Source organism: Balaenoptera acutorostrata, chromosome 2 (assembly GCF_949987535.1).
Source record: "Balaenoptera acutorostrata chromosome 2, mBalAcu1.1, whole genome shotgun sequence".
In the NCBI taxonomy this organism is placed as follows: Eukaryota; Metazoa; Chordata; class Mammalia; order Artiodactyla; family Balaenopteridae; genus Balaenoptera; species Balaenoptera acutorostrata.
In genome coordinates this window covers 45442578-45514666 of record NC_080065.1, presented here as the reverse complement: position 1 = coordinate 45514666, position 72089 = coordinate 45442578, and the positions used below count along the sequence as shown (strand labels likewise).

The following is a 72089-nucleotide window of genomic DNA, read 5'->3' as shown; positions in this document are numbered from 1 at the left end:
CTTTGCTTTACAATAGCTTTATTTTACTTCACTATATTATAGCCTCTTTCTTTCTTTCTTTCTATTTTTTCTCCCGTTTATTCTGAGCCGTGTGGATGAAAGGCTCTTGGTGCTCCAGCCAGGCATCAGGGCCGTGCCTCTGAGGTGGGAGAGCCAACTTCAGAACACTGGTCCACAAGAGACCTCCCAGCTCCACGTAATACCAAACGGCAAAAATCTCCCAGAGATTTCCATCTCAACATCAAGACCCAGCTTCACTCAACGACCAGCAAGCTACAGTGCTGGACACCCTATGCCAAACAACTAGCTAGACAGGAACACAACCCCATCCATTAGCAGAGAGGCTGCCTAAAATCATAATAAGGCCACAGACACCCCAAAATACACCACCAGACGTGGATGTGCCCACCAGAAAGACAAGATCTAGCCTCATCCACCAGAACTCAGGCACTAGTTCCCTCCACCAGGAAGCCTACACAACCCACTGAACCAACCTTAGCCACTGGGGATAGATACCAAAAACAACGGGAACTACGAACCTGCAGCCTGTGAAAAGGAGACCCCAAACACAGTAAGATAGGCAAAATGAGACGACAGAAAAACACACAGCAGATGAAGGAGCAGGCTCAAAACACACTGGACTTAACAAATGAAGAGGAAATAGGTAGTCTACCTGAAAAAGAATTCAGAATAATGATAGTAAGGATGATCCAAAATCTTGGAAATAGAATAGACAAAATGCAAGAAACATTTAACAAGGATGTAGAAGAACTAAAGAGGAACCAAGCAATGATGAAAAACACAATAAATGAAATTAAAAATACTCTAGATGGGATCAATAGTAGAATAACTGAGGCAGAAGAAAGGATAAGTGACCTGGAAGATAAAATGGTGGAAATAACTACTACAGAGCAGGATAAAGAAAAAAGAATGAAAAGAACTGAGGACAGTCTCAGGGACCTCTGGGACAACATTAAACGTGCCAACATTCGAATTATAGGGGTACCAGAAGAAGAAGAGAAAAAGAAAGGGACTGAGAAAATTTTTGAAGAGATTATAGTTGAAAACTTCCCTAATAGGGGAAAGGAAATAGTTAATCAAGTCCTGGAAGCACAGAGAGTCCCATACAGGATAAACCCAAGGAGGAACACGCCGAGACACATATTAATCAAACTGTCAAAAATTAAATATAAGGAAAACATATTAAAGGCAGCAAGGGAAAAAAAACAAATAACACACAAGGGAATCCCCATAAGGTTAACATCTGATCTCTCAGCAGAAACTCTGCAAGCCAGAAGGGAGTGGCAGGATATGCTTAAAGTGATGAAGGAGAAAAACCTACAACCAAGATTACTCTACCCAGCAAGGATCTCATTCAGATTCGATGGAGAAATTAAAACCTTTACAGACAAGCAAAAGCTGAGAGAGTTCAGCACCACCAAACCAGCTTTACAACAAATGCTAAAGGAAATTCTCTAGGCAAGAAACACAAGAGAAGGAAAACACCTACAATAACAAACCCAATACATTTAAGAAAATGGGAATAGGAACATACATATCGATAATTACCTTGAATGTAAATGGATTAAATGCTCCCACCAAAAGACACAGGCTGGCTGAATGGATACAAAAACAAGACCCATATATATGCTGTCTACAAGAGACCCACTTCAGACCTAGGGACACATACAGACTGAAAGTGAGGGGATGGAAAAAGATATTCCATGCAAATGGAAATCAAAAGAAAGCTGGAGTAGCAATTCTCATATCAGACAAAATAGACTTTAAAATAAAGACTATTACAAGAGACAAAGAAGGACACTATATAATGATCAAGGGATCGATCCAAGAGGAAGGTATAACAATTGTAAATATTTATGCACCCAACATAGGAGCACCTCAATACATAAGGCAAATACTAACAGCCATAAAAGGGGAAATTGACAGCAACACAATCATAGTAGGGGACTTTAACACCCCACTTTCACCAATGGACAGATCATCCAAAATGAAAATAAATAAGGAAACACAAGCTTTAAATGATACATTAAACAATATGGACTTAATTGATATTTATAGGACATTCCACCCAAAAACAACAGAATACACATTTTTCTCAAGTGCTCATGGAACATTCTCCAGGATAGATCATATCTTGGGTCACAAATCAAGCCTTGGTAAATTTAAGAAAATTGAAATCGTATCAAGTATCTTTTCCGACCACAACGCTATGAGACTAGATATCAATTACAGGAAAAGATCTGTAAAAAATACAAACACATGGAGGCTACACAATACATTACTTAATAACGAAGTGATTACTGAAGAAATCAAAGGGGAAATCAAAAAATACCTAGAAACAAATGACAATGGAGACACGACGACCCAAAACCTATGGGACATAGCAAAAGCAGTGCTAAGAGGGAAGTTTATAGCAATACAAGCCTACCTCAAGAAACAGGAAACATCTCGAATAAACAACCTAACCTTGCACCTAAAGCAATTAGAGAAAGAAGAACAAAAAAACCCCAAAGCCAGCAGAAGGAAAGAAATTATAAAGATCAGGTCAGAAATAAATGAAAAAGAAATGAAGGAAACAATAGCAAAAATCAATGAAACTAAAAGCTGGTTCTTTGAGAAGATAAACAAAATTGATAAACCATTAGCCAGACTCATCAAGAGAAAAAGGGAGAAGACTCAGATCAATAGAATTAGAAATGAAAAAGGAGAAGTAACCACTGACACTGCAGAAATACAAAAGATCATGAGAGATTACTACAAGCAACTCTATGCCAATAAAATGGACAACCTGGAAGAAATGGACAGATTCTTAGAAATGCACAAACTGCCGAGACTGAACCAGGAAGAAATAGAAAATATGAACAGACCAATCACAAGCACTGAAATTGAAACTGTGATTAAAAACCTTCCAACAAACAAAAGCCCAGGACCAGATGGCTTCACAGGCGAATTCTATCAAACATTTAGAGAAGAGCTAACACCTATCCTTCTCAAACTCTTCCAAAATATTGCAGAGGGAGGAACACTCCCAAACTCATTCTACGAGGCCACCATCACCCTGATACCAAAACCAGACAAAGATGTCACAAAGAAAGAAAACTACAGGCCAATATCACTGATGAACATAGATGCAAAAATCCTCAACAAAATACTAGCAAACAGAATCCAACAGCACATTAAAAGGATCATACACCATGATCAAGTGGGGTTTATCCCAGGAATGCAAGGATTCTTCAATATACGCAAATCAATCAATGTGATACACCATATTAACAAATTGAAGGAGAAAAACCATATGATCATCTCAATAGATGCAGAGAAAGCTTTTGACAAAATTCAACACCCATTTATGATAAAAGCCCTGCAGAAAGTAGGCATAGAGGGAACTTTCCTCAACATAATAAAGGCCATATATGACAAACCCACAGCCAACATTGTCCTCAATGGTGAAAAACTGAAACCATTTCCACTAAGATCAGGAACAAGACAAGGTTGCCCACTCTCACCACTATTATTCAACATATTTTTGGAAGTGTTAGCCACAGCAATCAGAGAAGACAAAGAAATAAAAGGAATCCAAATCGGAAAAGAAGAAGTAAAGCTGTCACGGTTTGCAGATGACATGATACTATACATAGAGAATCCTAAAGATGCTACCAGAAAACTCCTAGAGCTAATCAATGAATTTGGTAAAGTAGCAGGATACAAAATTAATGCACAGAAATCTCTTGCATTTCTATACACTAATGACGAAAAATCTGAAAGTGAAATTAAGAAAACACTCCCATTTACCATTGCAACAAAAAGAATAAAATATCTAGGAATAAACCTACCTAAGGAGACAAAAGACCTGTATGCAGAAAATTATAAGACACTGATGAAAGAAATTAAAGATGATACAAATAGATGGAGAGATATACCATGTTCCTGGATTGGAAGAATCAACATTGTGAAAATGTCTCTACTACCCAAAGCAATCTACAGAGTCAATGCAATCCCTATCAAACTACCACTGGCATTTTTCACAGAACTAGAACAAAAAATTTCACAATTTGTATGGAAACACAAAAGACCCCGAATAGCCAAAGCAATCTTGAGAACGAAAAATGGAGCTGGGGGAATCAGGCTCCCTGACTTCAGACTATATTACAAAGCTTCAGTAATCAAGACAGTTTGGTATTGGCACAAAAACAGAAATATAGATCAATGGAACAGGATAGAAAGCCCAGAGATAAACCCACACACATATGGTCAACTTATCTTTGATAAAGGAGGCAAGCATATACAGTGGAGAAAAGACAGCCTCTTCAATAAGTGGTGCTGGGAAAATTGGACAGGAACATGTAAAAGTATGAAATTAGAACACTCCCTGACACCATGCACAAAAATAAACTCAAAATGGATTAAAGACCTAAGTGTAAGGGCAGACACTATCAAACTCTTAGAGGAAAACATAGGCAGAACACTCTATGACATACATCACAGCAAGATTCTTTTTGACCCAGCTCCCAGAGAAATGGAAATAAGAACACAAATAAACAAATGGGACCTAATGAAACTGAAAAGCTTTTGCACAGCAAAGGAAACCATAAACAAGACCAAAAGACAACCCTCAGAATGGGAGAAAATATTTGCAAATGAAGCAACTGACAAAAGATTAATCTCCAAGATTTACAAGCAGCTCATGCAGCTCAATAACAAAAAAACGAACAACCCAATCCAAAAATGGGCAGAAGATCTAAATAGACATTTCTCCAAAGAAGATATACAGATGGCCTACAGACACATGAAAGAATGCTCAACATCATTAATCATTAGAGAAATGCAAATCAAAACTACAATGAGATATCATCTCACACTGGTCAGAATGGCCATCATCAAAAAATCTAGAAACAATAAATGCTGGAGAGGGTGTGGAGGAAAGGGAACACTCTTGCACTGTTGGTGGGAATGTAAATTGATACAGCCACTATGGAGAACAGTATGGAGGTTCCTTAAAAAACTACAAATAGAACTACCATACGACCCAGCAATCCCACTACTGGGCATATACCCTGAGAAAACCATAGGTCAAAAAGAGTTATGTACCAAAATGTTCATTGCAGCTCTATTTAGAATAGCCAGGACATGGAAGCAACCTAAATGTCCATCGACAGATGAATGGATAAAGAAGATGTGGCACATATATACAATGGAATATTACTCAGCCATAAAAAGAAATGAAATGGAGGTATTTGTAATGAGGTGGATGGAGTTAGAGTCTGTCATACAGAGTGAAGTAAGTCAGAAAGAGAAAAACAAATACAGTATGCTAACACATATATATGGAATCTAAGGGAAAAAAAAAAAAAAGGCCATGAAGAACCTAGTGGGAAGATGGGAATAAAGACACAGACCTACTAGAGAATGGACTTGAGGATATGGGGAGGGGGTGGGGTGAGATGTGACAGGGTAAGAGAGTGTCATGGACATATATACACTACCAAATGTAAAATGGATGGCTGGTGGGGGGCAGCCGCATGGCACGGGGAGATCAGCTTGGTGCTTTGTGGCCGCCTAGGGGGGTGGGATGGGGAGGGTGGAAGGGGGGGAGATGCAAGAGGGAAGAGAGATGGGAACGTATTGTATATGTGTAGCTGATTCACTTTGTTGTAGAGTGGAAGCTAACACACTATTGTGGGGCAATTATACTTCAATAAAGATGTTTGAAAAAAAAAAAAAAAAAACTAAAAATAGAGATACCGTATGATCCAGCAATCCTACTCCTGGGCATATATCTGGAGAAAACTCTAACTCATAAAGATACAGGCACCCTAATATTCATAGCATCACTATTCACAATAGCCAAGACATGGAAACAACCTAAGTGTCCATTGACAGATGAATGTATAAAGAAGATGTGGTATATGTATGCAATGGAATACTACTCAGCCATAAAAAAGAATGAAATAATGCCATTTGCAGCAACTTGGGTGGATCTAGAGATTATCATACTAAATGAAGTAAATCAGACAGAGAAAGACAAATATCATATGATTTCACTTATATGTGGACTCTAAAAAAAAATGATACCAATGAACTTATCTACAAAACAGAAACAGACTCACAGACATAGAAAATAAACTTACGGCTACCAAAGGGGAAAGAGGGGGAGGGATAAATTAAGAGTTTGGGAGTAGCAGATACACACTGCTATATATAAAATAGATAAACAACAAGGTCCTATTGTATAGCACAGGGAACTGTATTCATTATTTTTTAATAACCTATAATGGAAAAGAATCTGAAAAAAATATATATATCTCAATCACTTTGCTGAACTCCAGAAACTAACAAAACATTGTAAATTCCCTTTTGAAATTCCCCTTTGAAGTCACCTTTGAATATTCCACCCTGAGTTTAAATACCATTGAATAAATGAATAAATGAGCTATAGAGAAAATGGGAACAAATATTTGTGAAGCACCTACGCTATGCAAGATGCCATGAAGCTATCTAAAATATTAGACATAATTGCATCATTAAAAAAGTTGCAGGCAAGGCACTCAAATCATCAGGACACAGCCAGGCTAATGAGAGTAGAGTGTAAGGTGTATGCGAGTGGAGAGGAGGGAGAATGAGCCCCACACAGCAGTTTGGTGGGGAGGGCACTTGGTGATTGGGTGCGGGAAGAGGATCGTGAGCCTTTATTTGGGGCCCAAGTATTATTGTGTTACCAGGAAGCAGCGGCCCCTCAATCCCAGAGTCCTAGACTCACGCACTGCAAGTTTCATGTGTGCCATCTTCACAGGAACATCTAGAGACTCTGAAACCTCAAACTTACATGAAGACCAAATAGTTTTTTCTGAACCTTCCAGTCATGTTTCCTGCATTTAGGTTCTCGATGAGAAATGCTCCATGGAGAGTAAATGGTCTAAATCACAAGTTTTGCTGAGCCAGAGAAATAGGAGCCTTCATGAAAGTGCACAGCTGTTGCCCAATTTTCTCAGTTCCTTCCAATGCAAGTAGAGAAGTACGAAGTACGCTGAAGATCTCTCTCTCTCTCTCTCTCTCTGTGTGTGTGTGTGTGTGTGAGAGAGAGAGAGAGAAAGAGAAAGAGAGGTATTGATTGCCAGTTGCTTTATATTGGAAGGAAGATGAGGGCTTCCTTGAGTAAGAGCATAAGTGTTTACTCCTATTTTAGAGTTAATGTAATATTGTCTTTGGATTAATTTACTTTAAAATAATTTGTATAAACGGTGTGATCTTTGTGTACAAATTAACTCCAATCTTCATCCCAGAGGTGATTAACAGTCTTTGAAACTCACAGGGTTATTAATTAGTCATGGAGAATCCTAAACAGCAATCTAAACCTCAAGTTGATTTCTTGGCTCTTAAAGTGTTCTTATTGAAATAAGACCTAAGAGGGCATGTTAATTAGCATAAGGAATGTCAGATAATTTTAAGTGATGACATTCATGGTGTGAGATAGAGTTTGATTGGAAGTATAGTACAGGACTCGCTGTCCTTGAATGAACGATGTTTAAGAATCTGTCAAGCCCAGGACTTTAATATCTGCTTTCCAGATCTACAATCCCTTTGTCCCTGCTTCTGCTGGCTACAAGGAGGACGTTGTCACTGGACTTGTTCGCACACCTTGGAATGGGCCTTTCGTGTGAGGGCGATCATGTGGGCAGGGCAGAGAGCCACACACAGACTGGGGACTGCATTAGGACTCTGGGTGGAATTTGTCTCTTTTGTTGTTCTATCACGTGGTAGTGAGGTTACAGTGAAGGGAAAGTCTAACCCCACACACTTAGAACCACCAGTGAGTTAGCTTCCGGAATCCACCCAAAAAGAACCAGACGTTTGCTGAATGACCAAATGGACTTGGGCCAGTTTGCAGCAGGGCAAGTAGCCCTCCAGGGGCAGCTCTGGGCACATGGAGCTGGTCAAGACGTTTTTTCAGAAGTCTCATTTGGGAATACAGGCTTCCTGAGGAGGGGAACACTGGGCTCCCCCATGGATGTGAAGTGAGTGATGGAGTGAGTCACCATCAACCGGATCTCTTGACGCCTAGGAAAGCTTCAGTGAGGAGCCACAGAGTGGCAGTCTCCCTGAACAGATGCTGTGCTTATGTCACAGCTACTTCTTGGCTACTGCTTCCTCAGGTGACAACCTCCAAGCAGCTGAAGATGGCGCATGCCTTGCAGACGCTCTAACAAAGTACCTGGCACTGTGCTGCAGGTACAGAGGCACTAGGGCACAGGGCCTGAGGGCTTTGGCTTCAGAGAGACTTGGCTTTAAGGCCAGACACTCTTACAAGTAGAAGGGGAAGAGAAACAGGAAGGAGATTCACTCCTCAGCCCGTATCTTCTCGCGTCTGTTTCCCTCTAGATTCGTGTCCTTCTTCCTCATGATGTAAAAACAGAAGCTGTCACCCAGTTGCTGACTAGGAAGAGAGACAATGGGGTTACAGGGTTAGAGGAATGAGAGAAAAGCAGGTGTTTTTCATGGTGTCACGCAGAATGCTAACTTCCACACAGTTTTAGCAACTCTTCCTGTAACTCTGTGGCCTACAGGGGACTTCTGTGTGACTTGTGCTGATGGACTAATCTTGAATCCAATCTTGGCCAAAGGAAGTGCCTCACATGGCCCTGAGTCTCCAGAGCTGTCTCTTAGAGGAAATAGAAGAAAATCCCCACTGGCTCATGTCTGCTTTAATGCTTTATTTCTTCAGTTTAAGGCCCTGCTCCCAAATGCTCTGGGAGACCAGTCCTTGAAGTGGCTATTACTGATTTGCAATTTTGTATGGGGAATTTCATCTACTTTATTCAGAGCAGGCTTTCATTATGAGAAATCATGAAGACAGCAGAGGAGTAGAAGGGTCCCACAGGAGCAAGGGCAGGACTGGCATTCGGGGGTATTAGGGTGTACACTTCACTGACTTCTAAATTTTTCCTGGGTGTCTCTGAGTTCTGCTGTGAAACGATTCCTGGATCGCAAGTATTCTCCAATAAACTGATAACTCTAAATTGAAAAAAAGTTCAAATTCACTTTTTCATCAAATATTTATTGAGTACCTGCTATGTGTCAGTCACTGGTGCAGATCCTGGGGGTACAGCACAGAGATGATGGTGAGGTGGATTAGGGTAGCATAGAGATGGAGAGAAGCAGGTTAATTCAGGTCATGTTTAGAGGCAGAACTGCAGAACTTTGGATGTGAGGAAAAGAGATGAATGAAGATTGATGCTTGAGGTTTGGACTTCAACCACGAAGTAGATGGTAGTGTTATTTACAGAGATGAGGGATATGAGAGGAGGATACAGGCTTGGGTGGGAGGGCAAAATAAAGGGTTCTAGTTTTGTCATGTTAATTTTGAGATATCTATCAGACAGCCAGAAGAAGATGGTAAGTAGGCTTGTCTTAGCTCGGGCTGCTGTAAAAAAATACCATAAACTGGATGACTGAAATAAGAAACATTTATTTCTCACAGTTCCAGAAGCTGGGGCGTCCAAGATCAAGGTGCTGGCAGATCCAGTGTCTGGTGAGAGCTAACTTTCTGGTTTGCAAATAGCTGTCTTTGTACCCTCACATGGCAGAGAGCAGAGAGAGAAGAAGCTCTCATGTCTCTTCTTATAAGGGCACTAATCCCATTCATGAGGGCTCCAGCCTCATGACCTAATCACCTCCTAGGGGCCCTACCTCCAAATACCCTCACATTGGGGGTTAGAATTTCAACATATGAATTTGGAGTGCAGGGACAGACACATTTCACCCAAAACAAAGCTTTTGGAAACAAAAGTAAGGCTGAAATCCAGGGGGAAGTTCATAACTAGGGATGTGAATTTGTGAGTCATTTCCATGTAGTACTTAAGACCATGGGGGTGGGAAACAGTTTGGAGGTAGAGAAGAAAAGAGGAGTCAGGGTTGAACTCTAAGGCACTGCAGCCTGTAGAAATTGCTTGGAGCCAGCAAAGGAGACTGTGTAGGTGAGGTTACTGAAGTAGGAGGCTAACCAGGAGCCTGTTCTTTATGGAAGCCAAGAAAGGGCAGGGTTTCAAGGAGGGAGTAGTCATCTTGAATGCTACTGAAGGCCGGGTAAGGTAAGAACAGAGATGCACCACTGGATGTGGTGACTGGTGAGCAGGATAAGACCAGATGCAGGGGAGCAGGGATGAGGAGTCCAGGCTGGAGTTCCTGAAAGGAATCTGGGAGATGGGGAAATGGAGACAGTGAAAGGAGACAACTCCCCCCAAAAAACTTCCTTTCTGTGTTACCGGAAGGGAGGCGCGTTGGGCTATAAGGACAGGATGGAATTTGGAGTCTTGGAAGACTTGAATCCTAGGACTGAGACTCATCAGCTGGATGATCTTGAACAAATACTGTTCCACATCTCAGTGTCAGTTTCCTCATCTGCAACGTGGGTTTGACAATATTGCCTGCTCCACGGGGTTTTGTTTTGTTTTTGGTCTTTAAATGTTAATATTTGTTTTTTGCCCTTAATCTCAAGAAACTGAGCATAGCTCAACAGCCCAAGAGATTTTCCTGAGGGGAGATAGAGGCAACTCACCTACTTATATTGTAAGAATCAAGATTTAGTCACTCTCATAGAGTATCTCCCCAACTTGATCATGAGGATGTATCAAAATTGCGTTAAAACAGACACTGCAGTAATACTCTAAGTAGCCACTCATTCACTTATTTTTTCATTCATTCAACACATAATAATTGAAAATCTATTATGGCCCAAGCACTGGGGTTACTGCAGGGACCAAACCAAGTCCCTGTCACACAGAGTTCACATTATAGTGTAGGAAGGCAGGCAATAAATGTGTACACATACATATTAGGCAGTGACAAATGCCATGGAGAAAAATAGAGCAGGGGAAGTGGGATGGAGGAGTTATTTTCCATAGGTGACTATGGAAGGCCTCCGTAGTTTGAGGACATTTAAGCAGAGATCTGTAAGCAGAGAGGGATGGACCAGGAGAACACAGGAACATCACAGGCAGAGGAACAGCGAGTGTCAAGGCCCAGAACAGGGAATGTACTTAGGGTGGTTGTCTGCTATGGCATTGACTTTTCCTTAGGAATCCACTCCAGACATACTTGGCGTCTTCTTGTTCCTCAGAGTTTCAAGTTTCACAAATAGCTAGTTAGAGAAAGAAAGCAAAGTCTGGTAAAGTGAAGGTTGCTGACAGTTGACTAGGAAGCACTGCCATCTCCTTAAAAAGTATGCAATTGCCACTCCTTCCATATGGCCCTTTGAAGTTTGCTAATTCAGAACGACAATATTTTCCCTCCTCTGGTATACCTGAGATTTCCCCTCCCCTGCCTATCAGAAGTCCCTCCACCCCCATTTGTATATCACGAAATCCCCACACCCCTCCTGATGCATAAGGCAATTCTCAGGTGGTGGCAGGTGTGTCTTTTCCGTATGTAAAAGAAAGTCTGTAATGTTGATGTATTAAGGATCTGGGCTGGGGTGTTCACTCACTTTCCAGGCACTTCCCTCCCTCCTTCCCGCAGTGCAGTCCTCACTGTAAATTCTGAGGCTGTGGTCTTCTTTTCCACAGAGGAGTAAATGAGAGGGAAGTGGTAGAGGGTTGGAGGTGAGCATAGGTCACGTGGGCCTTGTAGGGAATTGGGAGGACGTTGGCTTTTCCTCTGAGAGATGCCTAAAATCACAAACTTTTCCTGTCTTCTTACCTGTGTGTCACAGAAGCAGCATTGATGGATGTCATTATCTCCATGCTACCCAATTACCAGAACTTTCACATCTCTTGAATTCCTACTCTTCCACTTCACCAACCTAGAGAAATCCCAACCCTGCCACCTCTGTGTCTGGATGCAGGGCTCTGCACCACAAGAGAAAATGACTCAATGGTGCAGATTGAAAAAACACAAATTATCCATCTATCTATCTGTCATCTATCTATCTGTCTGTCTGTCTATCTATCTACCTACCTACCTACCTATCTATAACTTACTGTTCCAACTGCAACACTGTTGAGAGTGAATGGATACGGTGAATAATTACACCAGGACAATACTGTAGGCATAAACCAGGACTCTCTTGAACACACAAGGAGTAATGGTCGACCTACTTATAAACAATTTTACATAACCAAAGAAAAGGGAAGGAGGATCAGATCAAGGATAATTCCAAATAGCACGTGATATCACTTACATGTGGAATCTAAAAAAATGATTCCAGTGAACTTATTTACAAAACAGAAATAGACTCACAGACATAGAAAACTAACTTATGGTTACCAAAGGGGATAGTGGGGCGGGGGGAGGGGAGATACATTTTTTAAAAAAGGAAAATTCCAAATCTTCCAGGCCTGTGTTGAACTCACCTATAGTTGGTAGACACCTTTCGTCCCATTTCATAGAGAAAATTGAGGCTACCAAGCTCAGTTCCCTGTGCTCTGACCTATAGACTTGCCATATGCCTAAGTTCATCCTCCCCTCCTCTCCTCTTGTTCAGGACAAACCTCCACTTGCATCTGAACCCCATTCCTTCCTGCCTCTTCCAGGACCCATCTCCAGCTTCCCCTCTCTGTCCTGTAATCTTCCATCTCTCCTTCTCTATTTTTCCCCACCTAAACACAAACTCTAATCCTAAAAATCCCTTTCCTGATATTTGATCCCCTCACCCAATAATCTAACTTCATTCCTACTCTTCTAACCAAACCCTTTTGAAGCTCTATCTGCAAGTGATGTCTCCTCTTCTTTGTGTCCCAACCATTCAGGGCTGAATAATTTCTGTCTCCCGCTGAGTTTTAAAGCTCCTCTCGTCAAGGTTAGCTTTATCCCGGTGGTCAAAACCACTGGACGAACTTTATCTTTCTTGACTTCTCTTGATGCCTTTAGCATTGTTGAACCTTCCTGATGAATACTCTTGACTCCCTCATCCTCCATGAAACAACACCTCCCTGGATCTCTTGGTGCCTCTCTTAGGCTGCTCACTTGCTGTCTCCCCCATGGTCAGTTGATACCAGTATATTATGTGGACTAAATACCATATGAAGATATAAAACATTTGGCCATTTCTACTTCCTGCAGATGGCGCCGTACACAGGGTCATGAGCAGGTGGGCAGAGCCGGGGCTCCAGAAAAGCTACTGATGCTCTTTATTTCTGACTTGAAAATCCTCTGGATCTGGATCTGGAGGAGCCAAGTGACTGAGGGGTCTTTTAGCATCCTTTTTTTTTCAAGTCCCACCGAATTGTGAAGGCAGGAGTGAGTCACATCTGTAACTTGCATAACAGGGAGGCCAAATGCAGCACTAAATAGTTTTTTGGAAAGCAGAGTTCAACAATTTAAAATCAATTTTGTAGTCCTAAGATAGCCAAAAATAGTTTCCTGTGGCTTATTCTATTTCTTTAGCTAGGGTTACCAGAACACAGTTTTGTGTTGGAAATGCAAGTTCAGCAGAAACACGTCTTCCCCTAATGAGGCCTGGTGCCTGTCGGTATTGTGTGTGAGCCCCTGGGGCTGTTCAGTGGGTGATTTTCCAGTTGCTGAGAAGTACATAGGCATCCTGTAAACATATTAAATGGCCATAAACTACCCCGGGACTCAGTGCAGAGCTTCCACGCGGGGCCTTGTAGTCAGCTTACGGGGAGCAGCTTACCACTCCGAGCTGGCTGTGTGGACCCCTTGGGGGGTGGTTTTCATTGAAGCCCGTGGCCTGATGGAGCCTTGGTTCTGAGTGAAGCTAAGCAGGAGACGAGGCTGTCGGAAGCAGAGGATTCACCAGTTGTGGGAAGGTTGCAAGAATTCCCATTGTGGCTACGGACAAGAGTCATCTTTGTGTGTTCTGTGTTACTGAAAGGCCTCTGTAAAAGTTCATTTGTTCAAGCCATCATGGAATGTGAGAGCTGACAGGGGCCTCAGAGACCCACTAGCCCAGGCTTCTCATTCTTTTTAAGTTTCGAAATACAGACAGTGGTTTGACCCCTGTAATTGCATCAAGTCGTGATTCCAAAATGTTTCGACGTTAAGATCTTCCTTGCTGACAGCAAAACAAGAAATGAGAACCAAGTGAAACATGAAGGTTTTGTAAAGGTATATTCTTTATACCACCAGCATCCCCTGTTTTTTATTAACCGGTTGCCAACTGCCTTCTGTCCTCACTCTCTACAGAAGCAGACCTCAAGGCCTTCATGTCCTCCTTCTTCCCGGGCTCTTAGGTAATCTCCATTGACCCATGCTTCAAAGTCTAGCTCAAATACCAAAAAGGGCTCTTGTTCTCCTCATGTTCGTCGTACACGGACTTTTGTTCTACTTAAGGTCCTTTTAGTGGGATTCTGTTCCTTGCAAACAAACTAGTGTGGCAGAGTAGTTTTTTTTTTTTTTTTTTTTTTTTTAAATTTTTATTTATTGGCAGAGTAGTTTTTAAAATTTTTTATTATTTATTTTGAGGAGGTCGTTCTTTCCTTTTTTTAATTGAAGTATAGTTGATGTACAATATCATGTAAGTTACCGGTATATAATACAGTGAGTCACAATTTGTAAAGTTTATACTTCATTTACAGGTATTATAAAATATTGGCTATATTCCCTGGGCTGTACCATATATCCTTGTAGTTTATTTATTTTATACATTATAGTTTGTACCTCTTAATCCACCTACCCCTCTCTTGTCCCTCCCCCCTTCCCTCTCCCCAGTGGTAACCATTAGTTTGTTCTCTGTATCTGTGAATCTGTTTCTGTTTTGTTATACTCATTCGTTTTTTTTAGATTCCACATATACGTGATAGCATACGATATCTGTCTTTCTCTGACTTATTTTACTGAGCATAATACCCTCCAGGTCCATCCATGTTGTTGCAAATGGCAGAATTTCATGGGTGCCCACAGGAAGGCATCCAGGAGCAGAGAACTGCCACACCCCTTCTCCCAGTCATCCCTGTCTTGGCACTACACAAGTCCCACGGCACTTCAACACAACACAACACAGGGAAATGCAGGAGAGAAACTTCAATTGACTGAGATACAGTTTTCCATCCACAGCAAATTGAGAGGTCAAAACAGAAATCAAGTTGAGTTTTGGGAAAATGTAGAAAATTATCATTCATGCACACCTGAATTTGCGAAGCTAGAGTTGTATACTAGCTCAGGAAAATGTGGATTTATCAAAAGAACCCAGGAGAATCTCATGGAAACAAAATTCAGGAAGTACAGCTGGGCTTCATGGGATTACGAAAGCCAACAGGCAGCTACTGTCTGTTGCTCTGACTGTCCCTCATAATCACCTTTTCTCTGGGACATAGTGCCAATCCTCTCTCTGCAAAGACCAAGACAGAGGCAGATAGCTTCCTCTCCTGACTCATGGTCCCTTCACGACCTTTGTGGACATGGGTCTTTGGCTGGTGCTCATTAAGGAGCCATCTCCACATGACTTACTGGTCTGTGATCACCACCAAATCATTGCATTCTTAATGCCTCTTGGTTGAAAGTTTTGAGAAGGAATCAGCTTTGACACTCTTTTCTCCAGGGTCATGCTCCTTAGACCAGAAACCCACCCTGCCCCAGTCATGTGGGGTCAGAGGGTGAGTGGTCATGTAAATGAGACATGGCTGCTCAAGCCAGTCATATCATCACAGATGTATGGTTTGGACAGTTCCAGAGAAGAGTCTTGAGCCCAGTTTCTAATGTACCTTTATTAAAATTACTGCTATACCTGTCTTATACTCCTATGTTTTTATTTTTTACCTTATTTTTTGGCCGTGCCGTGTGGGATCTTAGTTTCCCGACCAGGGATCGAACCTGTGCCCACTGCAATGGAAGTGCAGAGTCTTAACCACTGGACCACCAGGGAAGCCTCAACTCCTCTCTATATTGTAACTTCCTTGAAAGCCGGACCTCTAATTCATCTCTGTTCTGCACCATGACATCTTTAGTGCATCTTTTGCATTTGGAAGAGTTCAATGAATATTTGTTGAATGAATGTCCATCTCTATATTCATTCTCTGTTCTTTACACCTTCATTTCTGAGTGAACAGTGTGCAGGTTAACATTTGAGTAGAATAATTCCTGTTGCTAGGGCGTAGCAGGTGAGTGTCAGTCAAAATGACTAGATGATTAGATTTGAGCAACTGTTACATAGGTGGGTTTCCTGGTCAGACACTATCAACATCCTTAGAGTCACCGTATTTATCATCGGGCTTTTCCTAACAACTGAGCATGCTAATTTCTCATTATTCTAGAGCCACCTTAAGAGCTATGGAAACTGGCTGGAGACTTCATTCATTTTTTGAAGCATTTATGTGATAGATTAGAACTAATTTAAAGAAGAGGAGCAAGTGGTGCTCTACAGGGAGATAATTCCTAGTCTCTTTTTAACCCTTTGAATGATTTCTCTACATTAAAAGCTCCAAGTTTATCGGCAATCACTAATTTAAGTACAGAAACTCAAACATTTCATGTTTCTCTGTGCACTAATTAAAAGGGCTCTATTTAAATGGCAGAGCTGTCCTGATGCCAATGATGACAAACGAGAATCATAAAATTTTGAACCTGGAGGGAATTTACAGATCATTTAATCCAACCCTTGCGTTTTATAGGAGAGGAAATGGAAGCTGTCACACATCTAGAGGCACAACTATCACTCCCACCCACCTGGTCCAGGGTTCTTCAGCCTCAAGAAAATCAGCACGACTATGGGCAGTGGGGGGATGCTGAAGATTACAAATCTGGATAACGTATGTGGTCTTCAGCGGTACATACGGCTAAGGCCATGGAAGGAAAATGAGACAGCCCTCCATCCTGAAGGAAAGATAAAAGATGGCTCATTCTCAGGAGTGTGTCTAGCCAGAGTTGTTCAGAGACTGGCCAGAGAAGCCCTGTGGGCCGAGCTGGGCTCCCAGGTATAACAAGACTGCCCAGTGAGTTCTTACCATGAGCCAGACACCATGCTTAACACTCAATCCTCATGGGCTGGATAAACCTCACAACCCACCTATGAGATCAGCATCATCATCTTCATGTTACAGATGAGGAGACTGAAGGTGGGACAGTTAAGAGGTTTGCCCAGGGTCACATACCAAGGTCACTGATTAATATCTGAGCTGGGATTTGCCTTCACGTCTCTCAAGGTACCAAGCTTATGTTCTTAACCAGGGATGACATTTGAGTAGAGGCTCCCTGGGGACACTGGGGACAGTCTGCGGCCTCTCTGGGCAATCTTGCTCTGCACTGCTTGTGCTTTTACATTTATGTGGATACCTGAGCCTGCCAGGAGAAATTCCGCATGCCTGGATCAGCCCAGCCTTCCGACACCAGGCACAAGCTACACAGAGCCAGTCCTGGGTGGGGTCATTCTCTGTGCTAATACATTCCTTGTGGAAAGACTTTCCATTTGTTTAGAATTTGAACGTGAGAATGGTAAAGCTGGAAGGACCTTAGAGATTTGGTGCAATCTCCATGTTTTAAGAAGGAAAAAACAGAGGTCCAGTTTGTGTTTAATTCTTATTCATCCAACACGACTGCCGGTGCCTATGCACCAGGTATGCATTGGGGATTCAGCAATAAACAGGGGCTCACTCTGGTGCCTTAAAGCCGTCTTAAGTAGGGTCCTACCTCCGCCAGGAATGCTTCTCCCTCCAGCCTCCATTCCTCAACAGCGCGCGCTCTACACTCAACTCCACGGCAGAACTCGCCGGGCAAGGCGGGGGACACGTACTCTCTGCTTACCGACCCTGCCTGGGCGCTGGGGCCCCGGAGCGGGCCCTCCTCGGCCGCGCTGCGCACCCCGGAGCCGGGCCGAGCGTGATGGGGCGCAACAGCTGCGGGTTGCAAGCGGCTCTCCCCGCCCCGGCCCAGCCCCCGCGTTGGTTGGGGGCGGCGCCCCCTGGGCCGGCTCCGGGTCCCGGTCGCGGACGGGGAGGGGCCGGCGCAGGTAGGTCGGCTGCCGCCCGGGAGCGAGCGCGGGGCCGCCGCGGCGGGCTAGGGTGGCTCGCCGCCTGCCTGGGGCTCTGCGGGGCGCGCGGGGCGCTCGGAGGTACGCGCCCCACAACCTCCCCTCCCCGGCCCTTCCCCGGCCGGCCGCGCGCGGAGCCCGCTAGAAGAGGGGGAGGCGAGGGCGGGCGGCTCGGGGGGCGCGGGCGTGGAGCCCCCTGTACTCCGGGGGCCCCGGCAGACGCCGCGGCCGGGTGAGCCCCGCGGCGACCGCGACTTGGACTCTCAGGCCCAGCCTTCGGGCAGCCGCGGGAGGGGACCGCTCGGCCCTGAGCAGTGTCTGCGGCTCCTCCGCGGAAAACTTGCGACTCCCGCTCCGCGAGGCCCGGCCCCTCGGGTCCTGACCAGTTCGCGAGCCTCGGGGGCGGGCCCTGCGCCGACCTCGGCCCGGCTTTCGCCGCGGATTGGGGGTTTCAGGGCCGGACTCCTGGTATCCCTCGCACGGGCAGAAGGAAGGCTTCCTGCTGTCCTCCCTTCTCATCCTTTTCAGCCCTGCTCTTACCCGGGCCCTTTCTCGGCTGCACGTGACCGTCACGGGGGCCTTAAACTCCTCGCCGAAATTCTTGGGTGGCTGGCCTGTTGTTCCCTAAGTCCCTCCACGCGTCCGCTTATATTTTCTGGACCTGCTTCGCTGGAAGTGCTTTACATTTCCATGGCGCTTTTCAGAAGTCAGAGATGACTAATAAAAGCATAGTTATTGAGACTTTTCACATAACTGAGTCGACACTTGGACGTACCCCCCTCCCCCCGCTCTTTGAGATTTACTTCAGTTTAACAAAAGACTTTTCGAGACCAGAGAACACACTCTCAGTCAAAGGCCTTGTAAATCTTTGTGGCATTCGGATTCAATTCTGAACGCGTATTTACTTCACTTTAGGCGATTTCACGAGGAGCTTTGGAGTAACATTCCGGTGGTGGGGGGAGGACGCCTCGCTCTCACCCTTGCGCGGCCCTCCTTGCAGCTCCTCCAGCTCTGCGCCAATCCTGATGTTTGGGGGCCCTTCCGAGCTCCCCCCTCTTTATCTTCCTCCTTTCTTCCTGGTTCTTCCTCTGCCCCCTCCCCGGCCCCTTCCTGGCCTGGCGTGCAGGGTGGATGGGCCAGGTACTAGGGCCCAGGAGTGGGGACGCTGTGACGGTGGCTTTGAGAGGGAAGCTGCTGGTCGCAGGCTGGGGAGATCTGAGAGGGCAGTGAGTGACACTGGGGGACAGATTGGATGGCGATGGGGCCTGAGCCGGGGGTCCGAGTGGTCAGTGTAGAGTGATGGGAAGCCCGTGGCTTTGGAGTTAGGTGGACTTGGGCTTTAATCTGGGTGCCACCATGCATTCTCAGTGACTTTGGGGAAATTACTTCTGTTGGTCTTGATGTTGCATTTGTAAAACTGGGATGATAATCACTTCTTCAGAGAGACTTGAATAAGATATGTGTAAGACCTGCTTGGGAACTACTTGATAAATGCTCATTTCCCTCCTTTCCTCTTCATCTGTGCAGTTAACTTGGGCGTGAGGCAAAGAGCAGCAAGTTAGGTATCCATTGAGGGTTACAGAATGTGGTTAGAGGAGAGTTATTGAATAAAGAATCACATAGCATATATAATTTAACATATATACTGTTCTTCACCCTTGGCGCTAATAGCATGACAAATATCAGATACCGAGGTCTTACCAAAAGCTGCTTTGGGGCACTTTTCTTGAATAGCCAGATGTGTAATCTAAATTTAGGTTTCTTCCTTACCTCCTTGGGTGATTCAGGCTGTTGCTTTGAAGAATCTAACTGTCAAAGACTTAGGTGAATGCTGCTTTCAGTCCTTACAGGACACAGGGTGACGTGTCCTCAGGGAGTCTCACCACAGCAGGAAGTCACCTTTGTCTGGTAAGCAGATTGTCTCAGTAAGAATATCTGCAGCACACACCCCCAGTATATCTCTATTTGTAAATCAAGTCTCAGTACTACTGTCACTAACAATTTTCTCAAGATATAATATACTCTTAGCTCTAGACCCATGTTGTCAATAGTTCAATGATTTCTCATTTTTTGACTACCTTCTTATCAGATCTCATTAGCATATTATTGCTTTGACCTTGTAACAGAGCTAATGAGGAGCTTGTACAGAAAGAGGAGAAGGGCCAGAACCACCAGTTTCTTTGCATTTACTGGTCCTTGCGTTATTTGTATATATCTTTAATGTATGGCTTGTTTGTAGGAATTGTTTTAATCAGTTGATCCTTTTTGTGAGGGTTTGTTTAATTACAGTGAGATAATATAATTGTAAACCCAGTTAAGCAGGCAAACCCGCGTGTGGTGTGTCACTGAATGGAGAAAGAGAGAGGGAGTGAGGGCACCACTGTCCATCCTTCCACCTTGTAGAACTCGCGCTACTTCCCTAGGGAGACTTGTGTACCCAGCACACAAGACACACTGCCAGTCTCTCATGCCACCTGTGGCACGATGCCAATCAATCTGTAAAGTAGAGATGAATAAAGCCTCAGTTCTTATTTTTTAGACTAAAATAACCCATGAAGTTGTAATTACGTTTCTTTCTGGCTCTGCAGTGACCACCTTGGCACGCCACTTTGTCATTTCTGCCTGAAGCTGTGGCGCCCAAACCCAAAGGCTTCCAGTGGCCCGAGAGTCATGGTGAGCCAAGCAACGATGGTGTGGCAGGAGGTGACGTGGAGTGAGGGAGCTGGGAGCTGGAGCCTCCACACCCTTCACGGTGGTTGTGCTGTGGGAATAAATAGGTCCCAGGATGGCCCAAGTGGCTGAGTTTTCCAGGGAAGTCAAAAAGTCCAGGTTTTTATTTAAAATGTCTTTTATTACAATTTAAAAAGTTTAATTTAAAAATAGAACTATAGAGGCCATACAAAGCACAAACAAAACTCATGCCTTCTGCTTCCGGGGTCCTTTCTAATGCTACTGCTTTATTTACCTCTGTATTCTGTATACTTAGTCCAGTACCTAAAAATGATAGGTGCTCAATAAATATGAGTGACTGAGGAATAGAGCACCCCTGGGAATTGTGGTAGGCAGAATAATGTCCACCCAAAGAAGTTCACATCCTAGTTCTTAGAACATGGAACATGTTGCTTTATATGGTGAAAGGGACTTTGCAGATGTGATCAAATTAAGGATTTTGAGGTGGGGAGATTATCCTGGGTTATCTGAGTGGGCCCTAAATGCAATCATAGGGGTGTTATAAGAGGGAGGCAGGAGGGTCAAAAGAGATGATGTGATGGAAGCAGAGATCGGAGTGATGTGATTGCTGGCTGGGGCCCTAAGCCAAGCAATGTGGCCGTCTCTAGAAGCTGGAAAAGACAAGGAAACAGATTCTCCCCTAGAGCTTCCAGAAGGAATGCAGCCCTGCAGACACCTTGATTTTAGCTCAGTGAGCTCCAGAAATGTAAGACAATAAATGTGTGTCATTTTGAGCCATTAAATTAGTGGCAGTTTGTTATAGCAGCTATGGGAATCTTATAGAGGGAGTGTCTGTCCTAGTAAAAGAGATCATATAAAGGGCCATTTAATTCTGATGGTCAGAAGATGGCAGTGCCATCAGAGAGGAATGAGGAGCTGGGAGCTTTAGGGAAGGTTTTGTTCCTGTGCCCAGTGAGCCTGGCTCCAGCACTCACTCCGAAGCCTGTGGCCGGGCCTGGAAAACTCCCAGACAGCGGGGGAGCAAACACAGAAATGTATAAATGTCACATGTGGAACATTTACGATAGGACACAGGCTCTGCGGTCACTAAGGAGGGAGTCGTCAGCTCAGCCAGGGGTGGCTGGGGACCAGGAGGACAGCCTCACTGCTTCATTCCAGGAGGTGCTACAGCAATCTACAACATCTACAGGAGTAGCTCCCCCTGGAGTTGTGCGGGACGCAGTCTGCATGACCATTTGCAGCAGGCCTAGAGACTGCCCCATTGAGACGGGGTACGGGCAGGGCAAGTGCTGGTTTTCTCTTTGCAACCTGAGCAGTTGGCATGGAGACTGATGTTTGGGGGATGAATGAAAAATGAGAGGCCGGTGGATCCTGTTCTGCATTAGCAAGGATTCCAGGGCTGTGGATTGCTCAGGCTTTACCTGGAAACCTAAGATTTCCATCCTCACGGTGGCCCTGGGCCTGCTACCGGCTTCTCCCACACCCTCCCAACTGTGTCAGCAACATATTTAGCATAGAGATGTGATGCCAGGGACCCCTCCCACCCTTCCAGTCAACTGCCCATCCTGCAGCCATGGAGTAAATATCTATTCGCTCATTGATTCTCTTTCCCAGCTTAAATTTTAGTGGACCTAACTCTCGTGGGAGAGACTCTTAGAACTTTCCCTGTTGGGATTTGCTTTCAGTGAATAGAGGAGGTCGGGTCTCCAGGGCATGTTAGATGTTTGTGCTAATTTGTTTCATATTTGTAAGTTTTCTTCTTAGAGTGCTCTGGATAAAGTTAGTTATCTCTTGAATAAATATTCAACTTCAGTTTGACAAAGCACATGCCATCAATACCATAGTAAAACACTGTCGAAACTCTTAAGAATAGATTTGTGGGGCGAAATGTGGCTTTTCTTTCCAAGTGAAGTTATTCCACTCAAATGATACAGCATGAGTAAGATCTGTTTTATAATGTTAGCCCTCCTCTTAGGATGTCATCTTAGGAGTTTGTATAACGCACATACTCTAGCAGAGAAGTTTTGTTTTTGTTGCTTTTTATTTTAATTAAAAAAAATAAGCTTCTACACTTACGGTGTATCATCTGTAGAACGTATTTGGAAGAAAATCAGTACATAAAAAGGCACAATATAAAATTACCAAAAATACTGTATTATGAAAAAGCAATTCTAATTTTCAGTGAAAGCAAACAGTTCTGAAATCTTTCTTTGAAATACTCTCCTAATTAGTTTCCATCCTACTCATGTTTTGCCCTCACACAGTCACCAGACTGATCTTTCTAAAACACAGAACCGATATGTCTTTTCCCAACTGACACCATAATGCTTCCTTACTGTCTGCAGAATAAAGTTCAGCCTTCTTAGTATGGTTTGTAAGCTGCCCCCCACCCCAGTAAGTGGGCCCCTGCCCATGGGGATCCAGGCGGTCAGTCAGCCATTTGCTCCCCAAACATTCATTGAGAATTTCTTGTTATATATACACAGCAAAACAACACAAAATGAAAGCTCCCCTCCCAGAGTCCGCCTCTTAATAAGTGGCTACCCAGCCAGAAATTTGGAAATTAATCTGGATTGCCCCCTCGGCCTCTTCTTCCCTCTTGTGACAATCCCACTTTTTAAATATCTCCTGAACCCCCCCACCTCCCCCCCTGTTTGCTTCCCACACCCACCATCCCCTTGAGTCCATTCTCTGCCTTTCAGCCAGAGTCAGCTTCTAAATTGCAAGCTGACCATCTCATTTCCCTGTTTGATCCCTTTACGGCCCTCTTTCGAAAGAGTCTGAACTCTTCAGCTTGGCTTCCAAAGCCATCATTTACGGAGTGCCTAATGTGCCGAGCACTGCCGTGTGCACGGCCAACTGAGCGGTGGTCGAGACCAACAAAGGCTCCGGACCTCGGAGTCTTATATTCTGTTCAGAGTGGTGTGGTGTCGGGGCTGAATAATAACCCAGAAAACAAATTAAAAAGGTAATCAGATTATAATAGGAGCCTTGAAAGGAGTAACCAGGCACTGGGTGTGTGCGTTTGCAGGCGGGCATGCATGTGTGTGTGTGTGTGTGTGTGTGTGTGTGTGACTGTACACACGCACTTGGAACTGAAAGTTCAGGGCAGGCCTCAGATGCACGCAGTGGTGTTTGCCCCTGACCCCTCTTGGATAGATTGCAAGCCCCTTTGTCTTATTAATTCTCCAATCCAACCCTGGCACATAGTAGGTGCCAAAAAAACTTAAACACAAAACCAAAATCAAACAAAAAACCAGAAACATATAGTTTGGAGGAAGGAATGGGAACCAATTCTAAGATAGAATGAACCATATAATTACCAACCTGGAAGAAATTACAGAGAAATAGTTGTTAACTTTCATGCAAAGTATCTTACCAACCTCACTGCCAAACTTTGGTTTCTATTCAAACATTTCACCTTTTATCTAAGCACACAAAACCAGGAAGTTGCTCTGATTTTTGTTCAGCTTGATTTGCTACATTCCTATAAAATGCCCAAACACACCTTTTCCTTCACTGCAGGTCGAGATCACCTTTCTTTTTCTAGGAACCAGTTTTACTTGTGCTTCTATCGATTTTTATTGTGATTTTGAGGCATTTACTAGGGGCCACAAAAATTAGGCTCAGTTTGGAGGTATGTGAGGACACGAACTGGCTTCAGGCTGTCAAACCAGAAGTTTTAAGCCTGCTTCCCAGTTTTTCCCCTGAGGCAATGGAAATTTCTAGCCACCAGCTGAGACTGGAATTGATTTAGTGCCAGAGGTGAAACGTGGGAAAATATAGGGATGTTGTTTATTAAGGTTACTTAGTCATTCTCAGCAGTAGATTTTATGATTTAGAAAACATTTCCTGGTTTTGAAAACTTAACAATACACCCTCTAAGTCTGTCAGAAATTGGAGTGGGGGGATTCAGTAATGGGAAGGCCAGGAGGATAAACTAGGATAGCTAGTGGGTTTGTAGCTGCTTCTTTAAACTGTATGACCGTGTCCCTACATTCTAGTTTTATTGAATTTAATTATTAATGGCTGTTTTTAACGAGAGAATGGGGGCTTATACATATCTGAGAAAGTCTGTAAGAGATCATGTTCATCTCTGTATCAACCTCGTATCTTGGTCAAAACACTGGCTTGGTGATTGGGAATGCTTAGTTTTTGTCTTAGCTCTGTTTCTAATTAACTGCTGACTTTACATAAGTCCATAAGCTTCTTTAGGCCTGAGTTTACTCAACTATAAAATGAGGGTTTACTAGGTTAGTTCAGTTTGGTTCAGTAAATGCTTGCTCGCTACCTACCTAGCTTACACTGGATTCCCTAGAGAGAGAGGCTTAGGGAGGGATTCTTGTGTGAGTGAATAACTGAGTGAGTGCTACCAGGAGAGAACTGTAAGGAAGTGAGGGAAGGAGGATAGGGCAGGAAAAGAAACCAAGCAAGGATGTGGTCTCATCTCAACCTGATCCCAGAGAAAGCTCTGGAATATGAACAGCAACACAGTTTTCTACACCTCTTTCAGTCATTGGCTAGAGGTTGTACCCCGGGACAGAGGGTATAATTTCACTGAAATTTCTGGATAACACAGTTAATCAGCTGGAGGATGCGTGCACCAACCTGTTAAAAGGGATCTAAATGGGGCACCAACAGAATCCATTATACCACCTGTGTGCCAGGCACTATTCTAGGTATTGGAGAGAGGAAGGTAAAAAAGATATGGTCCCTGATCATAGGAGACTTATGGACTAGTGCAGGAGCTAGATGAATAAACAAGTAATTTTAATACACCATGGCGAACGCTAGGACAAAGGAGTGCACAGTGTTTTAGGAACAAAAATGAGAAGCAGACATTGCACGTTGGGATCCTCAGGAAGCAGAATCAAACATGGAGATGAACATGCAGGAACTTTATTAGGGAATGTTCTTGGGAGCAAGATTTGAGGAAAGGAAGAGACTAGAAGAGAAGTGAACTGGATTAGGAAGAGGAGTCAACCTGCAATGTAGTCTCAATGCAAGCAGCTGAATTTGTGGGGAGCTCTGAAGATGCTGGGGGCTATCTGCCAGCAGCATTCATAGCAGCCAGGGTAGAAAGAAAGTCCTTTGTTCTCGAAGGGTAGTGGGTGCATCACGGAGTCCACCACGGTCCACCCCTTGCATCACTTGGATCCACTTCGTGTAAATCCTGGGAGCAGTACCTGAGTGATAATCTTCATGTTCTTCCTTATCCAGTGATTCCTTTTACCCTCAACTGGTATTTCTGCTGGTCTCAGTGGCCACCTGATGATGTGACTCAGACCTTCATCCCCGAGGGGTCTGAGCTCTTGTCAACGCACTCTTCTCAGGACAGGGTGACTGCATTTATTTACTGACTGCCAAAGAAGTACCAAGAGGCATCCAAGGGGACCACATGGACACCCAACATATTTTTCTGTGAGCCTGTTGTGTAACAATAGTTCTACCCCCTCCTGATGACTCAGGCTCAATTACCTGCCAGATGAGGCATTTCTCTTCTTGCCTGCTAGTTCCTTGATATAAGGAGACTGAAATGTCCAGGCAGCAGCTGTAACTTATCATATAGAGAGAAACTTGCTGTGTCCCCTGGTAGAAGCATTCCCCTTTGGAAGCCAGGAGCTTTGAAACCGTGGATTTATGGTTGATGGGGATGGGAACACAAATTCCTTAAGTGGGTCACTGAGAGTGACGGTAAACAAGGCCACTCCTGATCTACCCCTTTTTCTCAGACCCACAGCTTATACTTCTGGAGACATAGCAGGAGGTGTGTAAAGATTTTTAATTTAAAGACCATGTAAAGATCTTTCACTTAAAGTGTAGATTATGTCCTGGAGGGTGGAACCCCACCCTGATAGAGTATTGCTTCTGAGCCGGTGATTCAACCGTACCTTCATCAGGCTGTTCCCACACTCTATCAGGCCTGCAGCTTCAGTGGTGTACTATGTGATAGGACCAGTGGGTCTCAGGGTCTTAGGCCCATCACCACACCTCCTTTGGAGTAAAGGGTGTGCCTTGGATTGATGTGATGTTATTCGGCATCCCGTGTTAGTGAATTAAACACTCCAGAAGCTCTCAGAGTGGTGCCTGGTGCCGCCCTGCAAGCAAGAAAAGCAAATATATACCCAGAGTAATATGTCTGTTTTTGTTGAAATGAATCACTGGCTATTCCAAGAAGAAAGGGTTTCATTGACATCACCTTGCCACCCCTCTTCAAGGGATGGTAACCTACGGGGGGTTTGGTGTTGGACTCTGTGGGAGGCATGCTGGGCATTCAGCAGTAGCATCGCTAGGGAAGCCGTGGTCAGAGGGGGCCCAGGCTGTTGGGTGCAGGCATAGACTCCTCCCTCACCTCCCTGGCTACGTCATCACGTACGCATTGTGCCAGCGTAGGGCTGACCGATGACAGAGGCTGGCTGATGGCAACTGGCCAAGTCATTTTGTCTGCCTGGTTGTTTAGTGCCTGTGGCGTGGTGGATGTTTCCTGGTGGGCATTAACATGCAATATAAAGATCTTCCCGCTTCCTGCTGACGCTCACGCGTCTATCCCAGACCTCCTTGGCCCTGCTCGTTCAGTCTTTCTCATTCTAGACTCCTGACCATCTGGCTGGGCTGTTTGCTACTACCTATCCGTCTTTATTTATTCTAACCTCAAGCCTCTTCTCTCTCCATATAAAGTGGGTGATCAGGTGTACCACTCACAGTTCTACCTTTTGGAGAATTTTCCCTCAACAGTGCTTTTCATGGCCACCCCTAAGAGGAGCTGTAGTGCAGTTGGAGTGCGTTTTCAGCTTGCGTGCATGTGACGAAGCTGACTCAGCCACGAATCAAGCTCAGGTGTTTTGCCTTCCACCAGCTGGTAATAAGGGGTCCCTCCATGCAGCCAGATGCATGAGCTGAGGAAAAGGTGCTGGCGCAAGAATGGGGATGGCATGGCGCTCCAGGCCACCGTCTTGTTGCACCTTCTGGTCCTATTCATGCTCGATCCTGGACGTACCACTACCTTCCCTTGAATCTCTACTTCCACCATCTGTCCGTCAGAGCAATTCTGTCATGTGTATCTCACTTAGAGTGGGTCACTGCACTTTCTATGCTTCCAGGATCCACCTTAGCAGTGAATTCACACCATTTCCAGCAGTCTGTGCCAGCATGTTATATCCTGCATCCCTGGAGAGTGCCCCCAAATCTAGTATAAACTCTCCCTTTTTCAACTTTATGTTCCTGCCCCCTTGATCAGGTACCCTCAGTCCCATGTGCATTCCGCCAGCTGCTGGCACTACATTCTGGGTAGGTCCCGCAGCTCCATTAGGGTCTAGTCCTTTTCCTCCCATATCAAGCCCAGCATGTCTCCGCACAGGTTATATCATGACTTAGGCTTTGTTTTTGGCCTAGTGGTCAGGAAGAGAGATGGGAGTGTATCTTCAGAGGTTACATGTTCCTTGTGGGGAGAGGTTTCTGCATCCTCTTTAAGCAAGGGGAGTATCACCTTAACAGGGGGATGGGTCTCTTCTTCAGGCTCAGAGGTTTCAGAGGGGGCTAGGGACCCAGGATATTTGAATGCACCAATCCAGATGTCCCCATTCCATTTGTCAAGGTTCCATTCTTTACAAAACAAGGCCATAGACTTGTCAGAGGTAGCCTGACATGGTTGGAACTTTGACTTAGCTTGATGCTGAATACTCTGATGATTAATTCCTGGGTGGGAGTCTCAACTTCCCCTGCCCACCCACTGTAGGAGATGAGAAAGACTTTATGTACTACCATGGAAGCCCTTTGGCTGTCACACCTGGCTTGTAATTGTCAACTAATCTCTCCTAGTTTTTCCTTATCTTTTCCAAAGCTTCATGCAGACTTAGCAATAGACACCCAATTCCATTGTCCTCATAGTTACTACTTGCCCTATATTTCTCATAGGTTGATATTTCAGTACTGGCTAACGTGTTCCCTTCCACTGTTACACCAGTTCACCGCCAGTGACTTGGGATTAACCCCTGTGGAAGGGAAGGAAGCAGAATTGGGTAGATGGAGAAGTAGATTTGCAATTCAGTTTCAGTGGAAGCCTCGGCCACCCCCCCTTGAGAGTTCTGAAGAGGGACTGACCCATCAGAAGTATCCTGAGTTGGAGCAGGAGAACACTGAGCCTTTATTTCCCCACAACAGATCTGTGGGCTACCCCAGGAAGCAGGTGTGGGCTTGCGCAAGGCAGCTGTCTTCAGCGGGGTCTCTGCTGAAGGGAGATGACAATATAAGTGGAATAGTCATTGTGTAATAAATTTACTTTTTTTTTCCCCAGCATCTTTTTATGGTGAAAGCTATGTGGGGCTCAACATCATAGAAGTTTCCTCTGAGTTATCTCTTCAATTAAAGTTTCAAACCAGCAAACCACAAGGATTACTTTTTCTTGCAGCTGGGGAAAATGACTACTGTATAACAGAACTTCTATCAGGAAACTTACGGGTAAGATAAAAAAAAAATCTTTAAAAACGTATAAGCCTTTAGTTACTGGAGGGAAAAACAGTGAGAGAAAAGAGAACAAGATAGCTATCCATTTGATTACTGTTATTTCACTAGGATAAAATCAGGCGCCATATGTAAGTATTGAGATCTTTTCCAATTTTATCAGCATGTCTTCACTGTTCCCACTCTGAAATTTCTTAACCTCAATATGCAGTCCATAAATGTGGGAAGAGTTTCCATGTCCAAGTGTCTCTCTTTCTCTTTGTGAATGGCCTCGTTTTCTCAATGAAACACTATGAGATGAGATTGATTAATTATGATTCTTTCTCTTTCAGGTGAGAGTTAATTTGGGGACAGGTGAACAAGTGCTCCTTTCTGAGAAAAGACTTCGTGCGGATGACTTGGTTTGGCATTTAGTGGAATTGTACTGTTTTAAGGATACTATCTCTCTGGTTATTGACAAACATTATGAGAGGACTGGCCAGATCACCGGTGGGGTGCACAATTTGCATTGTCAGCATGGAATCTACGTAGCAGGCTACGGTGGACTTGATGTCCCGTACCTAGATGGAGAGAGCCCCAGTTTCCGTGGATGTATGGAGGATGTGGTGTTTAACCAGAGGGAGATCCTTACATCCCTTAGATCGTACCCTGGTTTTAAGAAAGTTTATGAGGTGTCACTAAGTTGCAATGATGAATTTTTTGCAGCGGAGGATGAAGCCATCAATTTCTTTAGCTCCAGATCCTGTGTCACCTTCCCAGAATGGAGGGTGCAAGGGGACGGGCTATTTGAATTTGCTTTGCAGACTGGCACTCAACAAGCCTTGCTTTTATTTCAGTCAGGTAGAGAAGGAGATTTTGTTGCTTTGGAAATAGTTAAAGGTTTATTGAAGGCTCATGTAGGAAGGAATAAGAGTAACACCCCGCTCTCTTCTTTTCGCTTAGTTAGTGACAACCAGTGGCACGTTATTCAACGCAGATTCACTCAACGGTATCTGGACCTGATGGTGGATGAACAGGGAGTAAGGACATCGCTGCCTTTACAAAGCAAACCGTTTGTATCTGAAGGCCCTCTCTTCGTGGGAGGTCTTGATAGCCGCAAGGGAGAAGAAGTTAAAAGGTTAGAACTTGCCTCTGTGCCAAGGAAATCTGCTCAAGGATCTCTTTCAAAGGGTACTTAAGAGGCTTGGAAGCCAACTCAGAAAAGAAAGCATTAAAGGATGCCCTTATTTCCAAAGATATATCTGCTGGGTGTAAAATGAAGAGTGGTGATAACAAAAATCCTTCTGTAACAACCACAGAAAAGCTGCTTCAGGCAGAAGTTCCCCTTTCCACTGCCGACCCTGAGGTGGGCAAGCCTATTCTTCAAGAAGCCAGTAGCTGTTTCTTGGTTCTGAATAACTTGAAAGTCCAAGAAGGTGGGCAAACCCTACTGGAACAAAGCATATGAAGGTGGATGTGGAGTTGAAGGATTTGGGTGTCCATCAGTCTCAGATACTATTTAAAATAAAGGAGATGCCTAGTCATGGGTTCCTTCGATTAGATGTTTCCCCCGAACAAGAAATGGAGAAGGCTTTTACTCTGTTAGATTTGGGGCAAGGAAAAGTTTGGTATGTCCATGACGGTTCAGAAGAACCTAGGGATTACTTCACATTTTCAGTCTCTTCCAACAGCAAGAAGGAAGTGCCATTATATCTTCAAGGACATGTTTCATATGTGTTTAACATTATTGTCATTCCAGTAAATGATCCCCCAAATCTTAAGCTCCCCGAAGGAAACTTGCTTCTTGTGTTTGAGAATTCTAAGAAACGACTGACTCCAAATATCATACATGTGTCAGACCCAGACACAGATTCCTTGAGTCTTAGTTTCTCAGTTCTTGACAACTTCAATTCAGATGCTGGGTTTTTAGAAAACACCAATGATCCTGGGAGAGCCATTAATGGTTTTACATACGGGGATTTAAGAGATGGCAACATTTTGTATGTGCGCAGGGACCATCGGAACTCCTGGATCCTTCTTAGAGCAAGTGATGGAGAGCTGGTTAGCAATACAGTGGTGTTACGGGTCATGGCTGTTCCTTGGGACTTTGCAGTGGCCAACAGAACCGGTGTGGTCGTACGGCAGGGTGGCACGGTTCTGATTACGCAGAGCAACTTGTTGGTGGAGGTTAATGGTGAAGACCCTGAGGTGGACATCCGCTATGCTATCACTCATCCACCTCGGTATGGCCAGATTCAGTGGCAGGGGTCAAGTGGCGAGTGGAAACAAACTAGTACCTTCTCTCAGCGTTCCGTTGATTGGGGTCAGGTCTGATACTGCAGTACATTCAAAGAATTGCAGCTAGAAAATGTTACAGATCACTTTAAATTTAAAGTTAACATAGAAGGAAAAAGCAGTGAAGAACTGATGTTTCCGGTTATGGTACAATGGCTGAAGTTTACCCTTCTGAAAAATGTTCCTCTTGAGATCAGTAAAATAAACAAGCACATATCGAATTCTGATCATTTGCAGGCTGCGACAGAGGGTGTGGAAGTAGCTGAGAGGGAACTGCATTTTAAGTTACTGACCCCACCTAAGACAGGAAAATTGCTACTTGGCACAAAATTTCTAAAAGCAAACTCAGTCTTCAGCCAACAAAACGTTACAGACTCTAAGATAAGTTATGAATCACAGGGGAGGCCCAGGGAACATTCACAAGACACTTTTAGGTTCTTGATGGTTGCAGAACACATCGAATCAGAAGATTATATGTTCAAAATAAATTTTAAAGCAGATAAGAGGGGCATTATTGTAATGAACAGACGATTATTTGTAAAAGAAGGAGAAGAGAAATTAATCACAAAATTGGAATTATTTGCTCAAACCTCGGACAATCAGACTTTCCAGTATAAAATCACCAAGAGTCCTCAACATGGGAAGCTGAAACTGATTCAATCTTCAGATTCTCTGGGAAGTCATGACAGTATCACCACGTTCACTGATCAAGACATCTTGGGTGAGCAGCTCATGTATGTGCACGATGACTCTGAGACCCAGTGTGACGAGTTCCTCCTCACAGCCTCCACTGCAGGCCCAGGCCAAGAGGGAGTGGTCAGGGACTTTGATACAGAGCATCTGTCTACGGAAATTAAAGTCACCGTTTCTGTGGAGTTAAAGAACGATGAGAAACCAGTGCGTGTGGTGGATAAGGTCTTTCATGTCGTGCGGAACGGCCAGCGCTTGCTGACCCTAGCTAATCTCTGTTACCGTGACCCCGATGCAGATTTTGATGATGGGCAGTTGCTCTACACCCGGCGGAGCATCCCGAATGGGGACTTGGTGCAAGCCAGTGACCCGACTCAGAAACTCTACCAGTTCAGGCAAGAAGACGTGCGGGAAGGGCGTGTGCTCTTCAGGCATCAGGGTGCAGACTCGGCCCGCTTTGTGCTGTTTGTGACAGACGGTGTCCACTACACATCGTCCCTCCTCGAGGTCAGTGTGTCAGACCCCTATGTCTGCATAGCCAACAACACAGGACTGCTGGTGCAGAGAGGAAAGGACAGCAGCCTCACGACAACCAACCTCAGTGTCACCACAAACCAAGATGTCAGAACAGACCACGAGATCAAATTCCACATCCTGCGGCCCCCAAAGCATGGCAGAGTGCTGGTCAACAGCTCAGGGCCCGGCTCATTTTCCCTGCATGACTTGAAGCGAGGACGTGTGATTTATAGACATGACGGCAGTGGCAGCTTCGATGTGTTCAACCTGACGGTGAAAGTTAAAGATACATATTTAGAAGTGGGCGTGTCCGTGCAAGTGGACTCAGAAAGCCACCAACATCACACCCAAATTCTGCACAGCAAGACCCTTGTGGTTGAAGAAGGAAAACCAGTAAAACTGAGTAGAGGAAGGCGCCAGGTAGGCAGTGGTCCCAGTGCCAAGCATCCTCACTCTCCTAGAACCGCAGGGGCAAATGATCTGCTTGCTTCTGGAAGGTATTTTTGTGTTGATTTCTCTCCTGGTATTTGGAATGACTTTTAAAAAATGTAGATGGCATTGAGAAGAAAAGCTAGAAGGTTTCATGATTCTGATACTGTTAATTGTGCTGTAGTGAGAAATGGAATATAAACAATCCTAAGCCTCATTTTAAAGCTATGTGCACATGATCACACGCATATGCATGTATGTTTGGTGTAGGATGACCTGAGAAGGAGGAGGGAATGTATATATTATAGTAAATGAAGAGGTCATTACTTTTTTCATTGGTCATGGCAACGCTGCCAGTATTTCATTTGGTCTGAGTTACATTTGTAATGTGGTGAAGCAGGTATAAATGAGTAGAGTAATTTAACAGACAGAAAAAGGATCCCTAAAATAGAAGAGGATACTATATTACACAGTTTATTTCCTTAGCTCTGAATGTGGCCTTGTGTAATTTCTTGAAATTGATGGATCAAATTGGCCTAGACCAGTGGAAAGCCAGGGGTGAGACCTCATACCAGAAGCTTCCTGGTTTCCTGAGGCTCCAACTTGGAAGCTTCCAGTAGCACAGCCCTGCTGCTCAGAGTCAGGAGAGAGTGAGTAACCTGTGCAGGGTATGTAAACTGTGATTTATGACAATTGGCCACAAATGCAGGCTATTCTGAATCTACCCTCAGGACTGCAAACGAGTTTGCCTGCTTGCTAAATACAGCCAATAACATCAAGTAGAAATGAATTCAAATCAGAAGCAGTTTACTAAATAATGAGTTTTGACTAAGAGAATACGGGGCCCACCAGCTTTCCTCAATTCTTTTCCAGGATCTTAGAGAGTTAAAGTTTCACCACAAGGGGGCGTATATAGTTCAGTGACTATAAATCAGTAACGATGACAGTTTTTTGTTGTTTTTTTTTTAACCTATAAAGTATCTTTATTGAAACTACCCTTTAAATATTTTACAACTGTGATTGATATGAACATTGTCAATTTGGGTATCAAAGTAATTTTCTTTTTAAAAAAATTATTCAATGGGTATTGAATATATTCTAGACACTGTGATCATGCTACAGACAAATTCTCAGCCTCCTACTGGAGCAGTATTGTTATTTCCAACATTTTCAGGTGACAAAAACTGCTTTTCACCATCAGAGTTGTGGCCTATTCCTGTTTCTTTGACGCCAAAGCCCAGTTTCTGAACCACTAGGTTTTCCTACCTGCCTCATTATGGAAATTGTGCGATCAGACTGCCTGAGTCTGCATCACAGCTGGTCTCTTAAAGCCTTTTAGTTGCTTAACCTCTGTGTGCCTCAGTTCACTCTTCTGTAAAATGTGAATGACAACGGAGCTTACTTCAAAGGGATGTTGTAAATCTCAAATGAGATTCTGCAGGGAAAGTGCAGAACAGCACCTGGCATGTAGTAAACACTCAATTTAATGTTGACAATGACAGTTTTGAGATGGATTTTGCTGAATCCGTAAATTAAATGTATATTGAAAATGCTGAACTAGTTTAAAAATAAGCTTTCCTCTAAAGTCTTGCAATTTTAGTAAGCTGCTATTTCTTCTACCATCTTTTATTCCTTCTCCTTATACCATTTTATTTCTTTCAGCACAACTTTCTGAGTCCTAGGTTTCTTGCCACTGTGAATGATGCCTTGTTAGTACATTAGTAGCTGTTCAAATGTTGCTTTTCCTTTGTGACCAGGGCTGAAATTCAAAATGTTAGCATGGTCACCAGAACAGACCCGGGCTTAAACTGTGTATCTGCCTGGATTGTAACCTAAGCCATTTGTGGACGTTAATAGAAAACAATTTGGTTCATCAAGGGTCTTGACTCTTTCATGTGTTAATGTTTTACTTTTTTTTTTTTTTTTTTTTAAAGCATTTATTTATTTATTTATGGCTGTGTTGGGTCTTCGTTTCTGTGCGAGGGCTTTCTCTAGTTGTGGCAAGCGGGGGCCACTCTTCATCGCGGTGCGCAGGCCTCTCACTATCGCGGCCTCTCTTGCTGCGGAGCACAGGCTCCAGACGCGCAGGCTCAGTAATTGTGGCTCACGGGCCCAGTTGCTCCGCGGCATGTGGGATCTTCCCAGACCAGGGCTCGAACCCGTGTCCCCTGCATTGGCAGGCAGATTCTCAACCACTGCGCCACCAGGGAAGCCCTGTTTTACTTTTTGTGTCTGTGTGTTGTGAATGTGCACTCAGGCTGGGCATGAAGATGATATTCCTTCAGAGGCAATGTTCATTGTTAGAACTCCGCCAATGCATGGATACCTCCGAAGATCTTTACCAGATGAGGGCAGCTTGGGTACAGATGAAAAGTCACCTTTGATTTTTACACAACAGGACATTGATGATGGTTATATCCATTATGTACAGACAACTGCTGACCAACAGCAGGACTGTTTTTTACTGGATGTGATGAATGGCTTCCAAGCTGTGAGTAGACTTGAAATCTTGGTGGATATTGTCCCTAAGTGGATTCCTCTGGAGGTACAAAATTTCACAGTCCAGGAAGGTGGTTCCAAAGCACTTCCAGAAGACTACTTCAAAATTCCAAGCAAACATTTTGAGGGACTTGACTGTGAATTTGTTCTACTCAAACCACCAAAACACGCTTATGTTGAAAATTCTCATTTTCCAAGAGTAAAGCTAATGAAATTTACCAGGAAACAGGTACTAACTCTCAGCTGATATGTTTGGTTTTGGGTATGTTAGATAAGAGAAAAAACTTGGCTGTTTATCATTTAGATTCATGGACTTTCGGGAGTGATGGGACCTTAGAAGGTATCTGGTCCAACCTCCCAACAGATGGAGAAGCCCTTCCACAGTAACCCCATAGAGAGGTCATCTAGTCATTGCTTAAATATCCTCAGTGATGGAGAACTCACTGCTTCCTGAGATGGGCCCTTCCAGTTTAAAGACACTCCAGTTGTTAGAAAGTTCTTTATGCTGAGCTGCCACTTAGAAACTTCTGCTCCTAGGTCCTGGCTCTGGTAGCTCACAGAACAAATCATACCTCCTTTCATAAAAGCTCTTTAAATATTGCAAGGAAAAATTATCAAAGTCCCTTGAATTTTATCTTCTTTAGGTTAAAGAACTCTAGTTTCTTTAGCTTTTGCTCATATGCTGTAGGTTTCTAGCCCCTGCACCATCCTGGCTGCCCAGTTCTAGAGGAGCTCCACACCATCCCTGACCCTCTCAAAGTATAAAACCCAGGGATCTAATACAGGCATGCTTTAATCATTAGTGGATGTTTTCATTCATTCATTCCGTTATCAATCAGTGCTTACTCTGTTCTGTGCCCTATGCTAAGCATAGTGCTGTCAATGGCTGAAATGACCCAGTCCCTGCAATCAAGCAGCTGGACACAACTGACAATCTGGTGCCCAATAAGCATAAAATAACCAGCCTTAACTCTGGGCTGCTATCAGGTTTCTTTGCTTTGGGTTAGAATGGTATTACTGTGATACTTTGCTTTCTTATCATGAATAAAAGAATGATTTCCATACTTTCTTTTTAAATATTGCAAAGTAGCTTGCAGATCCCCATTATTTCCTTTATAAGCTCCTAGGAATACACACTCTTCAGGTTGGAAACCATGAACAGCTACCTAGCATCTTTGGGTGTCCTTGTCCAGTTAGCTAAGAACCCATGTGTGCTGCTTCATTTTGCTTCTGAGGATTTCACCTCATCAAGTGACTTGAATCCATTTAATAAAAACCTACTCTTTTCAAGTTACTGTGTGAGGTTACCATGGTAAGTAGACATATTCCTTGCCCTCAAGAAATGCTGTGGGGGAATCAGGCACATGAACTTTAATATAAGGCACACTCTTCTTATCTTTCATGTAACACTTTCACAGTGGTACTGCAGGAGTGCAGAATGGTCACATTTGACTCTAACTGAAGCCTTCACAGAGGGAATAAAGTTTAAGCTAGACTTTGAGGAGAGAGAGGAAAAGCAAGGACATAACGGAGGTGGAGATGGAAAACAAAGCAATGCAAGCAAAGCAGACTGCATGCCAAGGGCATGGAGGCACTGAAGGGCATGGTGTCCTGGGGGCTGCGGAATGGTCCACAAGGCTCTAGGATGGGCAGAGGAGTGCCAGAGGGTGCTTGGGGCCAGACTGCGCAGAGCCTTGAGTTACACGTCAACAGGGTTAGACTTAATCAGCTGGCATGAGGGAGCCATGGGGAGAAGCAGAGAACGCTGAGGGTGGAAAAGACCTTAGAACTCGGTGCTTCTCAGCTGGGGACCAGGGAAGGTGATTCTTTAGTGACTACGTGCAGCTATCTCTTAATCATAGCTTCCCTCTCAAAGGCTGGACAAACTGTCCGAGATAACCACTTGCTCTCGTGTGAGCTGAATTTAATTCTGTTCACCTCGTGCGCTCTGGGTGAGAGACTGAGCACTAAATTTTGGTTCTGTCTTAGCCAATTCATTGTTGTCTGTGCTTTGTAAGAAGTGTATATTTAAGCATGGTTGGTTGAAATCTGTGTCAAGCGTGTGTGTTCCATGTAGTATCCATGTTGTCGTGTAGCCTTGTTCACAGTCAAGGTTGTGTGTTCCTGCTCTTCAGATGAGCCCTTTACACTTTCTCTTCCTTTAGGACTTCTGAGGTCTCTAGGTTTTGAGACATGATCATTTTTACTTACGGTGATACCTAACAACTCGTGGCGCTAACCTTGAGTGACTCAGAGAAGGAGAGCACTTGGCCATTTTTGCCCTTCATTCATTCAGCAATAGTTTTTGAGTGTCCATTATGTGTCAGGTATCCTAGTTCTAAGTAGTGGGGATAAAGCAGTGAACTAACCCAGCAATAATCCCTGCCCTTATGGATCCTTTTTCCTAGTGGGGGAAACAAGGAGGCAGAGAGAGAGAATAAACAAGTGAATTTATATAAATAAAATAGTTGAACGAAGGTCAGTGCTATGGAGAAAAATAAACCAGGAAAGTGAGATAGAAGATGCTGGGGACTTGAGTGGTGTGTGTGTGTGTGTGTGTGCGTGTGTGTGTGTGTTAATGTTCAGTTTCAAATAAGGTGGTCGGGGGGACCCCGCTGAGAAGGCAGCATTGAGCAGAGACCTGGAGGAGGTGATGGATAGTGAGCTCGGTGGGTGTAGAGGAAGAGCATTCAGGCAGAGGGAAGAGCAAACAAACAGCGCTGTGGGGGAACAGTGTGACTAGAGCTGCACACGGGGCGGGCAGGAGGTGAGGTTAGGGAGGTCCAGCATGGGAGGGCTTTCGGCTTCACCTTTGACCCTGAGTAATGGGAGCGGGAGGATGTGAACAGAGAGGAGACCTAATATACCCTGAACATGACGGATGACAGGGGACCAAACACTTTTTAATCTTCTAAGATTTTCTACAAGTTTGTTATCTACTTTAATTTCAAGTCAGCAGATGTTTTTCTAGTATTAGAACTAGGACTAGACAAATTCCCACCAAACCTTCTCTTTGCCTTTAGATTAATACCTACTAACTGATATTTTACATAGTAACGTGGGGGAGTACCACTTCATTGAGGAAATGATGTGTTTCTCCAGGAAAGACACGGAAAAGGTGACTTCTATTTAAATGCTATCTTCCTAAAGCATATTAGGTTAAAATTTCTCCTGCCCTCTGATCAGTGCCATCTTCCACATTTGTTTTCAAATAGCTTAAAGCAGAATGTTCCAGGAACATGTGGTCAGGTCTACGGTCTGCAATTCCTCTTCCCACAGAACTCCAAAGAAATTGTTATGCACCTGTGTTCAAGTGACCACAACTTTCCCCTGAGACTGTTCATGAACTTTTCAACTCTTGTCAGAAACACCTCTGAGAGATCAGAAGTCTTTGCTCAAAGGAAGTGCGCCATAGGACTGGGCAAAGTTGAACTGTTAAAAATGTTGGCTCTATTTTATCAAAACAAACACAACCCCAGAGACTTTCTGAGAAGTTCAGCTACTCCTGTCGGGCTTTAGAAGTTCTCTTCTGTTGTACTTTTGGGTCACATATTCACTGAAGCCAAGTTCCTTCCAGCTTTAAAATTCTCCTGGTCTCTGATTTCAATCCTGAGCTCTTCTGAATTTCCATCAGAGCCTTAAAGACACGGAAGGCATTCTGATCAAATCAGTGGCTATCACAAATCCAAGAGGAATTGCAGAATGGAAATTAGAAAGATGAAATCTATCAGGGATAAAAAATTAACATTTGCATTTTGGTTATTACAGTGAGAGAAATCTGGCTTGATAGAATAATTCAGTTCCAATATATTTCATTATACTCTGTCCTCAGGAGATGTATGATAGCTAGTTATGGGTAGCATCTGTTAAGAGATACACCAAAAATGATTGTATTTTGAAGGAGGAGGAGCAGGATTAGGAGGTAGCAGGTGTAACCTTGCATACAAAGAACAGTTAAGGGAATAATGCATGCTTAGCTCAGAAAAGAGAAGACTGGGGAAACTTAATAGTTGCCCTGGTCCATATGTCTCCAAAGAGCAGAAATCCAATCAGTGGGCGAAAACTTCAGAGCGTAAATCCGACATTCTGAATTGTCCAATAAAACAATCCACAACTTCAAAAATTAGTCCCTCTAAATAAACAAGTAGAGTCTGAATTTTAATGGGTATTGCTCCGTTGGAAGAAAGGGTGGAGCGTGTCACTTACAACACATTTTAGGGTGAGAAATAGCCTTTGAAGTCAGGTCTTCTGATAACCAGTCCAGCATTCTCTTTACTACCCCACATTGCTTGATCACTCTGTTCCTCATTAAACTTATTTCTGGGATGCAGCACGGCTTCATAAAAATTATACCATCCATCATAATTTGCACTCTGATGGTCAGAATCATACTTCATGGGATGAACACACGCTTCTGTGTTGTAGATATAAAAAAATCAGGATTTCTTTTAAAGCATTTTTTCATATTGTAAAATTATATTTCAGTAGTTTGGTGATATTTTGTTGTTGGTTACAGGTAGAAAATGAATTGATTTCCTATGTTCATGATGATAGTGAGGCGCTTCTTGACAATTTCACCATCTTTGCAAATAGCTCAGAGCTTGGAAAACGGAGTTTGCCTCAAACTCTTTTTGTGACTGTCGAATCAGTAAATGACGAGGCTCCAGTAATAACAGCCAATAAAATCCTCCAGGTAAGTGCTCCATGCTTTTGGATTTATCATAATAACATAGAACCACCAATTTGACTTTCTTTTGTATTATTTCTACTGTTAAATAATAAGATACATGACTACGTATGTGTAGTTGACATATTCCTCCTGGTTTTAAATAAATGGTAGTTATTACCAAGACATTCTGTTGGTTACGGCTTGTGCTATTCTAACCCAGTAATCTTAAATGCTGTTTTCTAAGTGGCAAAGGATCTAGACCACCAAGCTACAAGATGGTGCAGCACACCCATGATGTCTGGCTGGTGGTCGACACAAAGAGAAAAAGGGTCTTTGGTGAGAGTGGTGGCCAGGTAGGTGACAGGGAGGGACAGGGAGAAAGCAAGGAGAACAAGAAAGAAATAAGGAACTGTAAGCCTTTGACCTTAATTATAAAACACCCCAGCACCAACTAAATGATTGTGCAGCCATACTCAGGAGCCCACCAGGGGCTAATCAAACTAGAAAATTTTACATTGTTAAAAATCACTGGAGTTTTTTTTTTAATTTTTAAAAAAAATTTTTTTGGCTGCGTTGGGTCTTCGTTGCTACATGCGGGCTTTCTCTAGTTGCGGCGAGCGGGGGCTACTCTTCGTTGCGGTGCGCGGGCTTCTCATTGCTGTGTCTTCTCTTGTTGCGGAGCATGGGCTCTAGGGTGTGCGGGCTTCAGCAGTTGTGGCACGCGAGCTCAGTAGTTGTGGCTTGCGGGCTCAGTAGTTGTGGCTTGCAGGCTCAGTAGTTGTGGCTCACAGGCTTAGTTGCTCCGCAGCATGTGGGATCTTCCTGGACCAGGGATCGAACCCATGTCCCCTGCATTGGCAGGCAGATTCTTAACCACTGCGCCACCAGGGAAGTCCCAATCACTGGAGTTTTTAAAATCTGTTTTTATTTGCTCAAAATAATTAGATCTGGGAATAGGCTTTTTAGTGCTTTTAGTTATATTACAGCTCGGTTTGTTATGCAGCCTCTACATTTTAAGGGAAAAATTAGTGGTGTTTGGACCTTTGGAACTTGTCCCTTTATCTTTTAGCTTACTTCACAGTCATTACCCAGGTAGCCTGGGGATGGTGTGTTCCAGCTGGTCAACCTCGTGGGCCGCCCCCCTCTGTTTTCAGTTGCCTTTCTCCCTCTCCTCACACTTATTCTTGTTGTATTAATACCTGTTGACTCATTCTCAGCAAAGCGATCTAAGAAGTAGGCTGCAGACCAGCATGATGAATTGTAGGTGTCAATTATTATTAAACACAGTTATAAAAGTTTACATTTATTACTGAGTAGAGTACTGGACATCTTCCATATTGGTGTCGTTTTCACAGCCCTACAAAGGAACTGCTGTGATTAATAACCTCGTTATAGACGGGAGCACTGAGGCCCCAAGCGGTCACAAGGGAAGGTGTGGATTTGAAGCCGAGTGTGCCCAAGTCTGACTCTCTTGCCACTGTGCTCTGCCACTTCCCCCATTACCCGTGACTGACTCAAGCTCTCTCAGTGCATCTGTGTGATCAGGGCTGTCTTATTAGTAAGAAAAAGTCTCCAGAGCTGTTGTGACCTTTGCTTCTACTAAAGTGGACTTCAGGAAATAGGTCTGCAGCAGTTGTACTGACATCTGTGTGTTTGCCCAGGAGCCTCGGCAGAGGATTTGGGCATTTTGCTGCATGATGCAGAACTGCAGGATGAGAAAGATCCAGGGGAGGGACCTAGGATCTAGAAAGATATGGGAGAAGAGCTGGAGTTGGCAGAGGGAGAGGAAGAACAAAGAATTAGGTAGTGAACTCTCAGGCTTCTTTATGAAAAGGAATTGAAGCCCCACTGTGGGCTTGGAGGTACCATGGATTGTAAGATGCACCATCAACTTAATACTAGCTTTATTGTATTTAAATGTACCTGTCAGTTTAAGATGTTCAGAACATTGAATTGTAAGGAGAAAAAAGTGTAACCTAGACTTTGTTTCTGTCTTCCCTTAAAATTAGGGAAATACAGTCTACCAGGAAACTTGAACTTGCTCAGGCTCAGAACATTGAATTGTAAGGAGAAAAAAGTGTAACCTAGACTTTGTTTCTGTCTTCCCTTAAAATTAGGGAAATACAGTCTACCAGGAACCTTGAACTTGCTCAGGCAGTTTGCCCCGACCTCTTCCCCCATTCCTTATACCAGAGTGTTTCTCTCAAGAGAAAAAGGAAGAAATAGCTCGGAGCAGGAGCCATTTCCTTTATTCCTATCTTTTTCCCTAGATAGCCTTGATCCAGGCCAGGAAGGGTACAACTTCTGAGGGATGTGGTCATTTGACACTGGCCCTTTCTGAGCTTATTCGTTTATTTATCTAGTAAGAAATTCATTTCTGTTTTGAAAGTTCTGGATTAAAGTTAGGAGACCAGAGTTTAAGGCTTGTAAACTGCCCAATTTAAGGAAAATTTCTCTGGGTCTCACCTTCTTCAATAGCAAAACCATAAGCAGGTTGCAGGGTAGGGTGTGTGCGTGTGTATGTATGTGTGTGTGTGTGTGTGTCTGTATGTGTGTGTGTTTTCCTTGGTCATCTGTCAGTCCCTCCCAGTTCTAATATCCTGTGGTTTTTATGGCTGTAAACCTTGCTTGACACTGTCTGGGTGAAGCTGCACTTAGACGGATGGAGGGAGTGTTGAGCCACTTTTTTCTATTGGATGGATGTACTCTGGTGTACACTGCGGGAACCTTTTCTCTCTGACTGAGAAACATATGAATAGTTTTGGTTTTAAAGTCAGTGTGTCTAAAATCTGGAGGTGACTAGGTACTACGGTAGGACATATTAACTAGTCATGTAAACATGTAGAAATAGTTTTGGTAGGATTTGCTTGATTGTTTTAAAATGGAAGAGATCTCAAGAATTTGTTTCTTCAGTTGTAGGTAATGGTCCTGGTGCTCTATCAATGAAAATCTTTCTATATCAAGAAAGATTTAGGCTCATTTGTCAAAATGAGTTTTTCTTTTTTTGAATTATGACTGTTGTGAATAGAGGCTTTCTAGATTTCACTGATTCCAGCCATCCGGTGCAGAACGTAGTACCAGGGCTCCTTAAGCAAAGGCATGTTACCCGCTCTGGGAATCCTGGCTGGACTCTGGCTCCCCAGGCTTCTAGACGTGCTGCTCTCATAGATGCTTCCCTGGCCACGCCAGCAGAAAGAGCACCAGGCCATCCTCTGTCCCTTGACCCTGCTTTATTCTCCTTTGTAGTAAACAAATAAACAATCTATTGTTTTTCAGCTCCCATAAGCGTAAGCTCCTTTGGGAAGGGACTTTGCTGTCCTTTTCCTGTGCTGCCCTCAGTGCCTGGCACAGTGCCAGGCATGTAGTAGGGGCAATAAATTTTGAATGTCTAAGTGCCCCACGGAGCTTATGTTGAGTGGAGAAGACAGTAAAAGTATGTGATAAATAGAGTGATGATCTGCTGTATTTTTCTGCAGAGCATTTAAGGGGACAGAGAGTGATGGGGTTAGAGAATGGTGACCTTGCAGAGAGATTGGAGTGAGGGAGGGTCTCTTCAAGGAAGGGATGTTTGCATGGAGCCCTGTGTGTCAGGGGTTCCCAAACCCTCTCCAGGTTTGCTGGTTAGCAAGGACTCATAGAACTCAGCATATAGTCGAACTCATGGCTAAGATTTATTACAGTGAGAGATAAGAAGCAAAATCTGCACAGGGAAAAGGCATGGGGGGTGAAGGCCAGAGGAAAGTAGGTCAGGCCATAAGAGTCCTCTTCCAGTGAAGTCACACAGGATGCACTTAATTCCACCAGCAGCAAGTTGTGACAACGCGTGGGAAGTGTTGTCTACCAGGGAAGATCATTAGATCCTGAGTACCCAATATGTTTACTGGGGGCTGGTCAGGTAGGCGCCCTCTGCCTACTATGACCCAAAGTCCCAGATTCCCAGAAGGAAAGCAGGTGTCCTGCACAAACCACATTGTTTGTGCTGTTTAGATACAGTGAGCCATTCTTATTATTTAGGGAAAGTTTTATATCAGTACAGGAAACCGTTTAACAATCGAGTTCCCAGATTGTTGATGCCAGCCAAGCGCCAACTTGCAAGCAGGACTTTCTAAGGAAAGGCAGTCTTAAGCCTGCTTTGTTACCCCTTTTTCTGAATAAAGGCCGATGTAGGGGTGCTCATGTGGGGGAGTGAGGAGCCATATGAATGTCTGAGGCAAGAGCATCCCCAGCAAAGGAATAATCCAGAGCAAAAGTTGTGAGTCTGTAGCAGGTTTGGCGTATTTGAGGACATGAAGAGCTCAGAGTGACCAGAGCAGATGGAGGGAGGAGAGTGGTCAGACATTAGGTTCCATGGTGAGAGCTGGTTTCTGGGCATAAGGACCCCCTACACTAGACCGTTTCATTCCACTGGCCTTCTAGAGGTGAGGATGGGGAAGTGGACCAGCATTTATTGAGCCTCCGCTGTGAGCCAGGCTCACTTCTAAAAGCATCACGTGTGACTTCTCATTCAATTCTCTCACAACCCTTGACATAGAATGAGGACTACAGTAGACGTGGGGCACAGAAAGGCTAAGTCCCTTGGTCAAGGTCATACAATTAGTAAGAGAGTGAGCTTTAAGTCCACTCTGCTATCCACAATGAGAATGATCTGGAAGAGTGTTTTAAAACTCCAGGTTGCAAACTATTAATAGACTGTGAAATTAATTGAGTGCATCAGGACCAACATTTTAAAAACAAATTAGATAGAATAAAATGGAATAGAACAGGTAGCATGAGAATGCACTGTGTGTAGTGAGGGCAGAATTGTTATATGAAACTTCTGCGTCATTTTAAACACACACACATCCATATATGCATATGAGTAATAGGTTGTTTTGTAAAAAGTATTCCTTACTTTGGGTGTTAATCAGAGAACATTGTATACCACTGATCTAGCAAAGCTAAATGTTTTTATATGGATAAATCACTTTTTAAAATTACTCTTTCTGTTTCTAGGAACACCTGAGCTTTTATAGGTTGAGTGAAGTCCTAGGAGTTCATTTTTGGAAACTTCTGTTTAGCAGGGCACCTATAAACGGGTACTGGAAGGTTAGAACAGAGTTAATGCAGGCTGTAACAACCTCCTCCCCCCTATACCCCTTCATCCGGGTACTTTACCACATGCAAGAGGTCTCTGTGTTTAGGTGAGGAGCACAGATTGCCGTCCTCAGCTTTGAAGTCTCCCTGTGAGTACCCATCATCATAGGGCTGCTGGCCAGGGTAGCCCTGCCTGCCCATTCACTGCCCATCTGCCTTGCTCTGTCCAGCAGGAAAGGAGATAGGGCTGGACGGACCCGGTATACTGTCTGCAAACCTGGCTGATTCGCTTTAGGTACTGCTCTATGGCCCAAAGTCATGTTGAGGAGGGCAAATACAGAAAAGGAAGAACATAAATTATAAAATTTTAAATATTCGAAGAAAAAGGGATGTAGACCAGGGTATATAGTTACAACATTGCTTTCCTGTTATATATAGCATAATGTGAATGGAATTGGTTTAAGGATTTTAGAAGAAGGAAATCTTATGCACTAAAATTTTATGATATAACTACAGTGTCTATTATCAATCTCAGCGTAATTTAGACCTGATGAAAAAGAGACAGTCAGGAATTGCTCTTGCTGATTTCAAGAGCCTGTATTGGCAGTTTATGACATCTAAGATATTCTTTACTTTATGCCCCTAATTTTTTTTATTGGAGTATGATATCTCTATCATATCCATGAGAATGTGTAATAACAACGGCAAATGAACACAGAAAACTTCCTGGAAAAACTGTGTGTGTTGAACATAATGCAAGTTATTCTCACAAATGGATAACTGTTTATACAAAAGAACTGCCACGCATTAGGCTTGTTAACTTTCTGAAAACTAATGTATAAAGAGTATGCATTTCATCAAAATAGCAGAGCTGTGGGAGTACATTTTCCAACAAACAGATAATTTCTCCAAAGCTGCGGTTACTAGTTACTTCTTTCCAGGCAAAAGTTTCAAAGGTAGGGGATTATTTCAGACAGTGATTTTTCTTCTTCTAGATTTCAGAGCATAGCAAACAGTAATAACAACTATCATTTACATAATCTTAATGGTAGCTAATGCTTACCTAGCACTTACTCTGTTTCTGGCATTGTTCTAAGCATTTTATATTTATTTACTCATTTAATCTTCAACAACTCTATGGAATATAATTTCTATTTTAAGGATGAGGAACCTGAGGCACAGAGAGACTCAGACATTTGCCCAAGGTCAGTACTGGAAGAGCTGCTGGTAGGCAGTAAGTGGCAGAGCTAGAATGCAAGTTTCTGCTCGTAACCATGATGCTCTACTATCTCTTCCTTCATGGTTATAGTTAAGAAGCCCAAGGACCTGGTGAGGTAGATAAAGCAAGTATTGCTGTTATTTCCATTTTAAAGAAGAGAGAAAGCTTCAGAGGTTAAGTGACTTGCCCAAAATAACCAAGTTAGCCAGTGGCAGAGTCTGGGGCAAAAACAGTCCTAAATATGAATTAATAAGGCCTCTGTATTATGTAGGGTTCTCCAGAGAAACAGAACCAATAGGGGGTGTGTGTGTGTGTGTTTATTTGTTTGTTTGTTTATTATAAGGAATTCGCTTATGTGATCATGAAGGCTGGCAAGTCCCAAGATCTGTAGGGTAAGTGGGCAAGCTGGAGACGTAGGAGAGCTGATGGTGTAGTTCCCATGTAAAGGCTGCCAGGAAGAGCCAGTGTCCCAGTTCAAAGGCAGTCGGGCAGGAAAGAATTCTCTTTACTGCCCTGATCCTAGGGAAGGATCAGTCCTTTTGTTCATTCAGGCTTTCAGCTGATTGCTGAGGCCCACCCACCTGAGGGAGGACAATCGATTTTACTGAACCCATTTAAATGTTAATCTCATCCAAAAACATTCTCATAGAAACACCCAGAATAATATTTGACCAAAGATCTGGGTACCCTGTGGCCCAGTCAAGTTGACACATAAAATTAACCATCATAGTCTTCAGGTTCTCTGGTGTCTTTGACTTTCTTTCTTTTTCTTTTTTTAATAAATTTATTTATTTTTATTTATTTATTTTTGGCTGTGTTGGGTCTTTGTTGGTGCGCGCGGGCTTCCTCTAGTTGCAGCGAGCAGGGGCTACTCTTCGTTGCAGTGCACAGGCTTCTCATTGCAGTGGCTTCTCTCGTTGTGGAGCACAGGCTCTAAGCACGTGGGCTTCAGTAGTTGCAGCACGTGGGCTCAGTAGTTGTGGCTCACGGCCTCTAGAGCACAGGCTCAGTAGTTGTGGTGCACAGGCTTAGTTGCTCCGTGGCACGTGGGATCTTCCCGGACCAGGGATCGAACCCATGTCTCCTGCATTGGCAGGCAGATTCTCAACCACTGCGCCACCAGGGAAGCCCCTGGTGTCTTTGACTTTCAAACAACATTTTCTCAAGACCTTCAGACTATCCCACATGACTGCTCACTCTCCTTACTTGTCATTGGAGCTTAGAGGAGACAGCATGAAGGGTCATCTGCAGTGTACCTGAGAAAAGGAAGTGGGAGGATAGGGTCAGAGCTGCTAATAGCATCTCAGACTCTGGATGGGAATTCAGAGGCAGAAATCTGAACATTAACCCCTCAGTCCCATCATTCCAAATGTACTGAAAGTATTTTAACAAATTGCCTTAAGTCACAGGACTTGTGGCTGGCTGATCATGGCCATTCAGTGGTACAGGAGATCATTTCTGTCATGACCAACTGGAGTTAGGAATTGGAGTTAGACCACGTCAGGTGAATCCCTTGCATTTTACTCTCAGAAGTATGTTCTCCTGAACATACTCTCTTTTATACTCAAGCATGACCAGTGATTTTCGTGCATACCTGATAAAATGTATTGGTGTCCACAAGGGGGCTTCATTTTTCTATTTTTCAACTTTTGCTTTCAGTGATACTGTACATTTTGTTTTATTGTTGTTGCTGTTCATACCAGAAATAGAACTGTTTGTTTGTTTCTCATAAGCACTTGCCATCACTGAAAAGAGCTTTGAGAGCTAGGGACAGTGGAAGAATGAAGGCAGCAAAGTCTGAACCAGTGACTTGGAGGCCTAAAGGCCTGAAGGGGTCAAATAGTGGGATAGTCAATTCACAAATATTTCACATCTCTCATATGAAACTCAAAACAATGGTCTGGGTTTTTAAATATTAAGAGCATAATTTGGATATATTGGATCATAATTTTTCCAAATCTCACTAACCTCTTGTTTAAGTTAAAGGTGAATTAAAAAAATATATCATTCCAGGTTCAAGTGTTAATTGTTTCAGATATTAACTCCTTAAACCATTATTTCTTGGGCTTTGGGTCACATTGAAATCTGAATTCAAGTTTGGAGCCTTTGTTTTTCTTGTCCCCACCCATTTGAAGTTTCCGTTACCAAGAACTAGGCATTAAATCAGGCCTCACCGAAAGCAATGGGACTTTTAATTGAACTAAATTTGGTTTGAGTAGAAGTGGAGACCTGAGGTTACTAGCTCTTGTTTTCGGTGGCAGGTTTTACATTTGTTTTGGAAGATGGTATATTCCAGAGGCAAGAGGAGCAAAAGCAGTGTTTCAAAGAAGAGTAACTACAGTGGAAAACATGCTTCATCCAGCTTTCGTATGCATGGTGTTGGAAAAAATGAGTATCTACGAGTCATGGGAAGAGAAATGGCAGTACATTTCCAAATCAGTCCAAGTTCCTGAAAAAATGAGAATAAAATACACAGATGGATTTAAAAACGTAAAAAGTGAAAAACTAGAATGATTGGACTTGGAATTTTGTTAAGCAGTCCAACTTGTGTATTTTATAGAAACTGTAGGCTTTCCATGGATTAACTGAAGACCAAAACTTTATAATTTGAACATTAGGTTGATTAACATTTCTGGTAGCTATTAAAAAATTGATGTCCTTAGAGTTTAGGGCTGAAAAATCCTCAGTGGGCATATTCCAAATGCCAAGATATAGGAGCATCCATTGACAACACAATCATTAAATGGATAAACTATTTACCTCAAATTATGGAGGAATGCTGTGGGATTAAACAAAATGTACAGTACATATTACAGAATAGCCAATTTATGGTTACCAAAGGAGAAAGGGATGGGGGGAGGGATAAATTAGGAGTATGTGATTAACAGATACACCGTACTATATGTAAAATAGATAAGCAACAAGGATTTACTATGTAGCACAGGGAACTATATTCAATATCTTGTAATAACCTATAATGGAAAATAATCTGAAAAAAATATATATAACTGAATCACTTTGCTGTACACCTGAAATTAACTTAATATTGTAAATCAACTATACTCCAATTTTAAAAAAGTTAAAAAAAAGAATAGCCTTAAAAGTGGTAATCAGGGTCTTCCCTGGTGGTCCAGTGGTTAAGAATCCGCCTTCCAATGCAGGGGACATGGGTTTGATCCCTGGTCGGGGAACTAAGGTCCCACATGCCGCGGGACAACTAAGGCCGTGTGCCACAACTAGAGAGCCTGCACACCGCAACTAGAGAGAAGCCCGTGCGCCTCAACTAAGACCCAACACAGCCAAATAAATAAATATTAAAAAAAAAAGAAAGTGGTAATCATTAAACTCCAAATGACTTTTAAGTAGTATGAAGAAATCACATCTATCCTCAGAGCCAAATCTGAGGAAGAAGATGGGTAACATAAAGCTAATATTTATTGAATGCTTACTATGTGCCAGATAAAGCTTTTTCTAAGCACTTGCAGATCTTATCTTACTCATTATACATAATAATTCTATTATTCCTAGTTCACTGTTGAGGAAATCGAGGCACAGAGAAATTGAGAAATGTGCTCAAGGTTTCATAGGTGAAGTGGCATATCATGTCTGGTAGGTAAAGGTAGGAATCCTATGTACTTTCTAATCTCCCTATCTCAAATTCTGTTTAGTTACAGTTAAGTTATTTCATAAACTGCCTTTTCTACTGAGAAGAACAGCCCCTTAGACCAGAGCAATTACCTAGTAAATTGCTTAGGATTGAATTTTTAAGCAAGTTGGTAACAAGTGTAGAAGATGATAAGGTTCTAGTCAGAGAGCAAAGAATGACACATAAGTTTGGGAATGTGCACAGAGTTTCTGTGGGGAGGACATTTATAAATACAGAGAGAAATGAAAAAATCTAGCTAGTGATAAAGCCGCCATCTTTAGTTTTGGTGAAATATCACGTGACTGCAGGATTAGAGAAACTCGAAACAGCCTAATTCCATCAGACCTGGTGGGACGTCTCAACAAACACTTTAAACTCAGCGTGTTCAAAACTGAACTCCTGCTCTTACTGCCAGATCCACTCCACCCGCAGCTGCCCTCGTTTCGGTTGACGGTGACTCCGTCCTTCTAGTTGCTGAGACCCAGACCAGGTTCTTCTCACTGCCTTTCCTTCTTCTGCACCTCACCACACCCAGCTCATCAGAAACTGTTGGCTCTATGGCCAACACACACCCAGAATGTCCCCGCTTCTTACCTCCTCTCCAGCTCCCCCCACCCTCTTCTTTCATCTCTCTCCAGGATTATTGCAGTCGCCTCCTAACTGTCGTCCTGCTTTTACCCTTGGCCTTCCAGAGTCTGTCCTTGACACAGAAGCCACAGGGATCTGTTAAGACCTAAGCCAGACCAAGCTACACCTCACCTAAAGCCCCACGATGATCCCCCATCGCACTCGAGTGAAGCCCGAGCTCTTCTGGTGGCCTTCAAGAGCCTGCGGGATTTGACCTTCCAGGCTGTGTCTGACTCGCCTCCGTCTACTCTTCATCTTGCTTGTTCTGGTCCCGCCACCCTGACCTCTTTGCTGCTCCTCAAACAGCTGAGGCTTGCTCTCACTGTAGGGCTGTCCCCTCTGCCTGTATGTTCTTCCCCACACGTCCACGCGGCTCCCCCCTCGCCTCCTTCCAGCTTTCCTGAGATGAGCCTCCTGTCTAACACTCTCCCACTCCTGAGCGTCTCATGTTGCTTCATTTAAAATGTTTTTCACAGTGCCTGTGGCCCTCTAACAGACTATGTAATTCATTTCTTCATTATTTCTATTCTTTTTTTCCCTGTATTCCCTTCTGCTCTCCTGCTGGAATGTACCCTCCACAAGGACAAGACTCTGTTTTACTGACGTATTGCAAACACCAGAACATTGCCTGGAATGTAGTAGATGCTCAAAAAATGATGAATTGTTGAATAATGTGAATAGATTTTAAATGTAACTGGAAAAATAGAGACTATTCCTCAGAAAGAATTGCAATGAGCTACCAGCACAGCAAACATTATAAGGCCATAGGGACCAGATATTTGTTTTCCTGCAAGACAGGTAGGATAAAGGAGAATAATAAAAAATGTGCAGGGTGTGTTTTGCCCTCAAATATTTAAAAGCTGATAAAATCATTCGCTTTTTAATGAATAGAAATGCTTAAATCAACCCTATGAGGTAGGTTCTGTGATTGAGATCCCACACAGAGTATTAGCACATGCCAGCCACACAGAAGGTACTTAGTAACCATCAGCTTTTATTGCTTTTATACTTTACATAAATGCATATGCAGTTTAAATAGTTAATTTTGAATACATAACGATGAATCCTATTTTTTATTGAAACCTCATAAACCTCATAAATCAACACTACAACATGCTCTACATTTCATCTGGCATTTAATTACCTGTCTGTTTTGAATTAAGAATCTTCATGCTTTAAAAACTCGGTGAATGGCTTCAGTTTTTAAATCTTTGTGCAAGGGGCCAGGGTCTCATAGCTATTCAGTTTACTAGTGTTATATGGTTGGAATTGGTCCTTTCAAGATCTGTGATTCTCTTCTTTTTAAGGTGTGGATGAATTCTCTTCTTTTTAAGGTGTGGGTGAATTCTGTCACTGAGATTACCAGTGGTGAGCTCTGTGCAGAAGATGGGGACTCCTCCCCACAGGACCTTGCCTACTTGGTCTCTCCACCCAGCAATGGGCATTTGGCTCTCAAGTCCTTTCTTGGCCGAAGCATGCAGAACTTCACCCAGGCTCAAATCAGTGAGGGTCAGCTAGTGTTTGTACACACTGGTATGTCACTGAGAAAAACAACGTGAAACTAAAATGTGTTTCAATCAGAGGTTAACATGTAGCTGCTGAAGGAAAACCACAAGCCATCTAAAAACTTTGCAAACTCTATAATTTTTTAAAAAGTGACAGTTTGGTGAGGTCAACAATGGCAAACATTAGAGGGTAGCTGTAACTCACACGTGGCTTACTCACTGTCGTGTAAGGCCTACGCTCATATATATGCTTCTCAGAGAGCCTTTTCCTGATCACACACTAAAATAGCATCTCTTCCGTCACCCACTATCCCTTACCCTGGCTACCTGACATTGATTGATTGATTTGTTCATTTGTTCATTGTCTGTCTTCCCCACTAGAGTATAAGGGCTAGAAGAATAGGCTCTTTCTTTTGTTTGCGCTTATATCCTCAGCACAGTGACTGGAACATAGTAGGTGCTTAATACAAATTTACTGAAAGAATGAACTCACATTGAATACCTATTATGTGCCAGGTAATGTTCCAAATGCGAGGGATACATTAGTGAACACAACAGATGTATTTGTTAAATGAATGAACACACGAATGAATGAATAAGTATAACTGTAAATCTAAGAGATCCTGACATTAAAAGACTTTGTTTTCTTCCTTCTGGTCAGCAGTAAATCAGTAGGCCAAATAGCTACTGTAAATCTGCAGAAGGGGTGCTCTAACCTGCCTTTGTTTCCAGGCTACCCTTGTCAGTGGTCGCAGAGAGGAAGCCACCCATTCCCAGCCTGCAGGAGGAAATGGGGGGGAGCCTGAGCTTGGGGGCGCCTGATGGGAAAGCTAAAAGCCATATCTTTCCAGCCATTTTTAATTATCTTCTTTGAAAATACAGTAAAGAAAATAAAGATTAAAATCTTCTAAATTCAAATGTAGTAATTTCCTGATTATCTTTGCAGTTAAGTACAAAGAATCCCCAGATAATCTAAAAATCATTTACTGTGTGACTGCTGTCATCTAGTGGTACCAAACCCGTAGCCTGGGGACCTGTTGGGGATTAGTTTTATTGCAACAAGATCCTAAATCCACCCACATATGTACCAAAGCATTATTTCTAGACTGAATGATCTTTTCCACATATGTGTGTTTTTATTTTTTAATTGTGTGCAGATATGCTCATTAGTAAAATACAATTTATTTAAAGGGACATTGAAGTGACAGGATGTTTCTGCCAATTATGTGTGGCTTTGATTAGTAGATACTAAAAATCCAGGTATTATTAGGCAAGGGACTAGGAAGTTTTTTATCTCTATGAAAGGATTATCTTATTTTCAAAATGGTGAGAACTACTGTAGAGACTTGCACAGGGGAGGTCTGGAATTTCTAAAACGATGCAGTTTGCAATGGAAAGGAGTTACTGACTCTCTGACACACGCTAGGCACTGCAGAAGGTTCAGTCACATGATCCACTTCATTTAACCTGCAGAAGTTCTCTGTGTGAGCGTAAGTGATGACCCTGTTTCAGAGATGAAGAGACTGAGGCTCAGAAAGATATAAGTTGGTCTGACCCTAAAGCTGGGCTTTCTCCACTAGCTGCCACCCACTGAAGGCTAGAGTAGGTTGAAGGACTGAAGTTACCCTTTGCAATGAAGGATTAAAATATAAATTAGCTCTCTGGATTGATTTATTTGTTAAACTACCAGGTCAATATTTGCTTTTGGCAAGTAGAGAAAATAATTTCTCCTTAAAAAGCAAGAAGGAGGATTATAGTCAAGCTCTTTGAGAGTGAATCATTACATTTTGTAAATGGACTTGGAGGCAATAATAGCCTTCAAAGTGGCTGGAGCCCAGCTGCCGATGAGTCTTGCTGAAATCAGCTGGTTCTCCCTGCTACATCTGTCCATCAGCAGCCCCAAACAAAGGCTTAGGTTTAATTAGTCTCTCTTAGCATTTATATTTGCACAGTGCTCTGCCATTAATCTAATTCATTATTCCACATAACAACCTAAGTAGGTCGATAGAGCCGAGAAGTGGAGGAGCTAAGTGATTTCAGGTTGCCCTTCTGAAAGTACAGTCAAGTCAGGAAGATCTGAGGTTGTACAATAGAAAATCCACAGGTCACAGCTGCTTTCATGTTTCCCTCCTTCCCCCTCTTTGGTCATAATTAGTATGATAGTTAGGGCATACCCAGTACACTGTTTTAGTATTTGTTTTGATATAATTCCTTTCGATTCCATTTCTATTTTGTTTCCAGATTCATGAAATGTTCAAAGTGCCTAATGGCAGAAAGCATTCTCTCCCTAATTTCACATTTAATTAAATACAATTTTCAAAGTGCTATTTCTAGTGAAAACGAGCAGACAAAGAAAAATAACATTTGGTTGTGGGCCTCTGCTCTGAATTAGGCAGACCCAGAATTCTCTTTCTCTGTGTTTTTTTTTGGGGGGGGGGGCTGTTTTTTAAAATATGACTCTTGAGTGTTTTGGAAAAAATTTTTAAAGGCTGTAACCTTTTTTTTGGTGAGGAATCAGAATTCCCTGGGTTTGCTTAGATAACAGAGACTTGAGAGACCGTTAAGCCATCAACCATCCCTTTATTAAATCATGTTATTACGGGAGTAGTAGGTAATTGCAGAGTGAACCATGCCTCCTTTGTTTCCCTGCCACATGTCCCTGAGGGCAACAAAGAGGACATTTCTACCCATTACGTGATGCAGAGACCTGTGGGCCTGCAGATTTACTGCTGGATGAACAATTTCAAAGGGTGAGGGGGCCGTGATCATCAGGCTGTCTGCGTGGTGATCTTGCCTGGTGCTTTGGGAGTCAGATTGGTAAAGCACTGCCGGGAACGGGATCAATAGGGGGCCCGACTCAACTTCTGTTTCACACATAAGTTAATTTATAACTTTTCTGATATCACTAATTGATCCCTTGACAGAAGTGTGGGAGTAGAATTCTCTTCTTGCAGGAATTTAACAAAACTGGGGCTCTTTCTCCACTTTTCTGTTTCCCCTCTTAGCAGAAAACAGCTAGTTTGAAATAGATGAATAATGGGAAATTATTTGGGGGGAGGGGCTAAGTGTTATTTACTTCCCTCTACTTTTCATTTTCCTTATTATCAAGTAAGTGTTATCAGTAGTTCAGAAATTGCTAAGGTGTGTGTGTGTGTGCGTGTGTGTGTACATTGCATGCATGTATTATTATTATTATTATTTTTTAAAGATTGTATCTTTTTTTAAATTATTATTAATTAATTTATTTATTTTTGGCTGCGTTGGGTCTTCGTTTCTGTGCGAGGGCTTTCTCTAGTTGTGGCAAGCGGGGGCCACTCTTCATCGCGGTGCCTGGGCCTCTCACTGTCGCGGCCTCTCTTGTTGCGGAGCACAGGCTCCAGACGCGCAGGCTCAGTAGTTGTGGCTCACAGGCCCAGTTGCTCCGCGGCATGTGGGATCCTCCCAGACCAGGGCTCGAACCCATGTCCCCTGCATTAACAGGCGGATTCTCAACCACTGCACCACCAGGGAAGCCCCATGTATTACTTTTATTGGTATAAATTGATGCCAAAATAATAAAATGCAGGTGATGAACATGTTTTAAATTTTTAAGAAAATTTATTGTAGGTAACATCTTTGCTTTCTTTCATTACTCTCAGGAGAGGGTGAGGCAGGAATATGTATTTTAGACCTTTATTGATGTTCTTTTAACTTTGTGTTTTGGCAATATTTGATTTGGTGAGCTCAGTGACTATTATCATACTCTCAAATTGATAGGGGTCACTTTGCAGGGGGATCAGGTGGGAGAGAAGGTGAAAGTGGGTGGCTTTTGCAAAACAACCAAATTGACCAGAATGTAATTTCTTCTTTTAGAGGAGCAGTGTCAGGAGGCTTTAATTTTCAGGTTACTGATGGTTTGAACTTTGCACCACGACAAATTTTTAGTATCACAGCTTGAGCTCTGATCATTAGCTTAGAAGTAAACAGAGGACTGAGCATCTTTCCAGGTAAGATTTTAACTTCATTGAGTGTTTGGGTTTAAGCGTTTTTCGATTTATTTAGAAAGTTCTACCTGAGTGGTATAAAGTATCATCTTTTACTATAGAGTGCTATCAACAACAAAGTCCCAGAAAGAACTGTCTCTTTGCAGGAATTTAGCAAAAGCAAGGCTGGGTCTCCCCGACCCCTCTCTTTCCTATCTCCCGTTCCTCAGAAGAGGGCATGTTGGTGAAGGGCAATGGGGGGAGGAATCTTTATGTTCCGTGTGCACTTTCTTCCTGCTCTCTCCTTAGGGGCCTTAAAGAAGCAGGAGAGCCAGGTTCTGTCCTGACCATCTAGATCTTGGGGTTTTCGTTTTTGAATATAAAAACCCTGTGTATCAGGGGGGACCATCAGGATTTCACTGAGTTCCTGCTTTGGGGCCCTGAAGCCTTTGGACTGCTTTTTGCCAAGAATGGAAAGATCTAAGGTAGCATCTCTGGCTCAGTACCCTCACTGCAGGAATAGAAGAAGATTTACCCAATGGCAGGGGTAATAAAAAAGGAGGAAAAAAATTTAAAACTTGTTATTTCCCAAAAAAAGCACTGAGGTAGACAGCACAGGAAATAATAAAATTTTATATTTCAGTTTTTAAAAAAACCTGTGCATTGTAAATTGTTTAATTGATATGCATTTTCAGTCAAATATAGCTGGAAAAAGACACTAATCATTTTATTAATTATGGCCACTCCATGGTTACTCTAGCCAGTTGTTCTCAAGCTCTGGGAAGATTTAAAAAATACCAGTGTCTCAGCCTCACCATATACCAATTGAATGGGAGTCTTTGGAGTGGGTCCTGGCCATCATTATTTTTTTAAAGTCCCAGGTGGTTCTGAAGTACAGCCAGGACTGAGATCCATGGGGCTAGCATTGTACTAGTCTTTTAATCCTTACATCTATGTGAAATAGGTGATATATTCACAGCAAGTTGGCAGAATTTGTGGCTTAAAGAGATGATATAACTTGGCTATGCAACCAGGAAATAGATAAAGCTTACATACCTCTATTGTAACCCTAGAGAAAAAGGTTACTGTTTGTAACTTTAAGAAAAAAACAAGAATTTTAAGGAGAAATTTTGAAATTTTTAGGTGCTTTAAGCATTTGAGCTCACAAAAAGAAACCTTATCAAAATCCAATTGAAGATATGTTAATCCAGATTCTTCTCTTCTGAAGCCTTTTTATGTTCCATAATTTTTCTCTGAGAATAAGTGTGATGCTTCTATCGGGTTTTTCAAGGCAATTAGGGTGCCATTTAGTGTTTTAAAAAATAAGCAAACGACTGCACCCTAAAATTCTGAAAAATACAGCCATCTATTAAAAAGAGGGTCTAAAATCAGAGTAAATCTGGTTGCTGCAAAAGATTAAATACCTTTCATCTATTCTGGCTAAACTCTGGTTTAGTAATTGAAGACAGTTTTATTAGATTAAAGCCGCTACAACTTAGAAAGTTCTGAGTTTCTGGCACCTGCTTTACTGAATATTAGTTTAGCAAGAAAAATATGTTGTCACCTTTGTGGAACTATGCAAAACATAGTTGTCACCTTTGCGGAACTATGCAAAACATATAGTTTTCTTAGCCCTGTGTTTAATATTTGGACTCAGCCTGAGCAACCATCTCATTTCCCTTCCCAACATGCGCCGCATCTGCCCTGCCCTGGCCTCCCTGTATCCTGTATCCAAGAACGCTCCACTGGAACTTGCACGTTATCCTCAGATTCCAAAGTGAGCTGTTTCATTTTCCAGCTCCCTCTAGCTCGTTAGGTCTGTTATTCTTGGTTTCTGTGTCGCCTTTTATCCCCAGACTGTGACTTATTTCCAACTCCAGCTCCTGGCCAGTAGGAAGGAAAATGGATTTTTATTGTATGTTTCCATCAGGTGGTTCTTACATTTGATCTGAGGTTGGGTGGGTGTGGAATGAGAACAATAGAGCCACAGATTTTAGAGATGGGATGGACATTATGGGTCCCTTGGTCCAGCTGTTCTTGGCATTCTTCCTACCCTAACATCCCCAAGTAGCAGGGGCCCCCTCTGTTCTGCATCAGAATTCGTAGGTGTGGACATGCTTCTGAAGACCACATCTCCTCATCCTCTCTCCAGGACACAGCTGAGCCTTGCTCGGTCTGGCCCAGCAGCCTCCCGAGGATGTTGGTCCCTGATGCTGTGTGAAGCTGCAGGGATGATGATGACAGATGCCCCAGTCTTCTTCCCTCAGGACCCCCCATGTCAGGTCCTGCTGGGAGCAGACACTGAGTGACCTCTGCCGCCCTCATCTATTAGCCAGCCCCTTGGTGGGGGGATGGGCGGCACTCTGTGTCCCACCTCTGGGGTGACTCCAGCTGTCAGCTGTCCACTGTTGCTGCTCTTGTCAGACTCGAGTTGACCTATATGTTCTGAAATATCGGGGAAAATCTATTCCTTTTTATAGAGCTATGGATTTAATAGAACTATAATAGGAGAAAATCTATTCCTATTCTATAATAGATATTCAAATACTATTGATATCTATGTTTTTATAGTGTTTTATATTTTTTATCTCCTGAACTGAGTTGTTAGAAGGATTTAAACAAAATAATGTGCTTAGAACCAAGTTTTGATCATCTCTATTTGGCACATAAAAAAACACTGACGCTTGGACAGGTTCAAAGTCATGCAACTAATAGGAATCCTAAGCCCCAAGACCAAGTGCCGACGCCAACCCCAAAGCCTGTGCTCAGATCGCAGCTCCTGTCCTTTCTGTACGTGCCTGTGTTCCAGGGCTGCCTCTATTTTAGAATATCGGTCCCCTGAGAATGAGACCATCATGGTGGCTATTTAGTTTGTCTCCTTCTTAATGTTATTGATGGATTGATATACACAACCAGGAAAAGATACATAGCGATTTAATAAACAACAATGATTATATGGAAATTTTGTGTGTTTTACTCTCTTGGATTATGGAAATACTGCAACCCAGAATTAGCCAACTTCTTTTTCACACTCAGTGATCCCATGCCCATTGGGCTTTCCCCACCAGCCCAGCAGCCCGTGGCCATGCTACTGCCTCCTTTGCCTATACTGCCCTAAAAAGTGGCCCTGGCTCTAGACTTGTAAGAATTTGTAGCGTTAGACAAGGTAGTGATAAGGATACTTAGTGGGTGAATGTTTTAAGGTTAGTCATAGCTTGTATGCCCTGCCAAATTTGAGAGTCACTCTTTAACTCAGTTATTTTAAAGCAGGAAGAACTATAGTTCTAAACAAATTTTTTACGCGTGCGAACTAAAAAGAAATTCACTCAATGTGTATTTTCATTTTGTTATTTTGTATATATACACACATAAATACACATACATATATATGTGCATATATATTTGTGTGTATGCGTGTGTGTGTTTATATATATATTCTATTTCTTTCAGGAAAATTTATTCCCCAGAAAGGAATTTTGTAACCAATTTTTTTCACCTTGAATGCCACCATTGAATGTGTTTGTTTATCTTTAGTGATGGCATTTTGGAACAAACTATGGCCTTAGGTCCTAGTCTTTCTGTGTATGCAAGTTGTACTTGGCTCTTTTACATAGAGTGTTGAGGAGGGGTTGACCTTGAGAGCTTTGTCAAACTGGTCTAGCATATAAGCTTACACAGACCTAGAGTTAAGTAACCAATCAGCGAAGGGTATTCATAGCAAACTGTGTGACTTCAATCCCCTTGGGGTTTGGTTATGATATAGACGGAATCATGTCTCACCAATGGGCCATCTGTCCTCCACGGTGGGAATTGAGGGAGAGAAGAAAGCAGAAGGAAGTCACAGCATGTTGCTAAAGGATTTAGAGCAGAGATTTATAAAACCTTTTAGTCAGATGGTCTCGAAACACTGGATTGAATATTGTAAGGCTTAGCAGGAGATAACCGAGAGCTATAAGAAAAGATTGTCAATCTTCAAGGAAAAAATTAAAGGCTTACTAAGTAGGGAAATGAGAGACTTATACTCGAGAGTACACTAATCATGCAAAATATATTATGCCAAGTGTCCAGTGAGGGCGCAGACTGGGTGAGCTACTTGAGTTCAGGGGAGGAAAATTTCCCATAGACTGCAATGGTGAGGGAGATCTTGTTGGCCAGATGGATCTTAGGCTGCCCCTGCAGAGTGAGTAGCATTATGATGGGTGACAACAAAGAGGGGTGAGCATACCAGAGAGGACAGCATAAATGCAGATGTGAAGCCCAGGGAAGAGGCAGGCTGTGTCTGGAAGGTGGAGAGCAGAATCTATCAGATTTCTTGCATGATTCCTCACATTTCCTAACTCAGATATCATTTCAGCACTGAGCTCAAAGTAGTATAGTGTAGGCAATATAGTGTCAACTTTTTTAAAAAAAAATTTATTTATTTATTTATTTAAGAGCTCCGGCTTATTTATTTATTTATTTATTTGGCTGTGTTGGGTCTTCGTTTCTATGCAAGGGCTTTCTCTAGTTGCGGCAAGCGGGGGCCACTCTTCATCACGGTGCACGGGCCTTTCACTGTCGCGGCCTCTCGTTGCGGAGCACAGGCTCCAGACGTGCAAGCTCAGTAGTTGTGGCTCACGGGCCTAGTTGCTCCGCGGCATGTGGGATCTTCCCAGACCAGGGCTCGAACCCGTGTCCCCTGCATTGGCAGGCAGATTCTCAACCACTGCGCCACCAGGGAAGCCCATGTCAACTTTTTAATAATACTCATTTCAGAGTAAGTGAGACCTACGTTTGACCATTAGGCAAGTTGCTTAACCTCTCCGAGCCTTATCATCCCTTCTTAGTGATGAGGAAACAAACACATACTTCTTAGGATTACCATGACATCTGAAAGAAAAGGCAGGACTGTGTTTGTGCTGTTTCCTGGTATATCTCTACTCCTTATTATAGGGCTTGTCACATACGAGGCACTTGATAATGTCTGTTGAAGAGATGCACAAGACGTCCTAGCCTGGTGACCATGAAACTCTTGCTGTTATGGTGGTGGTTGTTTTTCATGAAATAAACACAATAGGTGTACTTAAAAGAAGGGTGAAGAAGATGACTTTACTCCAAGACTTAGAGTCTTTAACGTGCTGATTTGCTCTTCAAATCTCCAAGAGGTACATATGGAGTGAGAGCTTGCCAAACAGATATGGTTGGAGTCCTTTTATTACCGCACTCCTTGTAGAACAGTTCTTCTGTGGAATATAGATTTAGGTGGGACCTTAGTGAACCCTTTCCCAAATTAAGTGCTTGACGCTCATGGATGAAAATATCAACGCTTGGATGAAATGAGATGGGGTGGGGGGGAAATGAAGGCTCTTGGTGAACTGGGCTGCGCGGCAAGAGATGCTCATGGGGCAGTGACAACATGGGGCCAGCTAGCCTTTCCGACCCAGCATGCTCCAGGTGACTGCTGGCTAGCAGCTACACACTCTTCTGGGTCAGGAAGCCAGACAAGGGAATGAGGGATTAATATAGCCTGGCTGAGAGAAAAGTACTCTTGGCCTGGAACATCTCTGGTGGCCTCTACCCCAAAAGGCTAAATAAGATAATGAAATGATTCTTTTAAAGAGTCCCTCCCACCTACCCCCCCACACACACCTGCCAAAGGTAATCCTCGAGGTGAAGGAATAAATGAAAAGTTACGTGTCCTTTATAAGAAGGAAATAATTAAGAAGGCACGGTGGGGAAAAGTTCCAAAGCAAAACTGAAGATGAGAAGTTGGAGGCTGGGGAGCCCAGAAACTGCACACAAAAGAGGTATAATCCACTTGACAGGATGAGGGCCACCTTGGCAGGCAGCAGAGAGTGGGCCTCAGTTATGACTTTCTGTTATGTTGACTAAGCATACAGAATAATTCCTCTTGGCCTCCCCGGGGTGACCTCACATCCTGGGTCCCCAGCTCCAGAAGCTAGAAGGTGGCAGTGACCGCAAAACTTTCAGCAGCAAGAACTAAGAGAAATGTGGGAGGGAGTTAAAGCATCTTTGTGTGTGTGTGACGACCAAGGTTGTACCAAGGCAGTCCTGAACCTGGGGCAGAACTGTGTTCCTGAGGCTGATATGTCCAGGTACTCCTCCTGCCTACCCCTCAGGAGCCCCAGGACATAGTGCCTATCTCAGGAGCTCCGGTATTTTATTTTATCTTATTTTATTTTATTTTGTCTTTTGTTTTGCAGCTTTATAGAGGTATAATTGACAAATAAAATTGTAAGATATCTGAACTATACAACCTGATGATTTGATTTATGTATACATTGTGAAAAGATTCCCCCCCCCCAGTTAATGAATACATTCATCACTTCACATATTTACTTTTTTCTTTTCAGTTCTACTCTCTTTGCAAATTTCAATTATACAATACAATGTTAACTATAATCACCATGTTATACATCAGATCCTCAGACCTTATTTATCTTATAACTGAAAGTTTATACCCTTTTAGCAAACTCTCATCATTTCCTTCACCCCCAGCCCCATGGCAACCACTTTCCAATCTCTGTTTTTATGAGTTTGACTTTTTTTTAAAAAGATTCCACATATAAGTAATACCATGCAGTGTTTGTCTTTCTCTGTCTGGCTTGTTTCACTTAGCCTGGTGCCCTCTAGCTTCATCCATGTTGTTGCAAATGACAAGATTTCCTTCTTTTTTAAGGCTGAATAATATTCCATTGTGTGTGTGTGTGTGTGTGTGTGTGTGTGTGTGTGTGTGTATCATATTTTACGACATTTTCTTGATCCATTCATCCACTGATTGACATTTAGGTTGTTTCCATACCTTGACTATTTTGAGTGGTGCTGCAATAAACATGGGAGTACAGATTTCTCTTTGAGATAATCATTTTGTTTCCTTTGAATATATACCCAGAAGTGGGATTTCTGGATCATATGTTAGTTCTACTTTTAATTTCTTGAGGAACCTCCATGCTATTTTCTATATGGCTGCACCAATTTACATTCCCACCAACAGTGCGCAAGGGTTCTCTTTTCTCCACATCCCTCACTAGCATTTATTCTGTCATGTCTTTTTGATAGTGGACATCTTAACAGGTGTGAGGTGATATCTCATTGTGGTTTTGACTTGCATTTCCCTGATGATTAGCATTGATGAGCACCTTTTCATGTGCCTGTTGCCTATTTGTAAGTCTTCTTTGGAAAAAATACCTATTTAAGTCATTTGCCCATTTTAAAATTGGGTTATTTGGGGTTTTTTGCTACTAAGTTGTATGAGATCCTTGTACATTTTGGATATTAACCCTTTATCAGATATGTGGTTTGCAAATATTTTCTCCCATTCCATAGGTTGCCTTTTCAATTTGTTGATGGTTTCCTTTGCTGAGTAGATGTAGTCCCACTTGTTATTTTTGGTTTTGTTGTCAGGTATTTTAAAGGGAACCTCTAAATTAAAGGTTCAGAACAATCTTTGCATGTTTGAAAATCTTACTGAAAGCTGGCTTCCTCGTGTATTAGCTGTAGTCAAGGTCCTGCCTTTAAGCACCTAATGTGGTTTAAATACTGCAGTCGGTGGCCCTCACTCTCCAAGGCTGTAATGGTTGAGTCAGGAAAGCAAAATGGATGTCATTTAGGAGGCTTAGTTATTATTAGGTGATTGGCTCAACTTCATAGACAATTTATAAAGTGCCAACTCCAAGAGCTAGTGCAAGGCCCCTGTGCAAGACCTAACGCTAAAGCCCTTTAGCAAGGGCTAAAACAGAAAAGAGAAGGTGAGATTCTGGGCCAGGATGACTGTAAATCTCTCTCAGATCTGCCATCTTATCAGGTTGGGGATATTCCCTAAACCCATGCAAAGTAAAGCGATAGAAACTCTAGCCCTATATTCCACAAACTGTGGTCCATGGACCTCTAGTCTGTGAACTGATAAGAATGGGAAGTGAAAGGAGGTGTTTAGAAAATTTTATAGCAATTTGACATTGTTGCGACATTTTATTGTATTTTATAAAATTATTGGTCCACAATAGATTTGGTGGGAGACACTGATCCTTCACTACAGAGTATTTGAGAAGCACTGCGCTAACCTGAATGCCCCCAAGTCTCTCTGGCCCTTAGTTATCAATGAGGTCACATTAGCACACTGACCACTCACTGGTTCTTCTTCCCTTAACATCCACACAGGCCCTTCCCTCCCCACGTTGTCCATGCATCCCGCACATCTGGGGGCTCCTCTGGAGACCGCTACCATTTGTTTCAGAGCCGACCTCTCCCCCAGGCATCCACAGATGGACACTCCATTGAGCACATGCAGCCACTGTCAGGCCAGGACGCGTCTGTCCTCCCAGGGAGGGTGCTATCTCCTGTCCTCTCTGTGCACACAGCCGGCGCCCCCTTCCTGTGCTCAGAGCTGAGCTGGGTGTCACTCGCCTGGCGTTGCCTTCTTTCTCTCCAGATCAGTTAGACATGCAGGACTGCGGGGGCCGAGGGGCTCTTTTCATGGGATTTTCCTCCTTCATCTCTGGCCCCCGTAGCAAAGCACATCCACAAACAGCAGCCGCATGGATCTGTTGGCCCCTCACAGCCCAATTTCAAGTTCGAGCTAGCCAGCCCCCCATACATAGCTACGTGTTTTCCAGTTTTCAGGGGTCTGTAAAGATCATTTCATTAACCATAGCCTTCATATGCTTTATACTTACATGCATGTTTCAATCTTCACTTAGGTTCCATGAAGCCCCTTTCAGCTCGTGACCTGAGAGCTGCGACCAATGACGTGGACAGTGCAGGAAACAGAACTATGACCTTTACAGTTGTAAGTTCCCCTAGACTCGGGAGGTTGGTGCGAGTCGATTCTGACAACAGCACAGAGGATGTTTCCGTGTTTATGCAGCATCTGGTGAGTCCCGACATCTGTCCGTGCAGCTGGGCAGGGCTGGGCATCTCTGCAGGGCGGACCCCTCGCTTGTCCTCATCCTGTGAAGCCAAGCAGACGTGCCCATTTGCCCAGGCAGTTACTCATTCCCGCTGTGCCGGTTTTAAAACCGGACGCTTTGTAGTGAGCGCAGGATAGGACACAGTTGTCAGAAGGCACCAAGCAAATTCAAACGCTGTGTCTAATAAGTAAGAAGGGATCCTTTTATCACTAAAGATGAATTTAAAAGGAAACCCAAAGCAGAGTTGCAGGAGTAAATCCTACAGGATATGTCTGTCCATTTATGCTTAATATGTAAAATTATATACATAATTTCATGTATTGTGTTTATATAAATATGTACGTATGTAAGGCGAGGGTGTGTATTTAAGCTGCACCCAGAGCCATCTGTTTCCAACTTCACTGGTGCTTTACCACTATCACCATCCACATGCCCTCTTTTAAATGCGTAAGCCTTCAAGTCTTTTGGTTTTTTTTTTTTTTTTTTTTTTTTTACTTTTGCATCCTAGGAATCTGACTGACTGGTCATGTTTGCTTCTATGTGATTTCATTTTCTAAATGTCTATGTTTCCAAACCGTCTTCTTGCATATAACTTTTCTTGCTTGCCATTCAGCCTTCTTTTTCCATTCTTAAACTGTGTGTACAGGGATCTGATAGCTGATCTGTCTATAGCTTTACATGACTAAGCAATAAAAATCCAAAGTCAAGTTTAGAGGAAATAGCCAGAGTGAACCACATGTCTGCCCTTTAACCATTGAGCCATTTTTCTCCAGGGTGATGTGGCAGAATTGAATTTAGCTTTTGCTTTGCTATCGCCTTTGTCTGGGGTGCATTTAAGGGAACAGATCGTGAGGTTAGCAGAAGTTCTGAAAGTGACACTGAAAAGAGGAAGTATAAATTCTCTAGTTCACAGATGAACTCTGGAGGAAGAACAAAGGGATTAGGGTGAAAACTACATTGTGTGTGGGAGCTTAATGTGCCCAAAGGCATCAAAACCTGCCCAGGTACAGCTTACATTTTGAATACTAGCAAGAATGATGTCAGTCATATTAAAATGCCTTGCGTCTAGCCCTAGTTCTTTTTTTTTTTTTAATAAATTTATTTATTTTATTTATTTTACTTTTGGCTGTGTTGGGCCTTCCCTGCTGCACGCGGGGTCCTGCTAACCGCGGCAAGCGGGGGCCAATCTTCGTTGCATTGCACAGGCTTCTCGTTGCGGTGGCCTCTCCCGCCGCGGAACACAAGCTCTAGACGCATGGGCTTCAGTAGTTGTGGCTCGCAGGCTCTAGAGCGCAGGCTCAGTAGTTGTGGCGCACGGGCCCAATTGCTCCGCGGCATGTGGGATCCTCCCGGACCAGGGCTCGAACCCGTGTCCCCCGCACTGGCAGGCAGACTCTCAACCACTGCGCCACCAGGGAAGCCCTAGCCCTAGTTCTTTTAAAAAAAATGATTTTTTGATGATGATTATTTCGAGCATTAGTTTCCACTACTTTTCATTGCAAATATATAATATTTTAGATTAATATGGTCTAAATAGGCTTTAGTGGATATGGTAGCCGAGATCCACTAGGTTATGCTGCAGTACCAAACAACTCCCCAGTCTCAATGGCTTACAATAGCAAAAGCTTATTTCTCACATACGTTGTACATGGCCTGTGGGTTAGCTGTGGGTTTGCTCTACATCTGTCCCTTATTCCAGGGTCCACGTTGAAGGAGCAACCCCTCTCTTGGGCATTGCTGTATTTGCAGCAGGGGGAAAAGAAGTGATGGTGGAAGCATGCGACAACTCCACACGTTTATGCTCGGAAGTGCCATGCGTCACTGTGCTCACGTCTCATTGACTAAAGAATGTCACGTGAGCAAGCCTGGTGTCAGTGGTGCAGGGAAGGATAACCGTCTCATAGGGAGGAGACACCGAAGCAATAGAACAGTCCACCACGGTGGGCTAGCCTGGTAATCACAAAATAGCTTATGATACAGTGAGAGTACATTTTCCTGTAAAAGCAAACCGCCCTCACAGACAACACATTTGTCAGCAGGAATTAAAGCCCCAAGCTAGTTATAAGGTCACAGGGCAGGCAAAGTCTTGATTGATTGGAATCCACTTATTTTAAGGTTTTATTTTTCCTCTCATTATTCCTCCTACTTTACGAACCAAGGGGCAAGTGTCAAGAAGACGTATCATCAGTGGCAGGTGGTAGTCTGTGGGTGATGTGTTGCCGTGGGGCTCGGGGCCGTAAGGGGCCTGCAGAGGGGTGTCTGGGCTGAGGGGCATTAGAACCCACTGTCGGTCCTCGTGGAGGCAGGGGCAGGCTCCAGTGTGGAGGCACAACGTGGGCAATGTCACAAGTCAGGCGTGGTGAGAGAGGAGTGTGATCTCCTTCTCAAGTGGGCCAGGAAAGCAGCCCTTCTCACCACACACAGCCTTTTCCTCTCCAAAGCATGCCGTGCCAGCGGCCTGGCCCAGTGCTTTGACTCAGGGGACAGAGGAGAGCCCCTTTTGTGGTATACGAGGCATCAGACTGTATATCAGGCCGTTTAGGCAAGTGCACTCCTGGATGTGACAATTCCTGTCTCCCCAAAGCAGCGTCTAAGATATATTTAGAGGGCTTCCCTGGTGGCGCAGTGGTTGAGAATCTGCCTGCTAATGCAGGGGACACGGGTTCGAGCCCTGGTCTGGGAAGATCCCACATGCCACGGAGCAGCTGGGCCCGTGAGCCACAACTACTGAGCCTGCGCGTCTGGAGCCTGTGCCCCGCAACGGGAGGGGCCGCGATAGTGAAAGGCCCGCGCACCGCGATGAAGAGCGGTCCCCGCACCGCGATGAAGAGTGGCCCCCACTTGCCGTAACCAGAGAAAGCCCTCGCGCGAACCGAAGACCCAACACAGCCAAAAATAAATAAATAAATAGATAAAGTAGCTATAAAAAAAAAAAAAAAAATTTCCTGTTAAAAAAAAAAAAAAAAAAAAAAAAAAAGATATATTTAGAGTCTGTAGGAATTCAGCACAGCAGCCCACGCTCTCTGCCTTTGGTGTGTGAGTGTGGAGAGAGAATATAATTTAGGAATTGGGCGCCCTGTTGCTGCTCCTTGATCCACTGCTGACCATTGATGACTGAGGACAGTGCCTTGGCCTCTAAGGTCGGAAGATCTGGATTAACTCTGTGAGTTATGGCAAATGACGTATCTTTTAATCCTCAGTTTCCTCATCTGTAAAAGGGGGAAAATAGTAGTAATGACAACTGAAATCATTTTGAACACTCCGCATGTCCCAGGCGCCATTCTAAGCTTTGTTCTGTACTACTCATTATGTCACTTTACAGGCTTGGATCCTAAAGCACAGGGAAGTTTAGCAACTCACTCGCCGCTACACAGCTGAGAAGTGACAGAGTCAGGATTTGAACTCAGGGTCTCGACTACTTTCCTCTTGGCCATAATGAATTAACACAGAAAGTGAATACAAAATGTTTAGCACACAGCCCCACATGTAGCAGATGCTAAATAAATAGTAGCTAAGGCTGTTGTGATTATCTTTTTGCCCTTGAAAATGTGAGAGGTTCCTTTCCTCTCATAGTAGCCAAAGGACTAGTTTCACGGGGCAGGCAATTTTCTGGGACACTGGAATTGGCTGCTGTGTTTACCCTAATGTGCTGCAGTGATTTAAAATGAATGGAAATGAGGTCATTAGAAGAAAATGACATTTACTTCACCCTGTAACTTGCTTACTGTTTCCCTTTGTTGGAGAGTCCCTGGTGGTCTGGAATACATTTCCTTGAGTGATGACGAGAGGAGGTGGCTGAGGAAAACGTCAGGTGGCCTCATGCCTGGATTCAGCAGTACTTCATCCTGGGCCTGAGCACAGGCTGGAGACACAATGAGGCCTGGGGCTGGGGCAGCTCCAAATATCCCACCCCAGAGGGTCAGGGCAAGGAAGACCCAGTGGCAGGACTCCTCACCAGAGCAGCTGAGAGCTGCTGTACAAAGTTGAGGTGCTTTTGCAGGGTATGTTTGGCTAAATTTCTAAACTTCTATGAATAAATTTCATTGAAATACCCTGTCTTCCCTTCCACTTCAGTAGTCATGAAGAACATCAGTAATGTGGGGAGAGGAGAAAGTGCAGAGGAAACTCTGCAAGGATATAAACGCAAATGCTAACTCTGGCTCTTTCAGTGTGTGTGGTTTTTTGAGTACCAAAATATCATGCGCTTATTGTAAAAATAAAATTAGGAAACAGTAAAGCAGAAAATTCATATTGAAAAAGACTAGGGCATCATCAATAAATTCAGTACAATTGGTGTTCACCTGAAGGCGTTCCAATTCCATTTAGCTTGTGTGTTCAGAAGGCACATTTTAATTTGTGACTTGGGAAGAAGAAGAAACTTATTATCTCCCTGACTTTCCTCTTTTCAGGTCCTGTCTCCTTCTTCACATGCAAATGGAATGTGAATCTTTTCCTAAAATCTGCAGTTTTATGGCCCGTGTCAAACAGGACCTTGGTCAAACTCTCAGCCATTTTATGATGGCTCAGTTTCCTCCCCAGCAGCTCCAGAACATTTTGGGAAGTAAAAGAAAGGGTGGGACAGGTTTTGGAGGCAGTGAAGATGATGAAGACATTTTTTTCTGAAATTACTTAACAAGGACATTTATTGAACACATATTATGTGCTTTGACTAGTCCTCTTCAGTCTAGTTGGTGAGAAGAGATATTAACAGAGGAAACAATTTTCATTGTAAAAGGAGCTCAGAGCTGTTCAGCCATGCTCATGTAATCAAATGGCTTCAATTGCTTTTTAGCTTTCTAGATCAGTTTTTCTAATTTCAAGAGTGAGTTCCAGCCTATAACGTGCTAAGTGTCCAAGGGGGAGAGTGCTTTAGGCACCTGATGGTTGAGTCCTCTTTCATACCTTTACCTTAAAGGACTAAATTCTTTCCAGCTCTCTACCACCCTCAGCTGGGGGAGGAAAGAACACCATATCATTTGCACATAAAACCTATACCCTTTTTTTTTAAATTTTATTTGAACATACTTTTTATAAATTTATTTATTTTATTTATTTTTGGCTGCTTTGGGTCTTTGTTGCTGTGCGTGGGCTTTCTCTAGTTGTGGCTAGCGGGGGCTACTCTTCGTTGCAGTGCGTGGGCTTCTCATTGCGGTGGCTTCTCTTGTTGCGGAGCACGGGCTCTAGGCGTGCGGGCTTCAGTAGTTGTGGCTCGCGGGCTCCAGAGTGCAAGCTCAGGAGTTGTGGCGCCCAGGCTTAGTTGCTCCACGGCATGTGGGATCTTCCCGGACCAGGGCTCGAACCCGTGTCCCCTGCATTGGCAGGCAGATTCTTAACCACTGCGCCACCAGCGAAGCCCTACCCTTTTTTGCTTTTGATGGATAAACAAAAATGACCATTTTTTTGTTTTTGTTTTTTTCCACTATAGCTGTTTTCATATTTAATCATAATTATTTTTCTTATTGAAGTATAGTTGATTTACAGCATTGCACCAATCTCTGCTGCACAGCAAAGTGACTCAGTTATACACATATATACATTCTTTTTTTATATTCTTTTCCATTATGATTTATCACAGAATATTCAATGTAGTTCCCTGTGCTTAGGATCTTGTTTTTTATCTGTTCTAAATGTAATAGTTTGCATCTACCAACCCCAAACTCCCAGTCCATCCTTCTCCCTCCCCCCCTTCCCCTTGGCAACCACAAGTCTTTTCTCTATGCCTATGCGTCTGTTTCTGTCAAAAATGACCATTTTAATCAGTGTCTCTGGGTGGTTATAGCTTGTGAAAGAAATCTAGATGTTCTCCATTATGCTTAATATCATCCTTTAGCAAAGTAATTGTGGGGAAAACATTTATTATGTTATAGCTCAAAATACTTTCTTATCCTGGAATAAATTCATGATTTTCAAACCATACCATATCAACCTACCAAGATAAACATGTGTAACATCTTGTTTTTCACCATAATATTACATCTGCCTAAAAGGGAAAAAGCTAAACCACAAAAACTTGTGCTGAAAATCTTATATCCTGAAGAATTAAACATACAAATACACAGAGAAGGTGAGTCATCAAATTTTAAAATGAAATGAAAGCTTTTTACAAATTTAGGGAAATTATTGTTCATTTCAAAGAATGTATGAGCAAAGCACATACATTGAACTCTCTAAAGCACTAATCTCTTCCTTGTAGAGCAAAAGGCTGAGTGATTTTCATTCCAGCACTTGTTTAGATAATTTAGAATCATTAAAAAGCAAAGTGTTCTGGTTTTGAGGTTTATGACGCCTGGCCTTTTTGCTTTTCCATAAAGCCAGTAATTGCATTTTAGCCATTGTGCTGTTGTGGGTAGATCATCCATCTTCGTCTCTGCCTGCTGCTGCCACACAGATATAGGTTTCCAGGATCACATTTAGAAAATAATATAATCGATTCTGGGTTATGAATTTTGTCTAATTACCCCCTCTTCTAGACTCTGTAGACAACACGTACATTTTAAGAAATTGTGAACACATTTCCCATAGGACAGAAGCTAATTTATTACAACTTAATGGAGAGTTCAATGGGATCATTAAACTTTGGCCCTTTAATTTTCTGAACAGAGAAGGATAAGTTTCTTTGTGTTAGTGCTCAACACAACGCTTTCTTGGGGTCTCTTCAGTGACAAGCTCAACGGCAACTAGACTCAGTAGTCATTTTGAACATTTTCCACTAGGTTTTTGTTTTGGCAGTTTTGGTTTGGCCCTTGCGGTTCACTGAATTATGTGCTAGCATATTTTTCCATGTGTAGAAATTATTGTATTGCATTGTCACTTAGTCACCTGTTCATTGTTCAAACAAAATTGGCTGATGTGTCCTAGTCCAATGGCTTTGAATAACCAACAATGTTTCTTTCTCTTAAACTGTTGGCTCTTTCTTTGAAAAAGCAGATAGAACTAAATCCCATTTCAGTGAGTGTGGTTTATCCTTGCTCCTTGTAGTAATTTCCTA

The 72089-nt window shown here is 43.2% G+C and overlaps 1 protein-coding gene across 1 annotated transcript; it reads left to right on the top strand.

Annotated features, from left to right (window-relative positions):
• Positions 1-17729: 17729 nt before the first annotated feature.
• On the top strand, positions 17730-66942 carry LOC103015002 (chondroitin sulfate proteoglycan 4-like). Its single transcript, XM_057540349.1, has 12 exons — positions 17730-17914; positions 28920-29083; positions 29419-29926; positions 30029-33063; positions 38549-38612; positions 40011-40187; positions 44321-44415; positions 50410-50554; positions 52063-52261; positions 64892-65064; positions 65875-65954; positions 66801-66942. The coding sequence occupies exons 4-12, from the start codon at positions 31493-31495 to the stop codon at positions 66940-66942; spliced, it is 2646 nt and encodes an 881-aa protein (XP_057396332.1). The 5' UTR covers positions 17730-17914; positions 28920-29083; positions 29419-29926; positions 30029-31492.
• Positions 66943-72089: the final 5147 nt, after the last annotated feature.

Coding starts and splice junctions, on each gene's coding strand:
- LOC103015002 (XM_057540349.1), top strand. CDS start 31,493: ATGTTTCCGGTTATGGTACAATGGCTGAAGTTTACCCTTCTGAAAAAT. Junction 38,613..40,010: donor CCAGGAAAGACACGGAAAAG/GTGACTTCTATT, acceptor TGTTGGTTACAG/GTAGAAAATGAATTGATTTC. Junction 65,955..66,800: donor TTAAGGGAACAGATCGTGAG/GTTAGCAGAAGT, acceptor CCCTTATTCCAG/GGTCCACGTTGAAGGAGCAA.